This window comes from Papaver somniferum, chromosome 3, assembly GCF_003573695.1.
Source record: "Papaver somniferum cultivar HN1 chromosome 3, ASM357369v1, whole genome shotgun sequence".
Taxonomy (NCBI): Eukaryota; Viridiplantae; Streptophyta; class Magnoliopsida; order Ranunculales; family Papaveraceae; genus Papaver; species Papaver somniferum.
In genome coordinates this window covers 74,305,577-74,377,665 of record NC_039360.1, presented here as the reverse complement: position 1 = coordinate 74,377,665, position 72,089 = coordinate 74,305,577, and the positions used below count along the sequence as shown (strand labels likewise).

The window sequence follows — 72,089 nt, the reverse complement described above, 5'->3', positions numbered from 1 at the left end:
ACTTCGAGAGATGTTGAACGGGAAGAAGTATCTGCTAGTACTTGACGACTTTTGGGATGTCGAGAATTTTTACATCTGGGAAAACCTAATATCGAGGTTGACGTTTGGTTCTCATGGAAGTAAGATTTTAATCACTAGTCGTAAAATCAATGTTGCAAGGAGTGTCCGATGGATGACCGATACATATCACTTGCAAGAATTATCAACAGATGAGTGTTGGTCAATTATCAAGGAAAAGGCATTTTCATCACCTCGGAGCAGGGCATCGGAGAATCCAGAAATGGTTAAAATAGCAAAGGATCTAGCAAGAAAATGCTGTGGTTTACCACTTGCTGCCAGAATATTGGCCTATATTTTGGCCTCGAAAACAAAAGAAAGTGAATGGGATTTCTTTCAAGAATGCTTTAAAACAAGAAAACATTCAAAATTTCATACGCAGATCTACCCAACATTACAGTTAAGTTACGACCATCTGCCGTCATCAGCTCTAAAACAATGCTTTTCTCATTGTTCTGTATTTCCCATGGGTTATGAGATCGATAGAGAAGAGATAATTAAATTATGGATGGCCGAAGGCTTTCTTGTACCATCCAGTAGAGAAAGAGAGATGGAAATTTCAATGGAAGATATTGGGAATGAATGTTTTGACAGGTTGTTCTCTGACTCTTAATTCCAATTGTAGAACACAAGGGTGATGAGTTGGGTGAGATTCAGAAGTGTAAGCTGAATGATTTGGTATATCATCTAGCAGCCACTGTTGCTGGTGATGAAGATGAACATGTGCCCAGAATGTTTCAAGAAGTTGGTAATTATAAAAACAGACTACGTACCTTTTTTGCTACTGAAGTAGGAGACTGTGATAAGATTGAAAATGTTTTCCGGAATAGGAATTTGCGCGTATTATACTTGAGTGGTTCATCAATTCAGAAACTACCGGCTTCGCTTTCAAAGTTGAGACATTTAAGATATCTTAATCTCTCGGGATGTCAGAATCTTGATGTATTGGATGATCAGTTTGTCAATAGTCTCTATAATCTGCAGACATTGGTGTTGCACAAGTGCACCTCCCTTTCAAAACTTCCTGAAGGCATTGGATCAATGAGAAGCCTGAGGCACCTTGACATTTCACGCACAAAAATAAAAGTATTGCCTACTTCGGTGACTAGTCTCCAAAACTTGCGAACATTGATGTCTCCAATTGCACAAATTTTGAAGGTTTACCTGTAAACATCGGCGCTTTGAAAGATCTACGGAGCCTTAATATTTCACATACAGGAATAACGATATTACCTACTTCAGTTACTAGTCTCCAAAACTTGCGAGCATTAGATGTCTCTAATTGCATAAATTTTGAAGGGTTACCTGGAAACATTGGATCTTTGAAAGATCTACGGAGCCTTGATATTTCACATACGAAGGTGAGTAGATTATCAGACTCTATCAGTGATCTTGAAAGATTGATGACGCTTAGATTGCACTCATGTCCCAACCTCGAAGATTTGCCTAAAGGAATTGAAGCATTGGGATGGTTAAAAGGGCTTGACATCACTGGTACGAAGGTCAAAGTAGTACCTGATCAGTTTCTTGCTTAACAATCTAATATTTAGTTAGGTCCAATCGGAGACTGCTTGGGCACAAATTTGTATATATAATGGTTACCTGGTTATATATGGTTTTGCTAGACTGAGCTTTTTGTCATTGAAAGTGTGTCTGTATTGAGAGAAGCTCAAGTTACCACTTCTGTCTTGAGACAAGTGGGACCCACTTAATCAAGGTTGAAATTTTACTGCAGTGTAGTAAATTTCCAATATCTAAACTAGAATTTTTGTTTATTTTTTGGTGAATAAATTTCTGTTTCATTGACAGGCTTAAATAATGCATATCATATTCTTGTAGCAGTAATGTGCCAAATTTGTGATCAAGTTTGCGTCAACTAAGTCAGAGCTCCTAGCTAGTCCTAATCATGTTAAGATGATAGATTACGGATCATGCATTGAATGCTTCGTCTCATGGGGTTGGATTTCTAGCGTAACACAGCATGTATGCCCCATATATATTTTGGGATACACAAGGATTTCGTGCAGTAGCTAGAGTTGTGGCAAAGACACTCTAGCATCAGCCGCGGACACTTTTTTTCATTTTTTGATCAACAAAGGTTAGGAATTTATTAAAAGGAGAAAAAAGATACAAATTGAAGCTCAAACTCCAGCCCCGCAGACACTTTATTTGTACCCTAGTTATGGTTTTGCCAGAGAAGGCCTTCCATGTTTATGTAGAAAACGGCAGCCGTTAACAGAATAGAAGTTGCCTAGTTTTAGAAGTCGGCTATATACGTACTGCGTCCTTAATTTAGTTCTTTCTTTTTTGGCTTTTTCTGGTCTTTCTCTCTATTTAGTTGCGGCTTGGGATCCCATGTCCCCCTCTTGCATGTGCAATGGTGTCCGTCCAATTAGACGCTGCCACGTGGTTTTAATTTTCTACCCACATATTTACACTTATATATGGAAATGAATCTACTTAAATCGGCAAAGAGTATAAAATATTTACAGACATATGTCGAGAAGATAATCAACCAAATCATGAACTGGAGAAATGAAGATATGTATAATACAACCTTTGTGAACGTGAAAGCCGCGGCAGAGATTTGTGAAAATAATTGTACGCTCTCAACTCAAGATTACTTAATTAGTTTCATCATGAACAGGATACTCATGCCCATAATTGGTGAAGCATTTGTTTGTACCAGCCCATGGGTCCTTCAGAATAGACGGAGTTTAATGAGCTATAGGAAGATCATGTTAACCTATTAAATCAGGTTATAGTATGAATTTTTTATAAAAAAATTTGTTGATTTTTTTTTTTGGTAAAACTCAACTGATCAAAAAATGACCAAATTCATAGAACTGAATAGCATTTGAGTGCCCAAGGATTCCAAGATTCGAGCTGCCAAAATCCTTGCAGCTGTATCCGATAGTTGCAAGAAAAACTGGATTAAGCAACCTGGCAGTTTTGGTTGGAAAAGCCCATATTGAATCGCTCTAACCCTTAGAGCGACTTAATTTGGCTCTCGCTCTTAAGTTGCAAAAGGTGCGATCTCTATAGGTCTAGAGCAGCTAGGCAATTGCTTTAATAATCAACCAACTATCATGTAGCGTCTCCTTTGTTCATTGCTTCATAGCTAGACCGACTCACCTAGAGCAAGCAAAATAATCGTCGCTACATAGCTAGACCGACTCGCCTAGAGCAAGCAAAATAATCATCGCTTCATAGCTAGACCGACCTGCTTAGAACAAGCAAAATAACCATCGCTTTAGAGTTAGACCAACCATACTTGAGCAAGTGAAACGCCGATCGCTTCATAGATAGACCAACCAAAATTAGAGAGTGAAATACCGATCGCTTCTTAGCTAGACCAAGTACCCTTTGAGCAATTAAAATAAATTCTGATTGCTTCATAGCTAGACCAAACAACCCAAGAGCATTTAAAATACCTATACATGGCCTGAAGTTGGTTGCTTAAACCAAATTTTTGTACTCCTGGTTTAGAAATCCGAAAACTTTAAAAATTAATACTGAAGGTAATTACTAATTAAGATTTCATAATTATAATTATCCACTTCCAATTAATTAAAACCATTCCTTAATTACACGTGGTATCAGTATCCCCACCCAAGCAAATTAACTTGTTACAAAAAAACAAAAACCATCGAGTTAACCAAATTGTTTGCAAACCATCCCCGAAAAGAACAAGAACCATACAGGTCCACACAAAAAAGTAACAAAAGGAGCCAGTGAAGGCAATGGACCTGTATGTTCACCAAAATAAAACTGCACATTCAACATTTATCCTATTCATCCTCCCCTGACAATTCATTCTCCTAGTTATCATTAGCACATCCATCTGCCTGCAAATCATCATCGTCCCCAACATAATTGTTCTCATCTTCTTGCAAATCATCATCGTCCCTAGCATAGCCATTTTCATCTTCTTGCACATCATCCCAAGTAAATCGATCATCAACTTCATGTTCACCTTCATCTTGGGACTCATCTTCTGAATCATCTGGCACAGGTTGACAACCAAGCGTCTGCAAAACATCATTCAAGTACTCTCTGAGATTACGCTCCCTCTTTTGAAGCTTTGAGATTTCTTTGTCTTGCTTCGCAACTTTCTTCTTTTCATAGTCCAACTGCTCTTGGAGAGCAACCATTTGTGCTTCATTTTTCTCATTTAAACTGAAGCAGGCAGCAACTTTTGACTTACGAGTACGCTTAGCCCCTATACGACGTGGATCAACAACCATTGCATATATTTCCTCAGGTGTGTAGTTGACTTCTCCTCGACGAACCTGCTCACTGATCTGGTTCATCTCTTTCTGCATACAAGTTGTAAAAACAAGCAACTAAATCAAAATTCAAGCTTATGTAGCTACTATGAAGAAAATGAAGAAAAGACAACAAAACAAAACTGCAGTAATAGAATAAGCAGAATTTTCATTCAAAATGCAGTAACTAGAGTAAAAAAGCAAAAGATAAATTGATCAAATACTACCCTAAATTAGGTTTCCATGTATCATCAAAGAACCCAAAATCTGGAAACAAAAAATAGTTCATAACAAATCATAGTTTGACAACACAAAAGCATGCAGGCATTTAAAACATCAACGAAAAAAAGAATTAATGGATCCTGAAAATGGAAAACTACGCGCAATAATCCTATCTTCCCGAGTTGCTCAAAAGTTTGTTATCATACAAACAGGTTGAAAATGTTACTGAAAGTTTGTGCGTCCATTATTCTTATACAAATTTAAATTTCCTAGAAGATATGCATGAGACAATTCTAAGGGGTAAGAGTCAGTGCCCAAATAAGTGGCATGTCTGTGAGTCTGTTACAAGTTGAAGAGAACTTAACCAAGTGAAAAGGCATGTGTCTATTATACCTGCACTATCTCTTTTTTTCTTTGCAGTTTCATTTTATTGCCTAAAAAGATAAAGTTTTTGCGACCACCTCCAAACGGATTCAAGTTAAATATTGCAACATCTGCTAATCAAAGTCTTAGGAAGAATGAAAACATTGCCATAATACCAACAATATCTTAAGATTAGTTCAAGTGCATCTTATTACCATTAAGGGCAAAAGTGGATAAATGTCTAGTATAGATGCCACTGTCATCAATATGACCAATGTTAAGCTGATCTGAAGAATGGTATTTTGCAGTAATAATTCTCTTTGTAGCAGAACTGCAAAACCATCGTAGCAAATAGGGCACTCTGCTCATTCTCCTTGAAGAAATTAAACACAATGTTAATGCTTTAGGTTCGTTTAACGAGCTTATAGCACAAAAGTTTACTAATTTGGTAAAGAGCTTACATGGCCTACCAAAATCATGAACAAAGTTTCTCTTGAAATTCATCATCATCATCTTTTTCTACAACTGAAACCAAAACAAAAAGAAAATTTAAGATGAAAGAAAACCCGATCTGGCATATTAGGTAATTGTAAATCCTAAAGTTACTAAATTGATACCTCATCTGCAATACTTTGTCGGATTCTACGTTGTACAGATGCCTGAATTTGATACCTCATATGCTTATGAGATGCAAAATAGAAGGAAACAGATGCATCTCCAACTTACTGCACACATCTACATAATCCATTCACAGCTCCATCTTGCCAATTCTGAATCTCAACCTCTCTTTATGGTCACTGTTTGAGACCATTACCACCATTACTCTATCTCAGATTACAGTTCACTGTCTCTTGCAATATCATGGGACAAATCATAATCGAACACACACACATTCAGTCATTCATATTCACCCATTCCTGCAATAACAATTTCATCCCTAATCCTAGACAGAAAAGAATGAAAAAGAAACAATCATAATCAGTACAAGAAACAAAATAATAAATCCCCAAACTCAAGGGTAATAAGTCATTTCCAAGGGAATTGAAACTGAAAATTAAGAAAAACAAAAATCACAACAAGGGTCTTGAAGAATTATACCGACTGGCTGCGGAGATTGCTGAAGCCGGCTGCGAAGCCAAATTGCAATTAGCTCTCCTACCATCAATAACAAGACTTGGATCCAAACAAGCCCTAGTTACAGCTTCAGGATCACTAAAAGTAACCTAAAACCAGAAAATCAAGCACAAGTGTCAGTATTGATTAAGATTATGAATAAGTAACATAAACCCACAACAGAAGATGAAAAAAATACTTACAAATCCATATCTTTTCGATCTTCCTGTATTCTCACATTCAGTACCAGCACAAGCAGATCGACCCACAGATTCTTCCTTGTATTTCAATGGCAAAAGCTTGAAATTTGTAATTACCCATCTGGTCCTTCCCGTTTATTACAAAGCCACAACACCAGCATCAACACTGTCAATCCAATCTGATTATCAAACCAACAACACTAGCATATCACCATTCTCGCTGTAATTTCCACAGTTCAAAACCAAATCAGATACAAGAAATCCCTAATTTCAACTCAATCAAAAACCAAAACCAATTAAAATCAAATAAACCCCTAAAATTTCAACCTAATTTCGAAAAACGAATTACCCATCAACAATTTTAAAACAAATCCCTAGCTAAAAAACAAATCCTTAGCTGAAAAAGGAGGAAAAAAAATCTTCAAAATTCGAACTCCTCAGATCATCATTGGAGTTAAAATCAGTTACAAGTTTAACTATTTAACAGCAAATAAAGATGGATCTCAGTAAACATCGAAATAACAACGAATCATACTTTCTTGATGATACTGAAGTTTGAAGAGAGTTAAAAAGAGTGATTTCGTGTTACTGGTTTGGTTGAAAGAGAGAGAAAGACATGTAGGTGGGTGAGTTGTTAGTGTGAGAAATGGGATCTAGTTTAGAAAAAGATGCAGGAGAAGAGGAAATGGAGATGGGATAGAGAAAGGTGGCAGAGAGATATATTTAGGGTGTTCACTAGAACCCAAGAATTTCTTCACCTATCTACCGATAGCTGCGACTGCATCTCAATCTTCATTTCCAATCCATTCATCATCAATTAATCGATGTGAGATTTGGTTTCGTTTGTTCAGATGTAGAATTGGAGTTAGGGTTTTTTTTTCTGAGGGAGGGGAAGATGAGAGACGAGAGAAAATTGAGTGAATGAAGATAAGTGAGAGAAAAAAAATCGTTTTATCTAAAAGAATTTGAACGGCTAAGATGTGGTAGGATGGGGTCATACGGATTATGAAAATATTTGGACGGTATAGATTTATGTTAAGAGTGTCATACGGATCAAGGAAAGTGTGTTTTATTTGTGCTTTCTCTTTGTGTTAATACGAACTCATATTTTCGGTTTAATTATCAATCTTCGACATGAAAAAAAATCCAAAAAAATATTAATAAATTTAGGACATTGTTATCGACGTTCTGATATAAAAAAATCCAAAAAATGTATAAGAATGAATCGGGAAAATGAAAAATGAATTCGATAATTGGTGTGTTTCTTTGTGCTTTCTCTTTGTGTTTTTGTGCTTTCTCTTAGTGCTTACGGTTTGAATTTCGACTAGTCACATAGGTCATGAAGTAATTTTGACAAGTCATACAGGTAATGAAGTAGCTTTGGTTCACACTGGTAAGCTCAGGTTATAAGATTACTAGAGATGGACCACGAAATTCAGGATGGTTCTGACTTCAAACTTGGCTGGATACATCATCAAAATTGAAAAATATGAAGCTCAATGTTGATTGGAACTTCAAATTGGTATAACAACATACAAACTGTGAACCAAGAAGCTCTGGGGGGTTTTGACTTCAAACTTAGCATGATACATCATCGAAATCGATAAATATGAAGCTTTGTGTTGATTCGAAATTCAAATGTGGTATAACAACATACAAACTATGAACCAAGAAGCTCTGAGAGGATTCTGACTTCAAATTTATCACGATGCATCATCGAAATTGATAAATATGAAGCTCAGTGTCTATTCGAACTTCGAATTCGGTATAACGACTTACAAACTATGAACCAAGAAGCTCTGAGAGGGTTCTGACTTCAAGCATAGGATGATACATCATCAAAATCGATAATTAAGAAGCTCGATGTCAATTCTAACTTCAAATTCGGTATAATTGCATACAATCTATGAACCACGAATCTATGAGAGGATTCTGACTTCAAACTTAGCATGACACATGATCGAAATCGATAAATATGAAGCTCAGCATCGATTTGAACTTCAAATTCGGTATAACGACAAACAAACTAGTAAAAGTGAGTTCGTGGATAATTAGTCGATAAGCATGATTTAGCAATGTTGGTGGGAAACTGAGCACTAGTGGAATGGATTAGATGGAATCAGGCGAGCAACCAGTAAAACTGAGTTAACTTGGAGTGAGTTCATGGATAATTAGTCAAGATAAGCATGATTTAGTAATGCTGGTGAGAAATCGAGTACTAGTGGATTCAATTAGATCTCAGAGCGAGTTTATTTCTCGAAGTTGCCAGAAAATGGTTTGTTTAAGGTTTCATCTAATTTTTCGATGGAATCTTACTTGTAAATGGGTGGATTCACCGTTCTTACAAAGTTTCTGACTTATAGTAGTCCACTCCCTCCCAGGTTTCGAACTCGGAGCCACTTTCTTTCTCGAAGTTGCCATAAAATGGTTTGTTTAAGGTTTCAGAGAATTTTTCGATGGAATCTTACTTGTAAATGGGTGGATTCATCGTTCTTACAAAGTTTCCGACTTATAGTAGTCCACTCCCTCCCAGGTTTCGAACTCGGAGCCACTTTCTTTCTCAAAGTTGCCAAAAAATGATTTGTTTAAGGTTTCGGAGAATTTTTCTCAGAAACTTATGAAAGACTCGATATCGGTCAATTTTGTGCGCTTAGTTCTATTTCTTCGGTCTCAATTTTATCCGCTTAATCCGTATGAAAACCCGAAATTAAATATCCGCTGCCCAAAAAATTACACTGTATATTCATATGACTATGCATTATTCACCGTCCAAATTTCCTATAAAGAATCCTAATGATTTTCGGCCGACCGCCTTATATAGGATGAAAAACAACCTTCTGACGTCACAAACTTTGTGCAGAGAAATTGAAACTCAAAATTTTATTTAAAAATTAAGATTCATATACCTTAAGTTTTATCTGAATTCCTTAAGTTCAACTATCAAATTTTAGATTTACAATTGAAGTATCGAATTCTGATTACACTTGTTTAATTTGACGCAATCGCCTCAATTTAAAAAGGTTGTTTTTCCAATTTCTTCCAGCTCACTACTATGCGAACTCGTATTTACCTATTAATTCAGTCCGGATTTCCATCTGGTTTACTTAGTTTAGTTTGTTACCCGTCAATTTTTTCGTATGTCGGTCGTCTCACTCAATTTCTCTCAAATTCTATCGTTTTCTCTTGTTATCCATCATCTTAACCGAATATCCATCAACCTTAGTCAATTTCATTTCTTATATACTAATATTATCAAATAAAACTCGACCTCACTTGATTTTCATTGTTACTCGTCTATCTTTCCAATTTTGGTCGCATCGGTCATTTTCAATCGTTTTTCATCGTTTTTTCCAGTTATCTATAATTTTAACTTAATTTTAGTTGACTTTGGTCAATTTCACTTATTATCTACTAATTTCTATCCAATATATCACTCGAGCTCACTTGGTTTTTCTTTGATTCCTTGGGTTTTGTATGGTTAATGCAAACCGTACTTCCATTGGAAATTCCCATGAGGAACAGGTCACGCCACGCCTGGCCGGATAAACTCTTTCTAGATCGATCGGATCGAATCAATCCCTCTTCATTCGTCGAATTTGAGTCTGTCTTCATCATAAGTCCCAAGGAATATCTATAGAATGACCATTTTACCCTTTGCCAGTCATTTATTTAAAATTGACTGTTATACCCTTGTTGGACACAACAAATAATTCGGTGACTTCGAAAATGGCCAATTTACACTTGCCGGAATATGTGCAATAAATAGTTCGATGATTGTGAAAATGATCAAATCACCCTTTCCGAAAAATGTGAAACAAATAATCAGACATTTTCGAAAATGACCAAATTACCCTTGCGAGATATGTGCAACAAATAATCGGTTACTTCAAAAATGACCAAATCACCCTTGCCAGAAAAGGCACAACAAACATTCAGGTAATTGTGAAAATGACCAAGTTAGCCTTACCGAAATATGTGCAACAAATAATCCGGTGACTTAAAACTAGTTATGTTTTTGTTCTTCCATAATATTTTTATTTCTACGTCTTCATAAATTACCAAGTTAACAACTAAATATATTATTCAAATAAAATTTAAAAAATATGCATATGCATTCTTTAACGGATATCGGATATTATCTTTCATGATAATGCCTTTTCTGTATCTATTTCATTAAAGTAAGAATATTCCATCACATATCTTATGAAGTAAAACAAAAAGTAAAACTTGTTTCCGGAATTAAACCTCAAATCCATAACATCTCTAGTTCACAGTTTGAAAGGAACTCGAATCCCTCGTTTCTCTCTCAGAAATTGAAAGGGAATGACGCGGCCGTTACAGTTTTAGGTTTGTTCTGATTTCTCTTTTTATTCCCTTGAGAAAGTTTTGATGCTATATATTGTTCAGATCCAGGGTTTTATCAGTATGGGATTTGTTTGATTTTTGGATTTCTTGAGCGGTTCATTTAATTTTGGGGTTTTAATCAATTTATTACTTCGATTTTGTCCGGTTACTGTTGACAATTGATTGATTCAATTTTTTTTCAGTGAAAATTGTTTCTTTTACCAAGAATTTATCAAGATTTAGTAAGCTAGATATTTCATCTTTTTACTTAAATCTCTTTGGGCGTGCTCGTTTTATTTAGTTTTTATACAGGCTTGTATCTTTCTCTATTAGATGTTTTCTTCGTTTATTTTACTTTTCTTAGATAGACTTTCATTGAATTAAGGAACAAAATTGATTTTCTTCAAAGTGGGATTTCATTCAATTGAAATGTGGGTTGAGTTTTTAGAATTGTCTGTTCATGTAATAGGGGAAATTTGAGATTTTTAGAAGTGGGTAGTGATGGAGTTGAGCTTAACAAATTGGGCTTTCTCTGTATTACAAATTTGTTACTACCCAAATTAAAATCCCTGTGAATTTTAATCGTTTGGGTATTGCTTTTTCGGTTGTGATTTCTTAGTCATTGTCTTATGAATCGCTGCTTTGGGTTCTGATTAGAAGATATTTTTATTTAACAAATATGTGATTTATGTTGTTCCAGTCGGGCAGCCATGTAGGTAACAGTAGTCTGATTTGCTTTCTGTTGCAATACGAGAGAGTTTGTCAAAGTAAAGGATGATTGTGATGCCTACCATTATGCTGACAAGTGACAAGCGTTTATGTTGTTTGAGTCATAATTGAGATATTAGAGGGTTTGTGAAAGAAAAGGCTCATTCTTATGCTCACCACTAGGCATTATGCTTTGGTAGATTTTTTTGCTCAGTGTGTTTATTTGAAGCCTGTTTAGGTATGGGATAACATTTGTGAACTATATCATTTCTATGCGAATCCATTGGATTCAGTTGCTGGTTCATCTTCATTTGTATGTGATAATGAAGTACCATGACTGTCAACTTTTTTTCAGGGATCCTACCTTTACTCACTTGTTGCTAGTTGGAATATTTTTATTATAATTGACCTTGCTCTATTTTTTTTTACTGTACACTGCCCTCAAGCCGTTGGGAGACACAATCCCTTGGGAGACAGGGTGCTTGTTGTAGCCAAGACAGCAGCGCAGAAGACCACAGGTGGTATTCAGTCGCCTTCTACCGCTCAGACTAAGCCACAAGGAAGTGAGATCCTTGCTATTGAGAAGGGTAAGACCGTCGGAAAGGCCCAAGTCGATGTTAGTGTGAAGGTAATGATTAACTCAGCTAAGGGTATTTATCTTCTGTGTGTCTATGGTTTTGAATTGACATTAACAATTGTAAGCTGATTTGTTGGTAGACTGGTGCTCAAATCATTTACTCCAAATATGTCGGAACTGAAGTGGACTTGAATGGAGTAAGCCATCTTTTATTGAATAACGATGGCATTGTTGGTATTCTCGAGACCGAAGATGTCAAGGATTTTAAGCCCCTGAGCGAACGCGTGTTAATTAACGTATGTTCCCACTTTACATAGTCAGATTCTTCATAAATCTAGAGAAATTTAAGGTGTCGATATAAGTAAAGAATGGCTTGGGACAGTAATAAATTGGAAAAACAATTGCACGTAAATTTTACAGGGGAGGGTTGGACCTTGCACTATGAGGCACCATAGTAGTATTGGGTTCATGTGAACATGGTTTCTTTTACCTAAGCAGGCAATATTTTAGATTGGGGTTGTTACTCGTTGCATTATTTTGGTTGTAGTATAATTTGTGATTACATATTTGAGTGATTTCCTATTTAATAGTGGTTCTTACACATGATCGTGTTCAGGTTGAGGAGGCCGAGAAGGAAACTGCTGGTGGGTTACTTCTAACAGAGGATAGCAAGGAGAAGCCCTCCATTGGAACGGTAAGAAAACTTCTGTTTTACGGGTTTGAGTTACACATGCATTACCTGCTAGGTTCATCTCAGTCAATATCCATGTAAGTCCTACCTTTGAGCTGTGTACAAATGTCCATTTAGAGTGTTTCAAAGTATACAATTGAATTGTACAAATTCTTATATAGGTATATCAGTTTTTCCTTACTTTGTACATGTACTATGTAAGCTGATGGGACCTGTGCCATTCGAAGCAATAGCCATGATAATTTTACACCTATCTTGACATTTACTTAGCCAATTCCCCTCTATGTTTTTTTTTTTTATCATAGTTTGTCCATCATGAGTAGTCACTGTTTTCTTATAATTCTGCAGATAAAAGGTCCTTCATTTCATAGTTTACAAACACGAATGCAACACCTGAAAAACAAATCAAGCCATCAAAGAAGTAAGTCATGCACATCTCTTTTAACCTTGCATAATGATTGTTTGGTTAGTTATTCAGGAATATCAATTTGGTGACTAACGGGGAACTCATAAGAACATGTGTAACTTCAGTTCAGGGTAAATACTCATATTGATTCATCTTTAAAATACAACCTATTTAACAAGACAAGGAGTTCAATCATAAGTGTTCTGTATTCACCTAGTTGCCGTAAACCATGAATCTAATGTCGGGTCTTTACAAAAGTTCGAAGATTGGTTCTGCTAGATCATTTCTGCAGACCGAAATTTCTTTTTCTTTTTATTTTCTTTCTTGATTGGAAAAACCTGCGGTCTTCTCAGCACCTTGCTTGTCACTAGTATATGCGCATACCCATTTTACGAATCTTGCTATAGTCACCATCTTGCATAATCTGTATATACTCACAAGTCATAACTAGTATTCATTTCTGCTTAAAGGTCTGGACCTGAATCAGAAGTAATTCAATTGCAGCGAGAGATTAAAAAAAGCCTTCCGACCAACTTGAGGTGTGTCACTCTCTCCTAGTTCTTATTTCTGCTTCTGTTATCTGTTGTGTTTTCATATTTTAACTTGATGTATGCGTAATGACCCTTGTCGTTCTGTTTTGCATTAATATGAGCAGTTTCAAACGGAGCTACAAAAAGCTGTGGAGGAGAAGAAAGTGGGGAGAAGCAATAATTCTTGCAAGCAAGTCATTATCTACACAAATCTGGCAGTGTGTTGAGTGATAGAATAAATGAATTGTACTAGTGTGAATTTTGAGTTTTTATTAGTGTTTCTCGGATTTTGAACATAAGTGTCGATTGAATTCAGCTGTAAGTTGGATTAAGTGTAACTTGACACAAACAATTGTTTAGGGGAGAATTTGAATTACGATTGGGTGTATATCTATTGGATTAAATTCATTGTTTTTTTCGAACCCTTATGCAGGATGATTAGTAAACTGTCCAACCAATGAGCTAAGCTAGCTACGTGCTCGTGATCTCTTCTGATTTGGTGATTCTAAACTTGGTTGCTGAGACAGGTTTGACCGACCAAAATTTATTTTGACTTGCTAGTCTGTGGTCGCTTGACGTAAATAGCTACTAACCTACTATGGCACTCGCTATACAGAACTTGGAAAAAGTACTTGAACAACCAAAAACATTATTTGGTATCTAAGAAGTAGCGGTAACAGGTTAGCAACCGCTAAAACTTATGGTAGTCGGAATTTTGGTTGCTTGACTGTTAAAGCGACCAAAATTTTGGGCTCTTGCTAAGATTTTGGTTGCTCAAACCAAGTTTTCTTGTAGAACATACTCTGCAAAATCTGAGAGCTTTTTTGAATTTAGTCGTCGTCTCATGACCCAAAGATGGAAGCAAATGCGAGATGCTGTCAGAACTAGCGGACTGTTTAGCCTTCCCGAGTACACGTCTGATTTTTGCAACTATTATGAAAAACATTCGGAATTGTATCCTGCTTTGGATTCGTCAAGATGTGAAGGTTATATAGAGGACTGTGAAAAAATTCCTAAGACATCATATGATCATCACAAGAAGTGGAGTAGGGATATTAAGTTTGTAAGAGTGAGCATGTTAGATAGAGATAACATATTTGGCCTCTTTGTAGAGAGGTTGTCAAATATCACAACATCCCTGATACGAAATAAAATTTCATTTAAATTTGGAAGGTTACTATTGGGGCGTCACATTCCATTAGGACAAAAACGGGTCACCTAATAGGACAAAAACGGATCACCTATAAATAATATCAAAAACCCCTTATCTAAAATAATTTTATAATTACTAAACAATCCTTATTTAGTTAATTTTAATTATGATTCATTATTGGATAACGATTATTACATGAAACTAGTTGGAAGCCTAACAAGTTAAGCTCCAACGAAATACTACTACATTAATTGAACAGGTTGTTGTGCTAGCCTACCAGCGAGCCTCCTCATGGGTAACCTATCCAAAGGAGCCGAAGCGGATGGGGGGCTGAGATTGTGTCACAAGGGGGGCAAACTAATTTTACCTTCCATGTTAATTTCTGCAATATTAGCCATTGGGGGCTCGAACCTGGGACATCCTGGAACGCATGAAACTTTGGGGAACGAGGATGACCAGCTGAGCTAGGTGCCCGTTCTTAAATAAAAATTAAATTAATGAATTTTGTCGTATACTTGGTGAATTCTGGGACAAAGTTTTTGTGGGAAGAAAAACTGGCCGTAAAATAAACTTCTACGGTTGGAAATAATCCAAACCTGGACGTAAAATCACTTCTACTGTTGGAAATAATTCAAACATGGACGCAAAATCACTTCTATGGTTGGAATTAAAAGAAAACTAGACATGAAATCAGATTCTACGGTTGGAACTAATTCAAACCTGGACGTAAAACTACATGCAAATAAAATTCCACGGTTGGAATTAATCCAAACCTGGACGTAAAATCATTTCTACGGTTGGAAATAATTCAAACCTGGACGTAAAATCATTTTTACGGTTGGAATTTAAAGAAAACTGGAAGTAAAATCGGATTCTACGATTGGAATTAAAAGAAACCTGGACGTAAAATGAGCTTCCACGGTTGGAACTAATCCAAACCTGGACGTAAATCTACATTCAAATAAAATTCTACGGTTGGAATTAATCCAAACCCGGACGTGAAATCACTTCTACGGTTTTTAAGTTTGTATTTTAGTTAAAAGGTAATCTAGACATTTTGTATATGTGTTAGGATATCCCATAACCACTTTTCTCTAAACTTGGCGGGCCGCTGTCCACCATTAAAGTCCAACAACCCCTTTAGATAATCTGGACAATCCTTAAGAAGTGGCAGCACAACATTACCGCTGGAAAAACATATGGCAAACTCACAATCAGTATCTTTTGATTTGTTAGTCTTTTCCTGAAACCACATCATTGCACCACAGTGCTTGTATGTATGAGCGGGTGTGCCCAAATCAGATTTTTCGATACCCAATCCTGCGAGAATGTCCCATATACACTTTTTGCAAGTTATCTGATACATTTATAGTGAAACTTAATACAACCATAACTTACTTATAGAGTGCTCAACATTTTCACCATGGGGTATCTCGAATATGTCATCTTCATCGGAGCTGTACTTAGAAATACCATATGAGAATCAGAGAATGGTAGTTCTTCTTCAAGGAACCAATACCGTTGAGCTGCCCTCTTAGTATCTAGAACTTGTTTGCGAAGCCTCCTGTTTTCTCTATTGCGAATTTTTTTGTAACTGAATATCTTGGATAATATACATTGTTTGACTTGCTCCATACCTATAATTTAAGAATGAATTATATTCGATGAGAACATATGAATCATACCAAGAAGATAACTTTATGCTGTTTTTCTTATTATTTTTGTGGCCTCATATTGAATAGCAAAGGATTGAAAACAAAAATCATTTTGTCCTAACTCGTCATCTTTACTGCATCCATAAACCTCAGTCCATTTAGATTTTTTTATTTTTTTTACTCAAAAAGGGCAAAATATATTAAGAAAAAAACATGATTACCACAAGGAAGTGGCTATCATGAAAAGAATATAATAGAATAACAAAATATAATCTTAACAATCATACTGATCCGAACAGAACTCAACCGAACTCAACAATCATTTAATCATTTACCATTTCATAAAACGTGATCTATTAACCACAAATCATACGAAAAAATTATAAATAGGTTTTAAAGTTTGGATCCATAAGCAACCTCAGGGGAACCAAAACATGATTTAGTAACCATAGATCATATGGAAGAAAATAATAAACAGGGTTTTTAAGTTGGGATCCATAAGCAACCTTGGCTGATAGATGATAGATGCACTGAGATTTGTCGTTTATCTCGGATTCTTTTTGCACGCAAATAACGATTGAGATAGGCTTCATCTGTTATGAGTGACGGTGTTGGAGCAGGTTGTAAATCTCGTCGTTTCTTTACCATTTTTGTTTAGATTTTTGTTAGGGTTGATCACTGTATTTTAGATTTAGGTTTACAGGTTTAGAGTTTTAGCAGGGGAAACTTTATACGGAAGGAAGTGTGGAGGGAAGGGTGGAGTGATAGGTTATGTTTTGTGCTACCGTAGATTGGTAACCCTCGTTTTCTATTGGTAGGGGCCAGGAGCTCTAGAATTCAAGATTTTGCCTTAACTTTCATTCTGGAGCAGGTTGTAAATCTCGCCGTTTCTCTACCATTTTTGTTTAGAGTTTTGTTAGGGTTGATCACTGTATTTGAGATTTAGGTTTGGAGTTTTAGTAGGGAAACTTTATCCGGAGGGAAGAGTGGAGGGAAGGGTGGAGTGATAGGTTATGTTTTGCGTTACCGTAGATTGGTAATCCTCGATTTCTATTGGTGGGGGCCAGGAACTCTAGAATTCAAGATTTTGGCTTAACTTTCATTCTGGAGCCAGTATTTCGGTCTCAAATTATATATACAAGGAAAATTTCTTGTTTGGTCCTAAGCCCATAAGGTTATTTATAGCAGGGTCCAACTAGATTTTACTCTTATTCTAAGGTCCAAAGTTATTTGAAAACATGGAAATGACTAATATACCCCACTGTTTAAGTACGTGTGAAATAATATACTTCTACCAAATCGGGATTTTATTTATCTGGAGGTCCAAATTTAATTAAAACATATAAATGACCATAGATTTGTTTACAAATTTGAGTACATATCTGCCACACTGCTTACAAATATGAGTACATATCTGCTACACTACTTAGGAATCTGAGTACTCCTCAATTCGCTTTACTTTATTGCAGCACCAGCACCTCTGTAGTCAACCATTCACCACTGCCTTCAGCTCCATCTTCTCAGTAATCTTCTATCTTGCTGCATCACAATCTTCTTAGCTTAAACCACAACTGCAACAACTACATCAACACCATTGTCATTTCAATTCAGATGCAACACAGACTTGTTCTTCTTCCCTGTTTAAACAGCACTACCATCTTCATAAACCCATTGAGACGAACATCTCATCCACTGATTTTGTTCACAGTAATCACCACCTACAATTCCTCCTCTATCTCCTCTGTATCTTCTGTTTACATCACCAACCCAACCTTCTATGTTCCTCCAAATCCATTTGCAGCACACCTTCTTTCAAACACACATCACAACCAATTTGTAACTTCATCAATACCACCACCAATTTCACAAGCTTGCAAATCTGAACCAACAACAACTCATGTTCCTATCATTCAAAATCTGTCATTTCTTGCAATAAGTTCTGAACTGCAGCTCCAGATCATCTCCATATCCAATTCCAGTACTGAATCAAATGTAACAAAGAGCATCTATTTCAGTATTTCATATACGTACCGAATCAAACATAACAAGGAGCACTTCCTATCAGTATGCGATATATGTACTGAAGATTCATGAACTACAAATCAACAGTATGACAACAACAGGTGACAAATCTATGAAAAATAAGAGAATCGAAAGACATATTACAGTATTTCACATAAGTACTGAAGGGTAAGACTAAAAAAGGAGCAAAAACACAGCAAATAGCACTTCCTATCAGTATTATACATACATACTCATGGATCGAACCAAAAAAATTGGAAAAACTTCAAATAAAACAAAATTAGAAGAGTTTTGTATCAGTACGCCATATATGTACTGTCAATTCATACACGAAAAACAACTGTAACAGACCTAAAAACCATAAAAGCGTCAATCAAATCGATTTGATTATCAGAATACAATCAAAAAAACAAATCAAAAGAAGAAAAACCGAACAAAATAATCAAACAAGATGATTAGAAAGCATACCTGAAAACAGAAAAAAAATATTCTCCTCGTAAATCATAACGATGCACCATCTTGTTCTTCTTCTTCTTCTTCTTAAAAGTAGACTAGGTTTCTGTCAGTACGGGATATACGTATTGTTGGTTCATGCACAACAATCAGCTGCATGTCAAAAATAATTAACGAATCCGTGAAAAAACAGTATTGAAACACTTCTATTTCAATATTCCATATATGTACTTCTGAATCAAATAAAAAAAGGTCTTCAAAACTAGGTTTCTGTCAGTACTGCAGATACGTACTGTTGGTTCATACACAAAAATAAACCGAAATACATCTAAAACTAACAAAATGAAACTGATATGATCAGATCTAGTAAAGAAATTGACAAAAAACATGATTATCCATATAGATCTGAACTATTTTTTAATAAAATAAAATAAACAATCAAACAAGGAGATCAAAACATAATCAAACATCCATTAAACTCTGAATATAACCGAATCAAAGAAGATATTTCAGTATTACATATACGTACTCATGGATCGAACCCAAAAGTCAATTAAAAAACGCGGTGCAACACAAACACACTCAGAGATCATACCAAATCGACGAAAGTAAACTCTTCCAGTTTACTATCAACATCAGATCTAATACCTAAACATTAGATTTTGCTATAAACATGAAAATTTCTCTAATCCGAGAAGAAAAAACCTAAATTAAAATAAGCTTTTGAAGAAGAAAGGAAAAATGAAAACCTAAACTATACCAACAGTAAGGAAGTGAACCTACCGATTAATCTTAGTTTGAGTTCACGAATTGATCAACACCTCAGAAGATCTTCATAGCCGGAGCTCTTCACCGAACCACATATGAGAAAATGAAGAAGAAGAAGAAGAAGAAGAAGAAGAATAGATCGAGAAAATGAAGAAGAAATGAATTTGGTTACTGCTTTTATATACTTGAGGGTGTTTTCGGTATTTAAAAATACGTCCCCATATGTTCCACATGTGTGCAGGACCAGGACTTAAAAAATTGGGTCCATTTTTCTGTTTTCTTTTTATTATGGACCTCCGATTACTGGGCTTTAGTGGGTGGACCTGCCACTAAGTAGGAACACTATAATAGGATCTATAGGTAATTCCTACTATATACAATATACAATGCTGGAGAATAAATTTCTGTTTCATTCACGGGTTTAAATTTGTCAGCAAGTTTTCCTCAACTGAGCCTGATCTTCCTAGTCATGGCCTATTTTTAGAAGTCACCTAGTCATGGCCTAGTTTTAGAAGTCGGCTATATATACTGCATCCTTAATTTAGTTCTTTCCTTTTAGTTCTAGTCAGTCCCTATTTCAGTTTTAGAGTATTTTCGATCTCCCATGCACGCCTACATAAATAGGCTACATGCAGATGGCTTTGTGTGTTAATAAACCCTAACCCGATATTATTATTTCGACTTCGTTTAATAACAGATCAATGGCCGAAGCAAATCTTGTTTTCGGTAATTCACAACTTTTACCATGGTTGATCTTTACAATTGCTCCGGAATTGAAAGATGACTTGAACAGCCTTCATGACAACCTAGAGATGATTTATGCTCTGACTTCTGACCCCGAGATATTCCAACAGAGGGATGATAATTTTAGATTACATATGATATCGAAGCTGAAAAAGCTCAAAGATGATGCATATGATATCGAGGATATATTCGATGACTTCTCAATTCTCATATGAATTCATGCGTCGTCAATCTGAAACGGGAAATCCCTTGTTGCTCAAGGTAAAAGATTTCTTTTCTTCTTCTAATCGTCTTGTTTTTCGAACAAATATGGCTTATAGGATTAAAGTTGTAACTGAAAAATATAACAAATTAGTCGAATTATGTAGCACACAGACCTTCTCTAACACCAGCAGTAATACTACAAAGAAGCCAGCAGCCCCGGTCGATGATTCCGATAAGATTATTGGAAGGGAAAGGGATATATCAAAATTAGTGGATTTGTTGATCACACCATCGAACGATTCTGCTGAAAATTTATCAGTCGTGCCAATAGTGGTACGGGGGGACTTGGGAAAACAAAACTAGCCCGATCAGTCTACAATGATGAATCTGTTATCGCACATTTTGAACTCAGAATACGGGTTTCATTATCTGCTAATTTTAATGCAAGAGAGATTTTAAGAAAGATCATAGGATACATTGATAATAATGCTAAATGGGATTATAGAAATCCTGATCCAATGGCCGCACAAGTTCAAAAGAAGCTGAGTGGGAAGAAGTATCTGCTAGTACTTGATGACTTGTGGCCTTGTGGGAGTATTATGGATCCATACAACTGGCAAAACCTAAAATCCCTTTTGATGTGTGGTTCTCACGGAAGTAAGATTTTAGTCACTACTCGTAAATTTAGTTTGCTATGGAATGTTCGGGGGATCAGCATTGCATATCACTTGCAAGAATTATCATAATGTGGAACAAGGTAAAAGAAAGCAATACTAGATTGCTATAAGCAAGAAGAGAAGAGAATTCAAGCAAGAAGAGAAAGATAAGTTTTGTGTTTAATAATTTGATTGAGTAATAGATAGCTCTTACAAGACTTAATCTAGCCTTTATATATAGGCTTGAAGAATAACTAAACTAGGAAACAGAAAACTAAAAGGAAATCTAAAAGAATCCTAAAAATAAGAAAGACTGAAACTAGGAAACCATGGAAGCCAAACCTCTAAGAGGAATCTTCTGGAATTGTAGTATGCCCTGCATCAGTCCCCCCTTCTAGAGTTGTCCAAACAAACCAGAAGTTCATTGTCACCATGAAACGTAAAAATCTCTTGAACATTAAATGTGTTGGAGATATTCCAATCATTTGGTAGATCAATAACATAAGCATTATGATTTATCTTCTTTAAAACCTTGAAAGGACCATATTTCTTCATCTTGGTTTTGTTATAAGTACCCACTGGAAATCTCTCTTTTCTTAGATGTATCATCACGAGCTCCCCTTCCTTGAAGGTTTTAAACTTCTTGTGTTTATCAGCATCCTCTTTATATTTAGAATTGGACTTCTCCAGTTTAGATTTTACTTCATTATGTAATTCAGTTGCTTTGTCTACAAAAGAGTCGGCTGCAGTGTTTGTACTCTGTGTGGTGGGTAAGGCTACCAAATCAAGAGTATGATTAGGTACTTTAGAGTACACAATCTCAAATGGAGTTTTCCCAGTAGAACGATTCACAGAAGTGTTGAAAGCGAATTCCATATGTGGCAATAACACATCCCACTGCTTACTATTATCCAGGCACTTAGCTCTAATCAAATTCCCAAGTGATCTATTAACAACCTCAGTCTGTCCATCAGTTTGCGGATGTGAAGTTGTGCTGAATTGTAAAACTGTGCCTAAGCGCATCCATAAACTTTTCCAGAAATAACTCAAAAATTTTGTATCTCTGTCAGAAGTGATAGACTTTGGAACCCCATGCAATCTTACTACTTCTTTAAAGAACAAAGAAGCAACATTAGAAGCGTCAGTTGATTTCTTACAAGCTACGAAGTGAGCCATTTTAGAGTAACGATCAACTACGACCATAACAGAATCATTACCTCTAGCAGTACGAGGTAAACCAAGTATAAAATCCATACTTATATCAACCCAAGGTGCATCAGGAACTGGTAAAAGAGTATACAACCCGGTATTTTGAATTGTACCCTTTGCTCTCTGACAGACCATGCATTTTTGTACGAACTTTTGTACATCACGTTTCAAAGATGGCCAGAAATATCTTTCTTCAATCAGGGCAATGGTTTTATCTCTCCCAAAATGACCACCAAGACCACTGCCATGTAATTCTCGCATAAGATGTAAACGTAAAGACCCTTGAGGAATACATAATCGATTCCCTTTAAAAAGAAAACCTTCTTGTATAAGAAAATCATCAACCCCATGAGTTTGAGAACTGCATTGATCCCATAGTTTGCCAAAATCTTCATCTTCTGGATAAATGTCTTTGATATAGTCAAATGCATAACTCTCATTACGAATTGTGTTAATAGATGACTTCTTCTACTTAAGGCATCACAACTTGATTCAATTTGCCACTTTTATGTCTCACGGAGAAAGTGTATTTGTTGAGTGTGGAAAGCCATCGATCATGCATTCTGTTAACTTTAGCAGAAGTATTCAAAAACTTCAAAGCATGGTTGTCAGTGTTGACAACAAATTCCCTATGTATAAGATAAGTATGCCACTGCTTAAGAGATTGAACAAGAGCCAATAACTCTAATTCATATGTAGACCATTTCTTTTGTGCATCTGAATTCTTCTCACTGTAATATGCAATTGGATGACCCTCCTGTGATAATACTGCACCAATACCAACAACAGATGCATCACAATCTATTTCAAAAGGCTTGTTGAAATTCGGAAGTGCAAGAATTGGTGTCGTACAAAGCTTTTCTTTAAGAAGAATAAAGCTTTTATCCATTGCTTCCGTCCACTCAAACTTCTCCTTCTTGAGACAGTCAGTCAAAGGTGCAGAAATAGAGCTAAAGTTCTTCACAAATCTTCGATAGAAAGAAGCCAAACCATGAAAACTACGAACATCACGAATAGAAGTAGGAACTGGCCAATCTTCAATTGCTTGAACTTTAGAAGGATCGACATGAATACCATCAGTAGAAATCACATATCCCAAAAATGTTACTGAAGAAGCCATGAAGGTACACTTCTTCAAATTAACATATAAAGAGTTGTCAGCAAGAACTTGAAACACTTGTGAAAGATGTTGGAGGTGTTCTGGCTCACTGCGACTAAAAATTAGTATGTCATCAAAATAGACAATAACAAATTTACTGAGAAAGGGTTGGAGAACCTGATTCATAAGTCGCATAAAAGTACTAGGTGCATTAGATAACCCAAATGGCATGACCAGCCATTCATATAAACCTTCACGTGTCTTGAATGCTGTTTTCCACTCATCTCCACCTCGAATGCGTATTTGGTGGTAACCACTGCGTAAATCCAACTTAGTAAAAATAATAGAGCCCGACAGTAAATCAATCATATCATCAATACGCGGGATCGGAAATCTATAAGGAATGGTGATGCGATTTAATGCTCTGCAATCGATACACATCCTCCATCCATTGTCTTTTTTACTAACCAAGAAGGCAGGACTGGCACAAGGACTGTTGCTAGGTCGTATCAAACCCTTTGTAAGCAAATCATTTACCTGTCCCTGTAATATCTCATGCTCAGCAGGACTCAAGCGATAGTGTGCTTGGTTTGGTAAAGAGGCTCCAGGAATAAAATCGATGCAGTGTTGAATATTCCGTAAAGGAGGTAATGCAGTTGGTAGTTCATCTGGAAATAAAACATTATATTGAAATAATAAGGGCTTCACCTTTGCAGGCAACTCAATCATAGGCTTAGAATCTTCATGGGAATGTAAAGAATGTTGTGGGTGCAAAGAACGAATAACAGTGGCTACGACAGCATCAGTCTGCGCACAAGAGTTTGAAGTGGAATTGGATGGACTAAGAACCTTGGTTTTCCCATTATGAACAAAAGTGTAAGTATTCTCGAATCCATTGTGAACCGCGTGAAGATCGTATTGCCAAGGTCTGCCAAGAAGAAGATGGGTTGCCGTCATATTAATGACATCACATAGAACTGTGTCTTCATAACCCTCAAAAGAGAATGACACATAACACTGAAGAGTAATCTTCTGTGTGCTAGAGGCATTAACCCATCCTACAGTGTAAGGTTCTGGATGAGAAGTTACTGGTAGTTCAAGCTTCTTAACTACGTGATCAGCAATATAATTATCCACACTGCCACTATCAATTATCATCTTGCAGATTTTACCCCCAATATAACATCTGATTTAAAAATACTGTGTCTCTGAGACTTGCATTGTTGAGTAAGAAATAATGGACGAATCATCCCAACAAACTCATCGTCATCACCAGGTGAGTCTTCATCTTCGAACTCATTAAGCGCACCAGTGACTTCATTAATGAACTGAGGTTCACCAATCAAAGCATTGAATTTCCGACAATCACTAGAGTGTGCCCCGATTGCTGCATTTATTGCACTTATCTCCACGAAATTTTGCATAATATTAGTAGTTCTCTGTTGCGGTGGAAATTGTTGTTGCCTGTTATGAAACCGATTCCCTAGTAGGAGGAGTTGGTTGCAGAGAGTGAGACTGCTGACCCGGCTGAAGATCAACTGGATTGGCTAAGATAGGTGTAGCCAGAGGTGGAGTATAAGGCACAATATGGCTAGGTTGTCGATGTGAATGGCTAACATCATCATAAGGAGGCCTGGGAATAGTCAAAACAGTATCTGGAGAAAAGTTTTGAGATGAATTGGTACCCCTGGAATTATTTTGATAACGCCCTTGTCTGGATGGATAATCCTAGAAGAACGAAGAAGCGATTTTCTATCTTAATAGCTTGCTGCACGCTTCGACCATAGTAAAAACTGAATGAGTCATACCATTTTGTATTAATCTATTCAGCCCTCAATGAATCTTGCAACTAACTGTTCTTCAGATTCTTTGAGTTGATTTCGTGCCACCAAATTATAAAAATCTGACACATATTCTTCAACAGTCGTGCCCCCTGCTGAATGTTTGCAATTTGATGAAAAGTTGCTGCATAAAGTCTCTAGGTAAGAACTTATCCCTGATCAAAGTTTTCATACGTTCCAAGTACGTATTTTCGGTTTGTTAGCGTTTCTACGATCATCACAGATCTTATCCCACCAGCTGCAGCTCCTCCTTTGAGTTTGTAGTCACAAGTTTGACCTTAGAATCTTCAGGGACTTCCATAAATTCGAAAAAAGCTTCTACCTCAAAGAACCAATCAGTTAGTTCTTCAATACGAAAATTTGGGAATATCAGCTTTTAGTTTATATTCTGGTAAAGAACTGTAAGGGTTGTGACCAGTTTTTAAACGTCGTTCTTCAATCCAATTCTTCTCTAGATCGTTCTCACGTTCATCTTCATCATCACTGTCGAGTGTAGGAGAAACTAGCTTCTTCTTTGAATGACCTATGAACCTTCATACGGTTTCTTAATGTTTAAAGTACGCAATACTTTAGGTACTTCATCATTCTGTAAAAACTGAAGTATATCTTTTTAGTTTTTCTTCTAAGTCTACAAGCTCAGGCATATCCAAATCTAGATTTATGTGTTTTGCAACCTTGAAAAGTTGATTCTGCATGCTTCAAGCTTTATCTCTTAACCCTAATTTTCCTCCATGGACTTCTCAAGAGTTTCAGTAATGTTTTTTGCCAAAATCTCGGTATGAGATTTGATGAGAGCTTCGATTGCTGCTAGAGTAACTGGTTGAGCAGTCATTTTTTTTTTTTTTGTTTTTTTTTGTACTTAAAAGGAATGAAAAGGTGTTGCGGAAGCGAGTAAAGGATCAAGTGATAGGATGAAAACCTAAAACTAAGCGTTGATACCAACTAATGTGGAACAAGGTAAAAGAAAGCAATACTAGATTGCTATAAGCAAGAAGAGAAGAGAATTCAAGCAAGAAGAGAAAGATAAGTTTTGTGTTTAATAATTTGATTGAGTAATAGATAGCTCTTACAAGACTTAATCTAGCCTTTATATAGGCTTGAAGAATAACTAAATTACGAAACAGAAAACTAAAAGGAAATCTAAAAGAATCCTAAAAATAAGAAAGACTGAAACTAGGAAACCATGGAAGCCAAACCTCTAAGCGGAATCTTCTGGAATTGTAGTATGCCCTGCATCATATCAACAGATGAGTGCTGGTCAATTATCAAAGAAAAGGCATTTTCTCGTGGCGGGGTACTGGAGAATGCAAATATGGTGAACATAGGGAAGGAAATAGCAAGACATGTTGCGGACTACCACTTGCTGCCAAAGTTATGGGCATCACTTTGTGCTATGAAACAGAAGAAAGGAAGGCTCTAATTCATGGAGGCGAAATTACAGACAATGCAGAATTTCATAAGAACATATATCCAATAATAAAGTTAAGTTACGACCGTCTGCCATCATCAGCTTTACAACAATGCTTTTCTTACTGTTCTATATTTCCCAGAGGTTACGAGATCGATAGAGAAGAGATAATTCAATTATGGATGGCCGATGGCTTTCTTGTACCATCCAGTAGAGAAAGAGAGATGGAAATTTCAATGGAAGATATTGGAAATGATTTAACAAGTTGCTGTCTGACTCTTTATTCCAAAGTGCAGAAAATAAGGATAACTTGGCTAACACTCAGAAGTGTAAGCTGAACCATCTTGTGCATTATGTAGCACGTACTGTTGCTGGAAATGCTGGGTGCTCAACTTTAAGAGCCAACGAGGTAGTAAGTTTTTCTGAAATTCGACGTTTGCATTTAGTTTTTAATGAAGATATGCCGAGAAGGTTTCCAGAGGTTAGTATTTATAAAGATAGATTACGCTCATTAGTTGCCCTTGAAGTAGGAGACTGCGATAAGATTCAAAACGTTTTCCGGAAAAGGAATTTGCGCGTATTATACTTGAGTGGTTCGACGATTCAGAAAGTACCGGCTTCGCTTTCAAAGTTGAGACATTTAAGATATCTTAACCTTTCGAGCAGTCAGAATCTTGATGTATTGGATGATCAGTCTGTCAATAGTCTCTATAATTTGCAAACGTTGGTATTAAACCGCTGCACCTCCCTTTCCAAACTTCCTGAAGGGACTGGATCAATGAGAAGCTTAAGACACCTTGATATTTCATACACAGGAATAAAAGTATTGCCTATTTCAGTCACTAGTCTCCAGAACTTGCGAACATTGGATGTCTCCAATTGCACAAATTTTGAAGGTTTACCTGAAAATGTCGAAGCTTTGAAAGATCTACGGAGCCTTAATCTTTCACATACAGGAATAAAAATATTACCTACTTCAGTTGCTAGTCTCCAAAACTTGCGAGCATTAGATGTCTCTAATTGCACAAATTTTGAAGGGTTGCCTGAAAATATTGGATCTTTGAAAGATCTATTGAGCCTTAACATTTCACATACAAAGGTGAGTAGATTACCAAACTCTATCAGTGGTCTTGAAAGATTGATGACGCTTAGATTGCACTCATGTCCCAACCTCGAAGATTTGCCTAAAGGAATTGAAGCATTGAGATGGTTAAAAGGGCTTGACATCACTGGTACGAAGGTCAAAGTAGTACCTGATCAGTTGTTGCTTAACGGAAGGGAAAGACTGTAGGTATCCTCAAGAGCCTTAATGTACTTCATGCCTGTTGTTCTTTTTTTTTTTTCTTCACGTCTTTTGTGTTTTCGGAAATTGTGTCAATTGGCCAAATATTTTTAAAAAATGGTTTTAATGGACGAGTAAAAGTTAGTATGGGTGAAATGGATACCAAAAAAATATCAAGAATAAATCTGGATTCATCCTGGCTTAAACCTAAAAAATAGCGAGGGTGGAACTGGATGCATCATGATGTAAATTAAAAATAAGAAAAATATTTGTAAATGGGTAAGATAAAATTGTTTACATCCTGGCTATTTTTACATTCTCATCCATTTAAACGGTATCAAATTTTTTTACATGTCTTTTTCACCCAGAAATTATCATTATTGGGTTAATTGACCAATTTTGTGTTTCCAATATGCTTGGAACGGGTGTACGATAATGTAATGATAAATTTCCCACACAATCTCTTAGTTTCTTCTGTTTAAAGGTTCTTTGACAAATCAAACATCATGCTTTTTGAATTTATATCTGATTTAGAGCCGCATGAGCTAACGGGACAACATTGCCGCAAAAGCTATTTCCAAACCTTGTAAATAAATTTGACGAGAAACAACATTCACTCGGAAAACTTGTAGTCTGACCACATAAACCTTTACAAAAGCTATTTCCAGGAGAAGGATATCATCGATCAAACTGGCGCGTTTCTCCACTCTTTTTTGAAAACGGGAATGACCAAATTATAAGTTTAATTGCAAGTTTAACTAACCAAATTATTATGGAAGTCTTTGGAAAGTCTCGATTCATTTGATATTGCTGCAAAAGTTTAGTCAAAAGTTGTTAGTCATCCGATCCTATTGCTAATTTATTGTTTATCATTTCCAATGTCAATCATTGGCTCTTATTTTGTGCATGGATGCACAAAATAAGAAAACCCGTTATATATATGTAGAAAATCTGATACTAAAGATTTTAGAAAAGAAGTGAAAGAAGAGATTCTAATAAACTACTTCTCATTATATAAGAATACTCATGGCTCAACAACCTATTTATAGCTAAACAAACTTGACGTCTATTCAAAATAAACTTTCCTAACAAAGATAAAACTCTGACTCTTCTAAAAAACTCTAATGCAAACAAATTTTAAAACCAGAATAACTTCCTTCAAAAGTTTACTTTATGTCCAAGCTAAATCCACCGTGTAAACTCTATTTGTAGGACCACTAAAGATGTATCAGCTATTTTTGTTGATCCACTCAAACTGTGTCAACTATCCTTGTTGATCCATACAGTCTTATACTCACTATCTTGGTTTATCCTTCAACATCCTCTCTTAAACCAAGATAGTCTTTACTAATCATTCCAAGCTTTCCTCTCAACTAAATGTAAGTATTAGACTTCAATTCCTTGGTGAAGATATCTGCTACTTGTTCTTCACTCTCACAAAATTCCACAAGAATCTCCTTGTTGTCGACAAGTTCTCTAATATACTGATACTTAATATCAATGTGCTTACTCCTCCCATGTAGCACATGATTCTTGGTCAGTGAAATTGTAGACTTGTTATCACAGACTATTGTTGTTGGTGTCTTTTGTTCCTGAAAGAGTGAATTTAATGTCATTATTAACCATACAATTTGTGTAGCACAGTTGCAATTAGCTATACATTCTGCTTCTGTTTTGGATAATGTAACTACTTGTTGTTTCTTTGATGACCAAGAGAAAAAACTAGTTACCATATGAAAAGTATAACCAGGAGTGCTCTTTCTTCCTTCTGTATCTTCCCAATCACTAGCAGTGTAACCAACTAGTTCTGGTTTCTCTGAAGATGTATAGAGTATTCCTAGATTGGTTGTCCCTCTAACATATCTCAGAATACGTTTTGCAGCTTGTAAATATCATTGTTGTGGTGTTTCCATAAATCTAATAACCAACCCAACTGCATACATAATATCTGAGGCTTCTAACAAGACACTTGAAATTTGTTGAATCTACAAGCTCTCTTGTTCCTTCTTTCACCAGCTTCAATATTTCTTCTACTGATGTCAAAATTGGTTTACAATTATCTATTTTGAAACATTCTAATATTCCTTCTGCATACTTTTGTTGTGATACAAAAATTCCTTTCTTTGTTTGTAATACTTCAATTCCAAGAAAGTATGACATTAAACCTAAGTCAGTCATCTCAAATTCTTGAATCATATCCTCCCCGAATTCTTGTATCATTTTAGAACTACTTCCAGTAAAAATAAGGTCATTTATATATAAAAAAAACTATATGTAGATGACTGATTGCCACGAGAATCAGCTTTCATATATAAAGTATGTTCATGTGGACACTTATTAAAAGCTTTCTTCAAAAAATAGTTATCAATTCTTGTATACCAAGAACGTGGTGCTTGCATCAAACTATATAATGCTTTGTTCAATCTTAATACATTATCTTCTTTTCATGCCATGATGTAACCTAGAGGTTGTTCAACATAAACTTCTTCCTCAAGTATGCCATTTTAAAAGGCTGACTTGACATCCATTTGATAAATTTTCCAACTGTTTTGGCAGCTAAAGTAATTATCAAACTAACAATATCAAGTCTAGCTACAGGTGCAAATACTTCAAAGTAGTCAATAACTGGTTTTTGTTTATATCCTTTGACCACAAGTGTTTCCTTTAGGCGCTCAACTTAACCATCAGGTTTATACTTTGTTTTAAAGACCCATTTTACACAATAACTTTCTTTCCTTGTGGAAGTGTAGTAAGCTTCCAAGTTTTATTTTTTTCTATTAATTGCTTGATAATTTCTTCATTCATAGCTTTTATCCATCCTTGATCTTTAGATGCTTCTTCAAATCTTACTGGATCACAATCTCCAAACAGTGCAAAGTTCACTAAGTCGTCTTCATTGTCTGCTTCATTATTTAGAACATAATCATTTAAACGTGTTGGCAAAGATTGATTGCAAACAAGTCTAGATGATGTTTCTTCTTGTATTGTTGGATTTTCTTCAGTTGGTTGATTTTCTTCCATATCATCTTCAAATTCTTTTTGATCTTCATCAGTTATTATTATTTCATCGTTAACAGTCTTCTCAGTATTCCAATCCCATTCTGAATCTTCATCAAATGTCACATATCTGCTAATAACCAACTTTCCTTTCTTAGGATTCAACAATTTATATCCTTTAGTTGCAGTATTGTGTCCAGTAAAGATACACTTTTCACTTTTATCATCAAGTTTCTTTCGAAGTAGATCAGGTATATGAGCATATGTTATACACCCCAACACTCTAAGGTTTCTTACACTAGGTTTTCTTCCTCTCCAAGCTTCTTTAGGAGTTACATCACACAAGCTTCTTGTTGGACATCTGGTCGATAAATAAACATCACAGTCCAATGCTTCCCCCCTAATAATTTTTTGGAAAATTCTTTTCTCTTCTCATTGTTCGAACTATCTCCATTATAGTCTTATTCTTCCTTTCAGCTACACCATTCTGTTGTGGTGTATATCTTGCAGTCAGTTGATGTTGAATACCACAATCATTCATGAAAATGTCTACAATAGTATATTTTGTTCCACTATCAGTTTGTAGTACTTTTATTTTATCTCCACTTTGATTTTCAGCATATGCTTTAAATCTCTTGAAAGCCTTGAATGCTTCACTCTTTTCCTTTAACAAGTATACCCATGCTTTCTTACTAAAATCATCTATGAAAGTGATGAAATATCTATTGCTAGCGCGAGAAGCTTCAATGGGACCACATAAATCACTATGAATTAGTTCTAGTTCCTTTTGTGCTCTAGTTTTTTTTCCTATAGGAAAAGGATCTCTATGATGCATGTTTCCCAAATATGAAATCTTCACATATTGCTTCAGTAGTTCTAATGAAAGGTAAACCTGACACCATCTTTTTTCTTTCCAAGGCTTGTAGACTGTTAAAATTCACATGACCAAATATCTTGTGCCATAACCATGAATCTTTATCAACTGAAGTACTATAAAAAATCTCATGTTGATATTACATATATATTCAAAGGAAACAATCTGTTCTTAATCATAACAACTCTAGCAATCAATCTTCTTCTTTGATCATGAATGGTGCAGATACCATTAAAGGTGTTCATGGAATAGCCTCTCTCTGAAAGTTGTCACATACTTAATAAGTTTTGATGAAGACCAGGTACATAAAATACATCCATTATGTATCTTTTGTACCATTCTTAAGTATGATACCTATTTTTCCTTTTCCCGTGACTGGAATAGTAGTGTTGTTTCCAAACTTGACTGTTGATCTTGTAGATTCATCTAGATCAGTAAATAACTTCTTTTTTTCCACACATATGGTTATTGAAACCAGTATCTAAGTACCATTTATTTGGAATTTGTTCCTCAGGTGGATAACAGGCTAACAATAAGTTTTCAGACTCTTGTTCTTGACTTTCTGTCAAGTTTTCATTGCTATAAGAATTATTATTATATTTTTATTGCACTCATTTAAAAAGTTACCAAAAATACCACAATTCCAACAGCGTACTTGCTTTTATCAACAGGTTTTCTATGATTACCTTGTTTTCTCTTAGAATTATATTGATGATTATTGACCCAGATTGTGTGACTTTGAAGAGCTTCTTCTACAGGCTCCACAAGTACTTTCATGATGTTTGAATTATATTGATAGTTTAAAGGGCTCGATATCACTCGTACGATGGTCAAACTAGTACCAGAGTTTATTTCGTTAAAGGAAGGAAACGACTGTAGGTTTCCTCGAGAGCCTTATTGTACTTTATGCCTAGTTTTCTTTTTTTTTTGCCACGTCTTTTCAAATATGCTTGGAGAGGTTATGTTTTGAGTTTCTATTAATCTTTCCAACGGGTGTATGAATCCTCGGATATATTAGAATTCCAAAATTCTTGGATTCAGTTTATGTGTTGATAATGTAATGATAAATTTCCCACACAATCTCTTAGACTCAATGCCTATGGCAATATATGAGCAGAAGACTCATTAGTTTCTTCTGTTTAAAGGTTCTTTGAGAAATCAAACATCATGCTTTTTGAATTTATATCTGATTTAGAGTTGCATGAGCTAACGAGACAATATTCATTCGGGAAACTTGTAGTCTGACCACATAAACCTTTCCAAAAGCTTGTTCCATGAGAAGGGTATCAAACTGGTATATTTCTCCTCTATGTTTTGAAAATGGGGATAAACCCCGAGTATACAAAAGGGTGTGGTTAATTGTATGAATAACTAACCAAATTATTTACAGATTTCTTTGGAAAGTCTCGATTCATTTGACATTGCCGCAAATTATTGTCGATAGTTGAGTTACAAAGAAGAAAAAAAAAATTATAGTCAACCAATCCAATTGCTAATTTGTGCATGGGTCACTTAGAAGAAAAAAACACTGATGCGGTTAGTTAGGTCCAACCGGAGACTGCTTGGGCACAAATTTTTTAATGGTTACCTAGTTATATTATATATGGTTTTGTTAGACTGGCATGGACTCTCCTGCTTCTCCAAGTAATGATCTCTTCAGATTCTATCAAGATGTTGAGGAGCTTATACTTCCAAATTCCAATAACTAGAACACTGATCTTCTTCACCAATTATTTGATGATAATACTTCTCAAAAGATTTAAAGTTTATTTCTAGATATCACTAAGGACGATATCATGATTTGGATACCAGCAAAAGATGGGAAGTTTTCTGTAAAAGGTACCTATAAGCATCTTACTATGAGTCCTTCAGATGTTCAGGTAAATGGAAGAAATATCCAAAATAAGAAGACAGGCACTGCACATAGGATCAAGTTTTTGGCTTAGAAATGTACATTAGAGAACTGCACAACACCAGATATAAGTTGTACTTTCATAATGATAGTATTGACACTCGGTGATCCATATGTGGAAGAAGTGAGGAAACTATAGAACATTTAATATTTTCATGTGACCATGCAAGAAAAGTTTGGAGGTTAGTCAATGTGGACATATATTAAGTTCAAAATAGGTGTAATAGTGTTTTGGAATGGGTGGAAAGTTGGTTCTTAGGAAACAATCATATTCTGAGGAGAAATTGCTTTACACTTTGATGATAAGTGCATGGGTCATCTGGAAAGACAGATGTGACGCAGCATTTCAGGGAATCTCTCTTAACCCTATTAACTCCATGCACAAAATTCATTATCACCTGAATTCTCATCCGCCTGAACCTTGCACTATTAACAGTAATTTGAATTCTATCATGATTTCTCAGTAGACACCACCTTTGCCTGATGTTTTCAAAATTAATGTTGATGCTTCTTTTTGTCATGATACTAATAAGGTTGGAACTGGCATTGTTTTACGAACAAATACAGGAAGCTGCAAAGGAATCAGAGGGAGCATCGCAAACGGAGTTTTGGGTCCGGAATCTGGTGAATGCATGGCCATACGTGAAGCTTTAGTATGGGCGAAGGAAAAGCAGATGATGAAGATTTTTATAGCGGCTGATGCAAATCTCGTCATTCAATCAATTACATATGATGTTCTTCTGATTCAACAAGAAAACAGAAGCATCCTAAAAAAAATAAAACATTTAAGCTTAGGTTCTTGCATTGTAACTTTTCTTTTGTAAGTAGGAGGGATAATCATATAGCTGATGCAGTTGCAACATCTGTTAGAGACACATCTATAAATATAACTTTCTTTAGTAATTTTCCTACAGATATTGTAGCCTCCTCGCAAGAGACAGTTTCAACTTAAATAGTTAATCCAAGACTTTCTTTTTATCAAAAAAGAAAGTCTTTCTGAAACGCTTGCAAAACTATATTGCTAGCCATGATGCAAATGTTCGAGTCGGAGAGTTTCTTTTTCATAGGTTAAGTGTTTATTCAAAAAGGTGTAGGAGTTCAGCTTGTTGCTAGGCTTCCGACCAATTTCTTACCAGAAGATAGTCTTTCTGATTTGTAATTCTCTTGTAATTTAAAGCTAAGATTTCAAAATAGATTAAATAAAAATAAATCCAAAAAAATTTTTTTTTTGCTAGACTGAGCTTTTTGTCATTGAAAGCGTGTTTGAAATGAGAGAAGCTCAACCTAGCTCGATTGTTGACAAAATGAGAAAATCATTAATTGACAGTTATATTCGGCCTTTTGAAATTCGATGAGAGGATCGCATCGTGTTTGTAGTTGCAGGAAATCCTACACTACACTCTTCATGTAATTTCATCATTGATCAACTCATTTTAGGTTTATATTCTTAATTTTATTGATTGATCTTTGGATGTTCTTACAAGAAAATATAAATAACTCAAAAATGATCTCTGCTCTGAACTTTTTCTCTCTCTTCTTTACTTGATTCTTACTCAGAAAAACCTCTCCCCTCTTTACAATTCAAACGACTATTTATAAGGAAATACATAGTGGATGACAGCTAATCTGTCCCTTATTTTCGGGTATGGTTTGCGACATTCTCGCAACCTTACAAATGTTAATTTCGCAAACTCTCTAATTTTCGCAGGATTATCATATCTTTCTCGTGATCTTGGCTGACGTCATTTATTTTATCATTTCTGAAATTGTTCTGCGACGCTATTGTATTGTGTCACTGATAATTTCGCTGAAACATTGTCATTTCGAGATTCTGATCCTACATCTTGCAATACTACATAATGGCGCTAGAAATAGGGAGGAGTTGAAGATTATTCTAGAAAAAGCTAAAGATTGATATTGAGATTTGTGAAAATTTAAAGTAATTAATTAATAATTTTTCATAATTTCTTGCAATACTGTTAACATTGAAGAAATGACTAGAAGAAGAAATACATCCGAACAACCGACTACTATTAGAAGAAGCAAAAGAATTGCCGGAAGAGAAAGAAGTGAAATGGGAGAATCTACTAGATTTAGAAATAATAGAGAAAATCAAATTCAACCGCCAATTCAACAAACACTAGTTCAAGAGAGGAATACAGATTATGAAAGGGTGAGCATACACACTTGGCGATCAAATTCAGCAGAAGAAATAGAAGAGGATCAACAAAACAGAAATTATAGACATGAAGAGAGAAATCAAGAAGCAGATGAAGGAATAATTCATGGAGGTGAGGAAATTGGAGCGTTAGAAACATTGAGAGGAAGAATACATGAAGAAAGAAGAGCTGAAGCAGAAGAGCGTGCAAATTTAACAAGGAAAAATCACGAATTAAGGATGGAGAATATAAGACTACAGAATAGAAGATCGATAGGTATTATGAAATCATATTCAAGAGCGACTAGAAGAGAAATGAGGCGTAATTCACCCACAATCAATGATGGAAACAATATTCAAGAAGAAATATCAAATCCTAATGAAGAATATCGCGAAAATAGAGAAAGAATTGATGATCGTTACGTTTCACAAAATGAAACTTTTGATGATGGGCAAATTGGAGGAAATCAAGAGAACGGGAAAAATCAGGGAAAAAATAACCAAGATGGCGAAGGAAATCAAGAGGAAGGAAGAAGAACTTTACATGTGAAAGAAACTCAAATAAATCAACAGACAATTGAAGAAGAAATTGAAAGACATTATGCTGAACAAGCACGTTTAATCTGCGAACGTGAAAGATTGAGAGCGGAAATGGAAGAACAAGAGCTTCAGGAGACAATTCGCCAGAACAATCATGACAATCGAGAAAGAAGGCGTACACAAAACCGGAATAACGATAATCTCAATGAGGAGTATGATAGAGTAAAAAGAATGGCTGAAAGACAGCGAATTGAATTGATAAGAAATGAACAAAATTATGGAGGGGAAAATGAAAGACATCATCATTTGCGAATTCAAGATAGAGATGAGGAAGAGAATCGCAGAAGAAGACGAGATGAGGATAATGAAGAAGAGATGCAAAATTTCGCAAGAGAAGATAGACGTGAACGCAGAAGAAGAGAAGCAAAATTAAAGAGACCAATGGATCAAGATTCAGGTGTAAATAAACAAATCTTGAAAGAATTAGAAGAAATGAGAGGAATGCTAAATAACAGAGGAGAAGTAGGTAGAAGACAATTGGATGAAGCAATAGAAGAAGCTGCGAAAACTCCATTTACAAGGGAAGTACAATTAGGAGGAATACCACCGAAATGCAATTTGCCCGCATTAACCAGCATTTTGATGGAACAACTTGTGCAATTCAGCACATTAAAGCCTATGTGAGGTGCATGTTACAATGGGAAAATCATGATGCGGTATTGTGCAAATATTTCGCATCCAGCTTAACAGGAGAAGCGTTAAAATGGTTTGAAGGTTTACCAAAGAATACAATAACCTCCTTCAATCATTTGCAGACTACATTCTTGGGAGCATATATAAGTAATAATTCCTCACGACCTGGTATAGAAGATGTGTTTGGATTAAAACAAAGGATTGGCGAAAGTTTGAAACACTTGACTAAAAGATGGAGAACTATGTGTAGCGAAATGGCTGGCCGTGTAGATGAGAGATATCTCATATTATCATTTATCAATGCTATGTTTGCAACAAACCTATTGTATGTCCAAATTTTCAGAGTCAAGAATACGATTACAATGACTGAATTGCGAGAACTTCAAGAAGAATACATTGCTCTAGAGGAAAGGAAAAATGAAATGGAATCATATCCAGTTGCGAACACCAGCTCACAAACAACGAATGCAAGCTTATTACCCAAGCTAATAAACACAGTGGCGAATACTTCGCAAGTACAACAAGAGAAGGTGACAAGTAACAATCAAGAAATTGGTAGCTATGGGGAGCCGAGATCAAGAAGAGTATGAAAGAGAAAGAAATTTCTACAATCGTGGAGGAAATAACAAGATTCAAAGGCTCGATCAACCGCAAGAAACTTATGGAGGTCAAAGACAAAACTATAATAAAGGACAAGGAAGTCACAAGGTAATATGGGAAGAAATCAAGATGCCACCTCTAAATGCAAGTGTGGAGAAGATATGGGAAGCTATAATTTGATGGAAAATTACCAACACCGTGGAACATGGGAACGGAACCACCTCCAAACCACAGAAGTCATGAATTTTGTTCTTATCATCATTTTCATGGACATACCACAAATGATTGCAGAAATGTAAAGAATTATTTTGAGAATGATAGATCAAGGAAAACTAAACGACTTTCTGGTAGGGCATCCAATCTCAACCATTACCACCACCACCAGAACATCACAAAGTGAATACGATGAAAAAGAAAGAAACATTCTTCATAGAAGTTGGTGCAAAAGCAAAAAATCTATTCTGTCACTCTATCGTACATTCATATAAGACAATTGAAGATTTTCATGATAATGTTTTGAGTAGAGTGTTCGCAAGAGATAATGATGGAAGAGAAATTATGAATATTGCGAAAATCTCGCCACTAGAGGAATGGCAGAAACAGATCATTTCTTTTACTGCAGAAGAAATTCCCGAAGGAGAAGAGGTGCATGACAATCCATTGGTAATAAAATTAGAAATTAATCCAAAACCGAAAGAAGATGAGGATGATGAAGCTGAAGATTCATGGGCAATCAATAGAATTCTAGTCGATACTGGAAGCTCTGTGAACATCTTATTTTATCATACTTATAAAACCATGGGTGGAAGAGATGATGATCTTATACCATCAACATATAAGATATATGGTTTTAATGGTACTGCTAACAAGCCTAAAGGGGAGGTTACTATGCGAATTCCATTGAAGGGAATATCTTCTGAAATCTTCTGTGTCGTTGATGTAGAATCACCCTACAATGCGTTAATTGGTCGACCTTGGCTACATGGGATTCTAGGTGTAGCTTCAACTTTCCACCAGTGCATCAAATTCCCTCACCCCAATGGTGTAGGAATCATAAAGGAGATTGGGTCGAAGGAAAGATGTTACGAAACTGAGATAGAATCTTGCGAAGGAAGAGCAAACAAGAAGGAAAACTGGCGACACAAAATCAAAGATGTACAAAGAAGTGAGAGGTTGATGGTGGATACAATCGAAAGGAAAGGAGAAGAGATGTTGCGAAATTAATGCTAGCTCAGAATAAAAATGATGAACATACCACTACCAAGGAAGCAGTAGCAGAAAATAATAAAGAAGCAGAGGATGGCAAAGGTAATAAAAACAAGAAATGTATGAATGATTAAGTTGTTGCGATACTCGCAATAAGTAAAATTCTCAAAAATACATTTGATTGAACAACAAAATTGAGATTGCGAAATTCAGATATAATGATTTGCGAGACTCTCGCAGAGATAATGAATTTTACAGAAAATAATCAGAGAAGAATGACAAAAGAGAAAGGGGAACCTTTATGGCGTACACCCTAGTTCGCGAATACAATTTCGCAAGAGGCAAATGTAAGACCTAAAGTACGTCATATAAGGGGGTACCTGTTGCATGGCTCAGGGAAAGGCTACACCACCCCGGAACCTGAGTCATGGAGATTTGGGGTCAATGAAGCCCATCCGGGAGAGGCACCTTGGATTCTCAGCTTAAGCATATGACTTGGTTGGGCGACTAAGGTAATAAGGACTCTCCCAAGGAGTGCAGATCTGATCAAGGCGCCGAGGTACACGGTTGAGTCAAGAGTGCCAGGGACGTTTGAAGCGTACCTTGCCATTCTTGACAAGTCTTGGCTTATACTGCACTCGGCCTGAAGAAAACCCCACTTAGGGTGCAGTCTCGTAACCATAAGCCCTATAGGTAAAAGGGATAAGAGGCTGCGAAAACAACTGGTTGTTGTTAAGACTGGATGGAGGAGCTAACCTTGTATGGTAGAAGTACGCCTCCTTGAAGGGGCAACCAGGGGGAGATAAGGGCGGCACCCTCCATTAGGGAGCTGATAAGTGTCTTAAGACGCAAATGTCATGAGGCTTTTTATTCGCAAGGATATTAAGGCTTGTCATATTTGTGCAACAATCCTGAAGAGGCAATAATACAAAAGAAAAAGATAAGACGAGATCAATGGGTTTTCGCATGAAAGTGCGAAGACGTCCTGCGATTTCGTCGCAAGACGGCAATGTCATGGGGCTTTATTTTCGCAAGAATATTTAGGCCTGTCATATTGTCGCAACATTCCTGAAGAGGCCATAATACAAAAGAAAAAGTTAAGGCAAGATCAATGGGTTTTTGCATGAAAGTGCAAGGACGTCCTGCGATTTTGTCGCAATGACAAGAGGTGGCATAATAAGACCTTTAATTAGGAAGGCAAAATAAGACCACACAGGAATGAGATTTTGAAAAGAAACAAAATTCACTTCGCACAAATTGCGAAGTTATACAATAAGAATTTTTTATGAAATCTCTCATTTGGATTCAAATAACAGAGGCAAGTATGGGAATGTATGAAATTAGAAAATGTTATTTGCTTCCATATGAGATTTACTCAAAATTCAAGAATTAATGATTATATTGATTAACTGTATTGCAAAGAAGAATTGTTTTAATGCAGGTCAAAATGAAAGAAACACAAATATACAGAAGAAGAAATAAATGTACAAGTATTACAAAGAATCAAAGAAAGAATAAAGACTACTTCTTGGTTAATCCTTCATTATCTTCATCAGACTTATTCCCTTCGTCTGCGTCAGAATCTTCATCACCATCAGAACTTCCATCACTATCAGATTCTTCATCGTCAGCTTCGCTATCAGAGATAATCAAACTGGGAGTATTCTGTGGGATTTCTCTAAAAGACAAGGATAATCAGAATGTGGGATATTATGATCATCACAAACCATTTGGATAGTTTGATTGCGAAAATGCATAGCATCATTCTTAAAATTCGCAACATGATCTTGATTTGATTCTTTAATCTAGAATACTTGTCGTTGCGAGAAGAAAGATTCTTTGCGAGTTCCTCCTTTTCAGCTTCGAGTTCTCAATCTTTTCACGATATTATTTTCAGAATCTGCGAGCAAAAGACAATCAATTATTAACTTGATGAGAATTCATAAGAAGCAAAAATTAGTAAAGAAGAGCAGTTAGTAACCTTCTCTGTCAGAAATCATATCTCTAATCAAGGCTGTATGCTCAACTTAGACTAACATTTACACCTAAGTCTTTTCTAGCATCATCTAGATTTTCGCAGCCCAAACAAATTCATCCTCACTACTTATAAAAGACGAGAACGAATTTGATTTTCCCTTTCGCAGAGTTCGATATTCTTGCGGTTAGCTTCATCTCGTTCAAGTTGAACTTCAAGAAGAGCCTCTTGGAATCGCCAAGCCTTGGCACCTTGATCAGAGATGCGATCCTTATCATCTATGAGACCACTAATTTTGGTTCTTAACTCATTGGTTTTCTCTTTAGAATCAAGAAGGAGACGCTTAAATCGTTGGCTAAGCCTAAACTAGATCTATGATCAATTTCTAAGAGGCGAAATTTAGATCTAAGCTCATTTAGAGAAAGAGAAGAAATTCTATCATTTGAGAAGCTATTTAAGGAATTGTTAAGACGCTCAAGAAGGGTATCATTATCCAAGGCATTAGGAAATGAAGAAGAAGGGTAGCTTCATCAGAAAGACCATAAATGTCTGCAAAAAGGATCGTTTAAATAAGATAAAACAACAGGATGAATGAATAAAGAGAAAAGAGAAAAGTAACATACCGTAAAGCTGATTATTAGCTTGCTGAAGACTAGAAATTTTGTTCTTATACGAGGAAGAATCAATTTCTAATTGTCTATTTTTCTCGCGAAGACCTTTAACTTCAGCTTCCAATTCTTCATTCTTTTTGCGAAATTGAAGATTCTTCTTTTCAAGATTTTCACGTCTTCTCTCTAGATCTGAGGCAACAACAAAAGAAGCTTTTCCAGCCTGCGAAAAAAATATAAAAGAAATTTTGAATTATAACAATGAAGAAGTAAAAGGATAAAATATACCAGACTATTGAGAGAATGCAAAATCGGGAGTCACTGATCTAGAAACTCCACGAAGAGAGCTATCACCATCCAGTAAAGGAACATCGCAAAGGGTAGCGAGAGCTTTGCAGGTATTGCGAATTGGCTATCTCCCATTCCTTGTAGAGAATCAGAAAAGAGGCCAGATAACTTAGCCATAGAAGATTCAGGTGGAGAATCTTCACTTGCAGCAAATCATCGTTGTCCTCATCACCCTTACACTTTCAGAATTTTCGTGAGGAGGAATATTTGAAGGGAAGAAGAACGAACTTTCCTTTTCTTTGGAGGAGGACCAGTTGATTTTTCCCTGCGAAGAGCACCTTTACCTTTATCACCAATCTTCGCAACATCACAGATTCTTCTACTTCAGCAATAATCTTCACACACAGATAGAAATAAGAAATGGAAGCATGGAAGTAACAGTACTATTTAAAATCATAAGAGAAAATTTCTTACCTCATCTGTGTATGAGCGAAGAGCTAACAGAGTACTAGATTTCCCAGTCCTGTTATAACTATCTTTCAGTTTTTGGATCTGCGGAATGTCGCAAGAGTTAGCGAACAGAATAAAAATCAATAAAGAAATATAAAATGAGTTAAAGGGGAAAAACATACCTCTTTCTCCTTCTCAGGCCAAGAGAAAACCCAAGGTTGATAAGCAGCGAGATTCGCAGGAAGAATATTTGACCCAACAATGTAGGGTCCTTTTAGCATTAAAGGAAAAACACACAATTTATCATCTTTGGATTGGCGAGGAGTTGTGTTTTTACCAAAATGCCAATCAATATCTTTCATAAGAATTTTGGCTTCATCCATGTTATCTTTCCTTTTTAAGCGAATACCCCAGCGAGTATTCTCTTTCTTCATGGAGATAAGTTCATAGTTCTCAAAGAAATTCGCCACTGTATACTTCTCAGCAACTATCTCTAGGTTTGTGAATTTAGGATCCCTAAGTTATTTGGAATACAGAGATCCTCTACCAGCACCGCGATTGGCGAACTCTAGCATCAGACGGATGCAATCCCCACCCAGTTGGAATATGGCTCGCGAAAATCCCGAATGAGCGAGAATTTCATAAAACAAAGGAAGATCTGGGTTATAAATAGGAATATGGAGACCTGCGAGAATCTGACCTAGCGAAATTATGATTGATTGATCATCACAATATTGATCAGAGAAAAGCTTGACATAAAGAATTGATTTGGCATTCTCACCAGGAATGGTGGAGAGTGTGAAACCTTTATCAGCAAGATCTTTTTGGACATCTTGTAAATTCTTCTCATATCTATGACCACTTGGAGCCATGTTTGAATATAGAGTATGGGAATGCATATAAAGTAAAAGGATTGAAGGAAGAAAACATTACAGCAGCAGAATTTGCAGAAGGATAACAGAGTTGCAGAGATGAGAGAATAAAAATAGGAGAGAAAGTAAAAAAGAAAAGTGGAAAAAGGGGGTAAGAAGAGTATATAAAGGAGATTTTTTACTCGAAGAAATAAACACCATTAAGACGAAAAGATGTGAGCGGTTGAAAAGCAGCGGTTACAGAGGACGTGTCAAGAAATAAATGGAAGAGAGAGTACGTGTGATAAATGTAGAATATGAAAAGATGAACAGCTGCGGCATTTCTCACATCATTCTCTACTTTGTAGAGAAGATATGAGAAGAGGCAAGATGTAGGATCAGAATTTCGCAATGACAATGTTTCAGCGAAATTATCAGTGACACAATACAACAGCGTCGCAGAACAATTTCAGAAATGATAAAATAAATGACGTCAGCTAAGATCACGAGAAAGATATGATAATCCTGCGAAAATTAGAGAGTTTGCGAAATTAACATCTGTAAGGTTGCGAGAATGTTGCAAACCATACCCGAAAATAAGGGACAGATTAGCTGTTATCCACTATGTATTTCCTTATGAATAGTCGTTCGAATTGTAAAGAGGGGAGAGGTTTTTCTGAGTAAGAATCAAGTAAAGAAGAGAGAGAAAAAGTTTAGAGCATAAATCATTTTTGAGTTCTTTATCTTTTTTTGTAAGAACATCCAAAGATCAATCAATAAAATTAAGAATATAAACCTAAAATGAGTTGATCAATGATGAAATTACATGAAGAGTGTAGCGTAGGATTTCCTGCAACTACCGCATTACCACTTTTGTCTTGCGACAAGTGGGATCCACTTAATCAAGGTTGAAATTCCTACAGTAAAACATATAAGTGTACTAAATTTCCAATATTTATCTCAGCTAGAATTTTGTTTAGTTTTTGGAAAATAAATTTCTGTTCCATTGACACGTTGAAATAATGCACAAGCTAGCATATCATATTCTTGTAGCAGTAATGTGCCAAATTTGTGATTAAGTTTACATCAACCAAGTCAGCGCTTCCTAGCTAGTCATAATCCTGTCAGATGATAGATTACGAATCTTGGTCTCACGGGGTTGGATTTCTTGTGTAACACAGCATGTATGCACCATATATATTTTGGTGTACACAAGGATTTCGTGCAGTAGCTAGAGTCGTGGCAAAGACACTCTAGCATCAGCCGCAGACACTTTATTTGTAAACTAGCTAGTTATAGTTTTGCCGGAGAAGGCCTTTCATGTCGAGTGCTAAAGACTAAAGTTATGTAGAAACGGCAGCCGTTAGTAGAATCATAGCCTAGTTTTAGAGGTAGGCTATATACGGCGGGCTTAATTTAGTTCTTTCCTTTTTCTAGTCTTTCTCTATTTAGTTTCAGAGTTATTTTAAGTATCTAGTTTATGCCTATATAAACCGTCAGATGGTTTGCCTGTTATTAAGAACATCTTATTATTGCTTCACAGTATATTGAATTCTCTTTGATCTCTTTAATGGAAGAAGAAATGGAAGAAGTTTCGGGTATCACTAATGCTTAACGACTCGATTTTTGCAATTGCTCAAGTGATTGCTCCGTGCTTTAAAATCACAGGCGACTTGAAGAGACTTGATGACACCATGCAGACGATTGTTGCTATAGCTGCGGACGCCGAGAAATTACACCAAACGGATGGAGATGTTAAACGCTGGTTGGAAATGCTTAAGGATGTTGCTTATGATGTTGAGGATGTATTAGCTGAATTCTCATATGAAATCCTGCGCCGTCGAGCCCACGCGGACAATCCGTTGCTCAAGGTAAAGGATTTCTTTTCTTCTTCTAATCGCCTTGTTTTTCGAGTAAGGATGGGTTATAAGGTGAAAGATGTAACTAAAAGATTAAAGGAATTGTATATCTAATTTGAGTATAAATTGCTAACCTCACATTGAAAGTTAGGCCAAAAGCTTGAATTCTAGAGCTTCTGGTCCCCGACCAATAGGAATCGAGAGTTTTGAGATCTTTTCGGTATACATGATCAATATTTAGATACCAAACCTACTCGCCAAGCCAAACCGATACCCTAATTCGTGAGCACGAAAATAAAACACTAATTTCCATTTCTGCAGCCGATTTCCCTCTGCCTATTTTTCTTTGTTTTTACAGCACCAAGAAACGTTTGTTGCCGATTTCCCTCTGCCGGTTCTTCTTCATTTTTACTGCACAAAGAAACGTATGCCTGCTGCTTTTTTTTCTTCTTCTTATTTGGTTTTTACAACAACATCCAAACCTGTTAGCATGCGTAGAGAACAAAGGAGCTTCCGAGTTCTTTCTAATGGCATGAGACCTAAAATCTTTGTTGCCTCTTTTCTTCTCTGTATTCTTCTTCTTCTTCTTTCATTTTTACAACAACATCCAAAGGCGTCAAGGTACCCTCTTTGTCAATTTTGTTTGGTTGTCAATTTATTTCGAGATTATTAAGTTTTGAAATACATGGTACCTCTTCGTGAATTTTATTTTAGATTATTAATATTCAACTCAGCTACTTAGGATGTAGAATCCAATCGCTTTTGTCCAACATGAATCACTTTTGAGGTAATATTCATTGGGCATATCGTATTGGTGTATAATTTTGGAGTTTCTATGTTTATTGGCATTCTTAGTAGTCTCTTATCTTATGTAATGGAAGTTGATTATCAGGTTCCTAACTTCTATTGGAATGGTGATACGTCAAACAAATGAAAAAATGACGCTTGCTCATGCAACAAGTGCACAATGTATTTAAGGTACAAACTTATTCCGTCGGCATATGATGAATCTTATTCCGCCAAATTTTAACACCACATATTGGTCCTTAACGTTGCTACCAGTTAAGTCATTATTGAAGGAGTGGATGCCTGGACAGTAGTAGCTGCTATGGTTGTTAGGTGAACGAGGTGTGTTTTCTATATCCATAGAGTAACGCATACAATAGTAGATGAGCAAGATGCAAGCGCTTGCATGGTATGCATGTATATCACAATCAGTATATAAAGTAGTAATCTATAGGAATTATTACTCAAAGAGGGATAACCTAAAATGGCCTGACACGGTACTGTAAATCCCTTTGTGCATGGATGTGTACTTGAAAAAATGTCTCAAGCAGCGATGGGATAGGAATCTTTGTTTATTGAATTATTTTACAGATGTAACTTGAGATTTTTCCCCCCTGCGCTTTGCTATACGTAAATCATCTTGCGTGTATTATTTTTGTAAATAGAAGATTCATATGGGTTTCCCCCCCCCCCCCCCTTTACTTTGTTATACTTGATTACTAGCATATGAGTTTTCCCTCCTTTACTTTGCTATATTTTACCATTCATAAGTATTCATAAGTGGTTGATCCAGATGACCTATGTTTCCTCCTTTGCTTTGATATGTAAATCATCCGGTATGTATTGTTTTTTAATATGATGTATCCATATGAGTTGTTTTTCTCCTTTTCCTTTGCTGTATTTGATCATGTATTATGTATTTATTTATTTTTGAAATATTTTGTATAATATCCTTTGATTGTCGATGCGAGTTAATGTTTATGATTCACCAATGGTTGAGTTTCCATTAAATCCTATTTTCAAAAAAGAAGTCAGCTCCATGTTCTCATCTTAACCTTATCTAATAGGCTGTTCTTAATAAGATATTAGGGGAAAATAAGAGCTTGCATCCCAATGAAATATGTCAGGTAAAGGGTGTAAGTGGCGCGAAGGTACGTACTTGGGTGTTTTCATACCAGTTTCTACTTGGGCAATTTAAGTTTGAGGGTGAATGTCTGAGCTGAATTTTTGGAGAGCTTGATTGCCTCTTTCTCTGTATAACTGATGTAGCTCACGCAGATTGGAGGGTGGCTGCGTGATCATATAGATCTTTCAAAGCCACCCCTATAAGAACATCATTAAGCTCCCTGATTCAGGGGGTACCACAACATATTTAATATGAATGCATAGATTGGGATGCACTGATTCACTCTCCCAAATCGTGGGTCATGAACGTCATTCCTAAGCGTGTTTAATCGGATGAGTAAGTTTCTTTACATCTTTTAATCTGACGAGTAAGTTTCTTTTCTCTCGAATGACAAGCTTTAGAGTGTAAAAAGAGTACAGGGCTCTTTAGGCGCTCATATAATTTTTGTATTGTTGGTTAAATAATAATCATCACCCTTTTGTTCACCAACAACAGAATTATATATGACCCGGAACTATGCACCATGGGTAAGAAGTCTTGATTAGCTAAATAAAATTCATTTTGGGATGATCCAAAGTGTATTTATTTAATATTTTTCTTCTTATGCCCCTGGTGTCATCCGCAGATTGAGTCTATTAGACATCTTTTACTTTATTGCAGTATGGAGAGAGCAATTTGATTTGTTCTTTTACCTGAATCGGTATTTTATGTCGATTCATCCAACTTAGTTCATCAACCGATAAAGAATCGGAATAATCACGCGTACGGTCAGTATATTATATTTCAAAATCCTTATGTGATCAACTTGGCATCTCTAGAAACACAAATGTTTTATAGTGTTCCAACATAAAAGTCCTGATCTGAGAGATAAAAATTCACATTATGTTCCTCTTATAAGATGGACCTCATCTCATATCATCAACATTCTCATAATAAATCTATTAGGTCTCATCGTAATAATCTGTATTGGACTCATGCACCTCCATCCAATTGGGTAAAATTACACTTTGATGCAGCTTTTAATACTGACACTAAAAAAGATGGTATTGGTTTGATACTTGCTGACTCTGCAGATGGATTTATGGCAGGGAAAGCAGAAACTAATACTGCTACAGCCTACAAGCGCAGAGCAGGCTGAGGAATTAGCGTTATTTGAAGCTGCACAATGGTTCAAGGATCTGAACTTACCACTATCTTCAAATACAGTCTTCTATGAAAGAGATCGTAAATATAAATCGAACATCTGTTAGGATAGAAAACTATCTATGGCAAATTGTCGATATCGGCTGGGTAGTTTGTCCTCCGAGATTTAGTGTACGGGGGAATTCAGTAACGATTAACTTCATATGACATAATTTTGTGATATTTTTCAAATAGAAAAAAAAAATGATTTACCCCCTCAGCTTGCATCCGATTTTCATTGTTTTTCTTTGTTTGTTGTTGTTTGTACATTGAATTCTTCATTTGCTCAACTTGCCTCCAATTTTCATTCTTTAATGGAGAAACTCCTTAATATGATAGCGTTGTGATAAAATACAAATAAGCTGATGCGATCTGTTTGGTTTAATAGGCTGATTTTATTACTCCAGAGTAGAAACTCTATAAATTAATGTTGTCGAACCATCAAAATTTATTAATTAAATGAGATATTAATTAACCGATAAATTAATAATTATTAATTAATATTTTATTAACTTATAGATAAATTTCATATTACAAGTTAGACAAAATTGATGCTTTTGTCATTGTAAACTTCGATCAATAGATAACACAAGTTTAGACAATTTAGATGAACATATAGACAGTGAAATCACTCAAGACTTGCGAAATCTGATCGAGAAATTGGGCTGTCGCAATTCAATGAATGTCGAAGATGTCCTAAATTATCCGAAAGAAAATAAGGTTACACAGTTGTTGACTGATGAAGAAATAATCAAGAGCCTTATGGGACTTGATAAAGATGTATAATAAGATGATGGAAGTTCTAAAATAGATCCCCCTTCACGAAACGGGGTTAGTAAAGCGACAATAACATTGAATAATTTTTTGCTGAGCTATGAGAAAACAACACCAAAACAATGATAAGAAAAATTAGAGATGAAATTCAATGCAATATTGATTAAACTATTTTTCAAAAAGTCTGCGTAAATCACTAATGTATTGAATATATATATATATGCATTATTAATTTATATTTCATATGGGGTCTACATAGGTCATCAAAAATGTATTATCTTATAATTATAGCGAATTATTAATTTGGCACGTCGTCCCCGACTCGGGACCCGCCAAAAATATTATTTAAGAGAATTTATTAAATAACCGAGTATTAATTAAAAGAGTTTCTATTGTAGTTAACTTTTTTACTTTTATGAAGTAGATATAAATCTATTCTTGGACGACCAATTTATAAAAAAGGTTAAAGTTTATGAAGTCTAATCTTGGAGTATCAAATATTTGGAATTTATATGTTTTCGCAGCTACAACTATTTGATCTGCTAATACTACATTTTGACACAATAGGAGAGACCCATATCTTCATTTTTCAGCGCCAATTACACTACAATTAATTTAGCCTCGTACAACGCACGGGAAAGACACTAGTTATTTATGAAGTAATGTTCAAAATTTACAGTAGCCGGTTATACCACCAGCAGCAGCTCAAAGAAGCGAGAACCGGAAGCCCCGGTCGTAGTAAGTGATTTGGTAAGGGATATCGATAGAGTTATTGGGAAGCTAATATTGTTACGCACGAGGACTATGATAAAAGACATGTCAGATTAAGGATTCCTTTTAATTTTCTTCATTGTTTTCTTTTGATGCTTTGAGAGTAAATGTTTCGAGTTTATGTTTCTCTTTTTAACGAGTGTATGAATCCTTGAACAATAATTTCCGTTTTCGAAAGTCTTGATTCAATTGGCGGGTTTTTAATATCCTAAACAATTTCTTACACTCAATTGTTGGATATTTTTGAGATTGTTTGCCTCTATCCAGGGGGTCCGGGGGGCGTATCCCCTCTCGGCTGTGTTCGACCTGTCGTGGAAGAAACAAAGAAGTTTCTTAGTTCTAACTTTGATATGAAGGATTTAGGAGAGACTGATGCAATCTTGGGAATTAAGATCCTAAGAAATGGGAATGAGTTGGCCTTAACCCAATCTCATTATATTGAGAAATTTCTCAAGAAGTATGGTCACTTTGATGACAATCCAACACCTACTCCTTTAGACCATACTATCAAGTTAATGAAGAACATTGGTCGTACTCATGCACAACTTGAATATTCCAGTGTTATTGGAAGTCTTATGTATGCTATGCATTGCACAAGACCAGACATAGCCCAAGCCGTGGGAGTGTTATGTCGTTTCTCAAGTAATCCAGAAGTTGAACACTGGAAGGCAGTTTCAAGAGTTATGGATTACTTGAAAGGAACAATTGATTTTGGTTTGCATTACCAAGGCTATGCCGCTGTATTGGAAGGTTACAACGATGCTAACTGGAACAATGTAGAATCCAATTCCAAGTCGACGTCTGGATGGATTTTTACATTAGGGGGTGCTGCTGTGTCTTGGAGTTCCAAGAAGCAGACCTGTATTTCTGATTCAACCATGTTGTCAGAATTGATAGCCTTAACTGATGCATGTAAGGAGGCAGAATCGCTTAGAAATCTACTTATGGATATTTCATTTTGGAAGAAGCCATCTCCAGGAATCTTGATTAATTGTGATAATCAAGCTACAATCTATAATGTCTCTAATAAGACTTATAATGGAAAGTCTAGACATGCAAGTCTAAGACATCAAATGATTAGGCAAGTACTCAAGAGATGAGTAGTTACGGTTAACTTTATTGAATCAAAGAAAAACTTGGCTGACCCATTTACGAAAAGTCTACCAAATTCAGTGGTTTCAATAAAATGTAAAGAAATGGGACTAAGGTCTGTGAAGGAAGGTTGATCTCCCATAGCAGAAACCCAACCTATGTTTTGAAAAAGATAAACATGGTTCAATGTGGTACCAACAAGTTATGGATAGAGATTATGGAGAATTAATATAAAACTTCTCATTTCTAGTTAGTGTTGTTTTCTGCAAGAAAACAGGATGGATATAAATCCTTAATAAGTCTATAATTACTTACAGGTGTACCGCAGAAACACCTTGGAGACTTACCTATATGAGTATGGAAATCAGGTCGTTTCCTAAGAGAAGAAGACCGTTCTATAAAGAAGACTCATGAATCCAGGATATAAGCGCATGGCCATTAACGCGCTAAGCTACAGAACACATGATTTTATGAAATCAATATGTGTGGAGATTTCGATTTTATCACAAGGGGTACTTGGTTCAAGACTAGTTTCACCATAGAACCTCGATAAGGCTTTGAATTTATTACACTAAGTGAAGGTTCAAATCAAAAAGATATCTATCATTTATGTGTTGATTTCAACGCTGATGCTTAGTCTCAATATAGCTTGAACTACGTTGGCTTGATACCACTCGGGTATGTAGGTAGTCACTTGTGTGATGCAACCACTTTGATTTAAAAGTTTTTTTACTTTGTTTTTTTATGTTTTTTCAATTTTGAAAATAGGGGGAGAATGTTGGATATTTTCAAGATTGTTTGCCGCTATCCAGGGGGTTCGGGGGGGCGTAGCCCCTCCCGAGACAGCGTCTCGTGGAAATTTTTTCTGATTTTACTTTGGAAAACCTAGAAGTTTCCATTCAAATTTGAACAGACGCGTATCTTCCCATGAGTCGTCATTGATGGATTTTGGAAGCGTCTGTTGGTGATGAAAAGGCATCACTAACAGGCATGAATATCCCTATGAATAGTGATGGAATTCTCTCATTCTCCATCATTCAACCAATCTGTTTTCTCTCTACCTAAAGCATCATCAGAATTCTCTCTCGTGTGTTCTTGGTTGGGTCAAGGGGTGCAAACCTTGAATCCAATTTTCTGTTGTAGGGCTTTCATGTATCCTGAAGGCATTATTTCGCATACCTGTTGCAATCTCCAATTGATATTGGGAGGGTAGAAATAATCGTCTAAAAGAAATCTATTCGAGCCTTGAAAGTCAGAGTACAACAATTTCTTTTATGTTTATTTCATCCTCTATTTGAACCTTTTTTCCAACATCAATGCCTATGTTTTCTTTCATTAAGGGGGGAAAAATAAAACTGTGGTTCCTGACAATCTATGACTAGCAGCCTCGATCATTTCTTCTGTTTAAAAATTCCTAGTGAAATCAAACATCATGACTTTTTGAATTGTTTAGCTGATCTAGAACTGCATAAGCTCAAGAAACAACCAACATTCATTCCTGAAACTTGTAATCTGACCATATATTGAAAAATATCAGATTACCACCAAGACGATGGAAAACTGAACAAAAGAAGTACAAGACAACTCTCAATTATAGTAGAGCGAAATAAATTAATGCATTACAACATCCCAATTATGCAGAACTGCATTCAAAGAAAACCCACTGAAAATATAAGTACCCACGCACCAGTTAAAAATCAAAGCCTTCACGTTATCGATGATAGCTTCAACTGAATTGTATTTTCCATTGAACAACCTCGCATTTCTTTCAATCCACATTCCCCACCTAATGGAAAAGGGATATATATCCCAAATTATTTTCTTTATAGATGATGAAGTACCTTTCTTTTATTCCACTCCCAAATTGTGCTTCTGACACACCCTTGAAAGACCCATTGCAGGTTATAAAAGCTCAAAAAATAATGCCAGACATCCCTTATACATTCACAATGCGAGAAGATGTGTTGATTTGATTCAGGGGCTTTTTTACATAACAAGCAACCGTTCACTATAATGACATTCCTATACGAATCAAGTGTTGGTGCATCATTGTAACAAAGAGACCACACAAAAAAATTACCTTTTGAGGGATTTTTGGATTCCAAACACTCTTGTATGGGAACAAAAGCAATCCATCATCTTCTAAAGCTTTGTAACAATCAACCACGGAGAAGTTTTTACTTGCCTGCCACACTCTTTGGTCTTCACCACTAGCCACATTAATAGTTGGAAGCATATTGAGCAAATGATCTATGTCTTCTAGTTCATCTTCTTTTAAAGCCCTGCAAAATGCAAAATTCCAGCTATTGTCATTATTAATAATCAACATCTTTTGGATTGTAGCGTCCTTTTTTCTACTGATTTTGTAGAGTGGAGGAAAAAGAGACTTCAACGACTGCCCATTTATCCATCTATCTTTCCAAAAGAGACACTTGTTACCACTGTTCACTTGAATAACATAATTCAATTCCACCACCGGAACAGATTTGAGGATACCAGACCATAAGCTTTTACCTATTGGCTTAGATGTTGCATTAGGATAAAAAAAAACTTTTTGGTTTCCACCAAATTTCTTATTAACCACCTTCCTCCATAAATCATTCTCCTCTTTGCCATATTTCCATATCCATTTTTCATGCAATGCTTTGTTCATCAACCGCAGATTCTTAATGCCCACTCGTCCTCTTTCTTTAGGTAGATTTATTTTCTTCCATCCCACCCAACTCCTTTTAGTTTTCTTATTAGAAGACCCCCACAAAAACTGCCTCATAATTTTGTCCATCTGCTTTTCAACAGAAACGGGCAACTGAAATAAATAAAGATAATATACCGACAAACTAGATAGAAGACTCTTGATTAACATGATCCTACCACCCTTTGAAAGATATCTTCTCTGCCAAACACTTAACTTTTTCTGAAATATTTTGGAGCACCACGTCTCAAACACCCACTTCCTTTGATTCACTACCCAATGGTATACCCAAATACTTCATAGGAAATGTAGCTATAGGAAAAACAAACAAAATAGCACTCTCATGAACATACTCTGCATTTCCCACAGCTACAATGACACTTTTCTTGAAATTTACCTTAAGACCTAATACGAATTCAAAAGATAACAGAATGTTCTTAAGATTTTGTACCTGCTCCAAACTGCCATCTAAAAAAACAATCAATTTGCAAATGATTAATTGCAGTTGCATCCATAGAGGGCTTGAAACCAGAAATAAGATGCATCGTAGTAGCTTTTTTGAGCATCACAGATAACACCTCCACCACCATTATGAACAGGAAAGGAGAGATTGGATCTCCTTGCTTCACACCTTTTCCACTATTGAACAAAGAAGATGCAGTTCCATTGATATTCACTGAAAACCTTGTAGTTGACAAACACCATTGTATCCAATTCCTCCATCTATTGCCAAAACCAAACCCAGCCAAAGTCTAATCCAAACAAGCCCTACTGACATTGTCAAAATCTTTTTCTAAGTCTACCTTGAACACCAAAACCGGTAGGTTATCTCTTTCTCTAGCATCAATCAATTCAGATGCAATAAGTATGCCATCGGTAATTTTCCTGCTATCAACAAAAGCTCCCTAAAACTTTGATATAATTGTAGGTACTACTAACTTTAATCTCAGAGTGAGTAACTTTGAGATGTTCTTGTACACCCCCACCCCCTATAAGGGTAATGGGCCTGAAATTATGCATAGTAACTGCACTATCACATTTTGGTATCAAAATTATGATATTGCGGTTCAATCTCCAATCAAGTTTCACATTCAACTCAATCTCCTTCACGATAGCCAATAACTCTGGTCTGATGATATCCCAAGCAGCCCTAATAAACTCCATTGTGTACCCATCCGGACCTGGAAATTTGTTATTTCCGAAACTCCACAACACTTTCTTAACTTTTTCTTCCTCAAAAGGCCTCTCAACCATGATACTATGATGCACACTGATTTTAGGCAGCTCAATGTCATCAAAAGTAGGCCTGAATTTTACATTCTCAGTGAAAACATTCACATAAAATCTCTTGGCTTCCTCATTAATAAGTCCCTTGGCATGACACATAGTACCATTAATTAGGAGAGAGCTTATTATTGTGTTTACCTTCTGATTGTAAGAGGCATTCTGTGGAAGAACTTTGAATTTCTCTCACCATCTGCAAGCCACTGCCCCTTTGATCTTGAGAACCATTTCCTTGACAGATTTACAAATGCCTTTTTATGATAAGTGAAAAAACGAGGGTACTGACCGGTTGTCAGCCGTGCAAATATAATTCACTTTCTTATTCAACTAGATATAAATATAGTATGTGATAAGAAAGAGTTCGTTCCCACAGAGAGGACCAGGTTGTCAATAAGTTTTGGTTTCTAAAGTAACACCAGGGGGATTTTTCTGATTTTTATATACTAAAATAAATAAAAGCAAACAATAAAGGTAGACGAATCAAATCGAGGATGAGAAAATATTGGTTACGGATTTCATCTTCATTCACAAACATATTTTCTACACAATAACTAGAATTGATATTTTAATCTTCACTTTTATCAAAGGCCCTAGGATATCTTGATCGCAAGAATATCTCGCTAATTTCCTCTTATCATCAACAAACACATTAAAAGATGTGAATATGAATTCTACCTAAGAGAACAACCTAACGTGTAAAAGCACTAATCAAGTTTAATTCCCTAGATGCATTAAGTTTTATGAAATCAAGCCAATCAAAGCAATCGAACGTGTAAGAGCACTAATCTGATTTAAAAAAGGTTATGACTCACATGTGACTACTTGGATGTATCACTACAAGCAATAATCACAATTATGCTACGTGTATTCAAGGTGTATCACGTTTACATATAATAAACCTTAAACTGGCAATAGATATGATTACGAGTTCTACCAATTTGCAACTTGACAAAACTAACCATCGATCATACATAGCGATATTTCTAGTGAATCATAATCGATAATTGTGAGACAAAACTAATTTATTGAATGAAAACCCATATTTGGAAATCCAACTTATTCCTTAACCAATAATAAAATCTAGGTACTCATGGTATAGGAGTTCATCATAAGAAGAAAAAGAAAACTCATGTTTCTAACCTTAGAACCAAAAGTAGAAGAAGAGATCTCCTCCGAGAGGTGTTTTCAAACCCTCTTATATAGTTCTTCAATTCTGCTCTCGGTTCCAAATTATCTTTCACAGCCCACTAGCAAATCCAAGTCAACAAAGTACATATGAGTAAAAGCTACTGGATCGGTGAGTCAACGCAGCTGACTCTGATTCAGCCAGAGTTCTGTCTGTTCATGCATGTTTTCTCAGCAAAAATCCATCTCTTTCCTGCAATGTTTTATCTCATTCATTCAACCTAACATTCATCTAACAGATCCATAACATCTCATCTACCTGCAAGTTCATTCCACTTCCCTTGAATATAGCCAGTGAAATACATGCCTGCAACTACTCCAATTGCAGCTTCAACAATTCAACCAACAACTACCAGTTGCAGCTGCATCTGACCTTCATGTCTCTGTTGCTCAAATGCTCCAATCACAGACCCACTCTTTCATTCATTGTTTTCTTTCTCATTCGAACTGCACTTGCTTCGACTCCAACTACTCATCTACTTTCCATTTCACCAGCAACATCCACCACCAGTCCTTGGAAAACCACAAGACCCTTTAATTTCAGGCCACAATAATCTTTATAGCATCTCAAGGCTCAACTCAATTGTCTGTAGCTTCCAACTACAGCTGCTCTGCAAAACCGTTCACAGACTGCACATTATAGCTCCTGGCATTCCTCTGTTCATACTCATTGGTTTCAATTCCCTGTAATTCCTTTCCAGCATCACTGCACAACAACACCAGAATAGGATATACAACTCAACCTTCTCAGCATCACTACAGCAACATCTTCCTAATCCCGTCACTACAATCTCTTCCTGAATTATTCTCTATGGCACCAGCACCTGCAATTTATACCACTTGCACAATGTTAGCATATTCCCTGTAGTTCACACTGCCTAGCCTTTACACCTGCATCTGCAGTAGCCAATCCATAATTCCACCTCCATCTGCAGTATCATCTTAACCACCAACATCAATTGCAACCCTTAACTACATCTATCTTAATATCTTTATTTGTTGACTGCAACATCTGTTCACAAACACACCCAGCACATGCAATTGCAATTGCAATTGCAAACAAGACAACCACCTAACTCAAACTACACTTCCCTGTATTGCACTTGCTCTCAACTGCATACAACTCAGTTCTCACATTACAAGCCCATCTCAGCAACTCCATCTAACTGCACCTGCACTTCAGTTCAGCTGCAGATGTTACTCACTGATGAGTGCAAAATATTGTATATATTTGCACCTTTTTATTGGCATTTAACTCATCATTTGTGCACTAACGCTCCATTTTATCCCATATTCAGTGTTTTCATTGTTTTCAAGAATAAATACTTTTCTCAATTAATTTTGCATTTTTAGGTACTAAATAAAGCCTGGTTAACTCACGGAGCGAAAGAGCAAAGACACGGGAAAAAAGCCGAAGGAAACTCTAGCGGAAAAGAAGTGAAGAATGCGGTATGGAAGACTCAAGGATGAAAATGGGCTTAACAAGGAAGAAATTATTCTTAAAGAAGAAGTGGGCTCAAGATTACCTAAGCCCAAATCCATTTCCTAAACCCAAACCCATATCCTAAACCCAAAATCCAAATCCAAACCCGCTTCTCTCCTTAGCCGTCAGATTGGATCCATTCCATCATCTAACGGTCAGTTCATCAGAGTACATCGAGCTTTGATGTTCCTGTCTAACACTATAGCACCTAACTCCATATTGGACCGTCAGTTTTGATGTATTCCATATCCAACGGTCGCTCCACATCCAGATCATTCTCTCATCTTTTCATCCAACATCTTCCCTTCGCTGACTTCAAAATTTGATGAGCCCGCTCAACACCATAACCTAGAATACCTATACCCCAAAACAAACAACCCCTAACCCATTCTTCTCTCGAGCTCTTCTTCCCCTTCTTCAAAAAAATTGCAGAGCCTGCAAATCCCTCTCCCCGACACCACCAGCGTCTTCTCCACCATCTCCCATCCCTCGAGTTCCACCACCACAACCACCCGACAAAAACCCATCTCCCTAGTTTCCCTCTCTCTCACTCCTAGCATCATTCCTAGATGCTATGAATTAGGCAGTGAGAATCTAGGGTTAACTAGGAGCGCAGAGAAGACCAAGAAGGCATGGGTTCGTAGCAGAAGAGGAAAGGAAGGATGAGCAAGAGAGCAGAGGAGACAAATTCATAGAATCAATGAGTGAATTCTCGATTTTCAAAATTCGGGTTCTTTCAAAATTAGGGTTTAGAAATTAGGGATTTCATGTAAAACTATAAATAGAAGATGGTATTGTGTGTGTGTGGGGGGGGTATGCCCGGGCTAGCCGGAGCACCAAGCTTAATGTTCTGTAATTTTAGTATTTCATCTGTTTCATCTAGTAGTATAATTTGATCATGTTTTAGTTCACTAAGTTAAGGTTGAGATGAAACCATAGCTTTGTACTATGTTATTTATGTTGTTTGTGTGATTCTTGAATGTTCAAAATGTTGTATGATAGATTTAATCTCAGTGCATCAATACTCTGCTCTCACAATATATGTCAAGCATCCATTGTAGTTAGGATAACATTGTGTTGATTGAACTGCAACTCATGCTTGATAGATTATTGTTAATCCTTTGACTAGTTGTGCTTGATTAGACAATTAGTGCTCCGGGTTAATACTTTAGTTGCGATTGAACTATCCATTGGTGAAACACCTTAGGTAAGTGATGGACTTGACACTTCTTACTTATTTGTTACAAGGACAAGAGTATCATACTCAGTTGAATGCTTAGTATAGGGCTAGAGGTGGATTCAAATCCTAGCAGACCCTCCCATATCCCAAATTCCTTAGTCATTGTCACTGTAGGTTAGAAATTAGTTAGGAAAATATTAGAAAAACAACATCAGTTCCCTCCTTGTCCCTGAGGACTTACCCTGCTTATTTACTAGCTATAACAGCCATGTATACTTGCAGGAAAATTAGAACATAGTTTTAGGGTATCATTCCCTTGTTATCAAGTTTTTGGCGCCGCTGCCGGGGACTCGGTAATGGCGCTGTGTTGTTTCTCTCATTTTCTGCATCTTGCTAGTTTGCTGTCATCTTTGCTAGTTTGTTGTTTCATCTTACTCTTTCTCTTTGCATTCTTGCATTTTAGCATAACTTCATTATATGTCATATTGCATACTACATTGCTTTCCTGCTACTGCCTAGATTAGCAGTCTTGCATAGTGCATTCCTGCATCTTGCATCACTTATTGTTTGTTGTTTTTCCTCATTGCTTCTTTTCTCCACCCATTTGCTTCAAAAATACTGATCTTCTCTTCTGAGCCAGCAGGTACCTACTGTGGAGCAACATCTTCTGTTGCTGCTGTTGAGCTGCTGCTGCTCCTATGCTGCTGCTGCTGGTGTTGTTGCTGCTGTGAACCAAAGCCCAACTGGGCTGTGCAACTAGAACAACAAAGCAGCTCGGCTGTGCTAAAAAGAGTAAGCCTAAACCCAATAACTGTGTGGGCTTGCTTTAAAAACTGAAATTATGGGTCTTGTAAATTGATTCTGAAACTCTTGATCCCAAGTGCACTTTGTTTCTGAACTCTGGGCTTGAACCCAACTCAGAATTTGTAAAACGTTTTTAAGACCAAGTGGGCCTCGTATTTTGGCTAACTGAGAGCCCAAAAATCAAATACCCAGATGGGCCTCGTGCATTTCTGGGCTTGGTTCACTGAACTCGTTAGTTGGGCCGTGTACTCAAATCTCTAGGCCGTTCGCTGGGCTTGTCCCACAGAAAATTTGAACCATTTAGCTGGGCCTCATCCCATTAAAACCAAAAGGAGTTTTCAAAACCCATTAAATCCAAATGTTTCCCATCAAAAACCAAATGTTTTTCATTCCCATCAAAACCAAAATTTTCCCACAAAAAACCAAATTTTTGAAAACCCATTAAAACCAAATAGTGGGCTTTGTGTCTTTTCAATATGGGCCAACCTCGTGCTCTCCATGAATACATGTATCCCACAATAAATATTTCATTATCATGTATTGTATTACCTCAAACCAATAACCCTTTTAAAATAAATGCAAGCATGATACAAATACTTCCTATATTTCGAGGGTTCGATTCTGAGAACCCCTATACTCATGTAAGAGAGTTTGAACAAATTTGTCGGACTATGCAACCTGATCATATGTCCGAAGACTCTCTGAAATTGCGTTTGTTTACATTTTCTCTAAAGGAAAGGGCCAAAACATGGTTTTACGGTTTGAGACCACAATCAATCAACCCTTGGGACCAACTCACGGATCTATTTTTCAGAAAATTCTTTCCACATCATAGGACCATCGATATTCGTCAAAGTATCAATTGTTTTGTCCAATTGGATGAGGAAACTGTTTTTCACTATTTTGAACGTTTTAATGATTTGTTGAGCGAATGTCCGCACCATGGATTTGAGAAGTGGAGACTTGTCGTCATCCTCTATGAGGGACTAGACTTTAAATCTCGAACCATGGTTGAGTATATGTGTAATGGTAAATTTCTTGATAAATCTGTGGATTATGCATGGGAATTTTTAGCTGAGATTGCAGAGAAAACCCATCAATGGGAATTTGTTAGGGAAACAGGGACAACGCCACATGGTATGAGTCACCCCCATGAGTTAGAGTCTTATTCTTGTGATAGCTCCGACCTTAGGATTGAAAATTATCCTAGATTGCAAAATCCCTATCATGATGATGATGATGAATCAAATTTTGAAAATGGTATTTTCAGTCCAACTCGTACAAACAATGTTGAATATGAGCCTCATCTAGAGGAAAATGAGTTGACCGAGAACACCAGAGCTGTTGATAGGGACGAGTATGCATATTACTCGGATGATGATATGATGTTAGAAGAGCTAGTTCTTCTTGAAGAGTCAATTTCGGAGTCTTGTGACTTCGAAATTCCAGACCATAGTGAAGAAACTTCCATGAATGATGTTTCTCCTAATATTCATATTCATTGCAATTCAGATAATTTGGACACTGATATGAGGCTTGTACAATTGTTCTTCGAAGATGAGCATGACATAGGAATAGTTGAATCTTTTGTAGACACTAATGTTAATATGCATGAAAACAAATTTGATGTGTCTGATTCCTTGCCTAAGTCACAAAATGTTATTTCTTCCGATGTTGATTTGAATACGACGGACAATCATGATACCGAGCTAGGTCTTGATGTTTTGTTCGATGAATATGAGCATGATTTACCCGTTTCTGATTTAGGGAAAGTATGTACTAGTACTATTGATCATGAAAATAAATTAGAAGTGCCTGCTTTCTTGCCTAAATCACAGATTGAGATTTTTCCACCCAACCTAGATTTGGTTTGTCAAAAAAAAATTAAACCAACTAATCTGAGAGTCCCTAATCTAGGATTGGAACTGTGTGCTTCCCAAGTCCTCTTGGATTATTTTTCTGCTAAATATAACATCTTTAAAGAACCACAGTTGGAATTAATTTCTCTGACCATCCCAAACAAAGTCCATTTTGAGTTAGACCTTGTGAATCCTGCACCCCTAAAATGGAAAGATTTTGTGCTTAAAAGTAAACCTGCTGAAAATTACAGGTTTGGGGGTGATTCATCCGGTTTTTCACTCTCACTCCCATTTAAGTCCAATTTTAGTGTTTTGAAACCGTCTATGTTTCAACACTTTGTCTTTTGGGTTGATCCTCAACTCTTTAGACTTCATGTATATAGTGAATTGTTTGTATATAATCTGGTAGGTAATGTTTAGTGGAATCATCTGTTTCTTGTATATATTGTGCTAACCCAATGTGAATTCAGTTGAGTTACTGTTGGGTTTTGCCTTGAATAATGGAGTTCAAAACTTGCTTTCGCCAATATCCGGTAATCTCTTTCCTTTTTCTACACTTAGAATCGTTCTTATGGTATGTGTTATAATCATGTTTATCTTTTGAAACATTAAGGACAATTTTTAGTTTAGGTTTGGGGGTGAAAAGTAGATACTTTGATAACATGCTATAATTGAAAACAGAACTCTTTCTTTTTGAAAAAAAAAATAATTAAAAAATCAAAATAAAAAATTAAAAAATTCGAGAAAAAAAACATAAAAATTGAGCTCATTTACCTTGAAATGTTGACTCTTGTGCATGTATGTAAACATAAGGATTCTTAGTCTAGATATTTAGGCACCCTGATTCTAGCACAATTCACATAGTGATAAGAAACTTGCACGCGCACGATCTACCAATACATGTATAGCCTCATCCTTGAGGTGTTCTATCGGAAGGCACGATTGCCAATCACTTTAGAATACTGAACGAAACTTGACTAGCTTGTTCTTTGGTTGGTTGGGATAGAAGGTGGAGGTTACATTAAGAAAGACAACCATCGAATTTAATTGGGTGCATCAAAAAGGGCTACCTCTTGCAAAGTGTCATGTAATTTTTTGTTTCTTTTTTCTTATGTATCAAAAGAGTTACCATGTTGTAAATTTATTTTTTTTCAAAAAAAAAAAACGATGTATATATTCAGAAAAATATCAGAAAAAAAAATCAAGTATTTATCAATTCCATCCTCTCTTGTTCCAAAAATAAAAGAGAGTAGTCAATGTAATAAGAGTCATGTAAAGAGTCATCTTTTGTGTTTTTGTGTTATAAGCAAGGAAGGGTGTATGCCATTGATGTACAACGCGAGTAATTTTGAAATACCTCCAACTCATTCACAATTCTCGTAAAGTCCGGACAGCTAGCTAGATTTCGACCTCGGTTCTTAGCCTGAGAAACTATCTCTTGGTGATTAGTAGTCATAACATCCGATCTTTCTTTACACATGTGCAGATACACTTTACACTCTTATCACATGTCTTTATTTGTTATCAGTGCTAGGATTGTGCCTTTGATAGCTAGATTGACATCTCCATTTTGCTGTGAGCTTCTACTGTCTTGCACATGTCACATTTCATGGAATCTGAGCTTATATTTTTTTCCTAGAACTTTGTAGGTACGTTCTAAGCAAACCTTCACGAGACTTCAACTCGTCCACTAGGGACACTTAGCGGTTTAAAAGGCTTATTGCATTCGCTAAATGCAATCGAGAGACCATCGACAGTGGTATAGGTAGGATTTCCTTAGTTTTGTTTTACTTGAGGACAAGTAAAATTCATGTTTGGGGTTATTTGATGAGTGCCAAATATTGTATATATTTGCACCTTTTTATTGGCATTTAACTCATCATTTGTGCACTAACGCTCCATTTTATCCCATATTCAGTGTTTTCGTTGTTTTCAAGAATAAATACTTTTCTCAATTAATTTTGCATTTTTAGGTACTAAATAAAGCCTGGTTAACTCACGGAGCGAAAAGAGCAAAAACACGGGAAAAAAGCCGAAGGAAACTCCAGCGGAAAAGAAGTGAAGAATGCGGTATAGAAGACTCAAGGATGAAAATGGGCTTAACAAGGAAGAAATTGTTCTTAAAGAAGAAGTGGGCTCAAGATTACCTAAGCCCAAATCCATTTCCTAAACCCAAACCCATATCCTAAACCCAAAATCCAAACCCAAACCCGCTTCTCTCCTTAGCCGTCAGATTGGATCCATTCCATCATCTAACGGTCGCTTCATCAGAGTACATCGAGCTTTGATGTTCATGTCTAACACTATAGCACCTAACTCCATATTGGACCGTCAGTTTTGATGTATTCCATATCCAACGGTAGCTCCACATCCACTTCCATCGCGCCGTTGGATCATTCTCTCATCTTTTCATCCAACATCTTCCCTTCGCTGACATCAAAATTTGATGAGCCCGCTCAACACCATAACCTAGAATACCTATACCCCAAAACAAACAGCCCCTAACCCATTCTTCTCTCGATCTCTTCTTCCCCTTCTTCCCAAAAATTGCAGAGCCTGCAAATCCCTCTCCCCGACACCACCAGCGTCTGCTCCACCATCTCCCATCCCTCGAGTTCCACCACCACAACCACCCTACAAAAACCCATCTCCCTAGTTTCCCTCTCTCTCACTCCTAGCATCATTCCTGGATGCTATGAATTAGGCAGTGAGAAGCTAGGGTTAACTAGGAGAGCAGAGAAGACCAAGAAGGCATGGGTTCGTAGTAGAAGAGGAAAGGAAGGATGAGCAAGAGAGCAGAGGAGACAAATTCATAGAATCAATGAGTGAATTCTCGATTTTCAAAATTCGGGTTCTTTCAAAATTAGGGTTTAGAAATTAGGGATTTCATGTAAAACTATAAATAGAAGATAGTATTGTGTGTGTGTGGGGGGGGGGGGGGGGGGGGGTATGCCCGGGCTAGCCGGAGCACCAAGCTTAGTGTTCTGTAATTTTAGTATTTCATCTGTTTCATCTAATAGTATAATTTGATCATGTTTTAGTTCACTAAGTTAAGGTTGAGATGAAACCATAGCTTTGTACTATGTTATTTATGTTGTTTTTGTGATTCTTGAATGCTCAAAATGTTGTATGATAGATTTAATCTCAGTGCATCAATACTCTGCTCTCACAATATATGTCAAGCATCCATTGTAGTTAGGATAACATTGTGTTGATTGAACTGCAACTCATGTTTGATAGATTATTATTAATCCTTTGACTAGTTGTGCTTGATTAGACAATTAGTGCTCCGGGTTAATACTTTAGTTACGATTGAACTATCCATTGGTGAAACACCTTAGGTAAGTGATGGACTTGACACTTCTTACTTATTTGTTACAAGGACAAGAGTATCATACTCAGTTGAATGCTTAGTATAGGGCTAGAGGTGGATTCAAAGCCTAGCAGACCCTCCCATATCCCAAATTCCTTAGTCATTGTCACTGTAGGTTAGAAATTAGTTAGGAAAATATTAGAAAAACAACATCAGTTCCCTCCTTGTCCCTGAGGACTTACCCTGCTTATTTACTAGCTATAACAGCCCTGTATACTTGCAGGAAAATTAGAACATAGTTTTAGGGTATCATTCCCTTGCTATCACTCACCACCCTCTTCTCTTCATTGTCGTACCATCAATACCATCTCAGGCCATTAACTTCCCATTCCATGCCTCCATCGTTGTCTTTCCTAAGTTCATCCCTGGCAGCATCATTTCACAGTACTTTCTCTTCTTTGTATTTCCACTCTGGTCCAAAAATCATTCCGTAGCTCCCTTGAATACCATACCCTGCCATGAACCCATTACTTCAGATATGGCTCATCACTTCCAAAGCACCTACAATGTCAGTACTTGTAATTCCATATCAAACCATCGAAAAACCATCAGCACATGTACCCATTTGAACTACACCCATCTGACCAGAACCAACTGCAGCATCAGCTCATTTGTAGCTTCAAATTCTATCTAACTCAGGCCACAACTATCTCTGAATTTCCATCTCTAAAAATATCACTAGTTCCTACCAGCAGTATCAGTTCACCCAGCTTCCAACTGCAATTTCATCATCTAAATCTTTGCAGATTTCTGAATTTGAACATCACCCCCAGCTTAATCATTTCCCCAATCGATCATTGTCATCACCAGAAGCTTCAATCACTCACTTTCATCAACCCTAACTTATAATTACAGAAGCAAATTCATTATCTTCTCAATTGATTGTCACAAACCAAATAGCAGCAACACATCAAACTCTCCCTTGTTCTCTCTTCCTGAGATTTGTATCACCACCAACAGATCCCATCTCTGCTTTGAACTGTGATCGAATTTTACATAGTGGTAAATAGAGTTGTCATTCACTCGGACTTGATGAATTGATTTTAAGAATTAATAAACTAAAATAAAAGAAAAAATATACACAAAATATTGTCACAAGATGAAGAGTGTTACTGGGATTAGGATTTCGTCGAATTCATAACATAAGGTTCAATTTATTTATTCTCAACAATTAGAGCTCAATGAATGAAATTAACATGGACTCTGGTTTTGCCAAGGTAGATTCTCAAAAGATTAGTTGTAAATCCTAAGCATGATGTATCAAAACATTTAAGCTAAGTATACCTCATCAAATTAAATGACAAACAATTAATTCAAATCATATTTCAATTAAAATTAATGCAAAATACTTAAAAATAATTAAATAATTTTACCCATGTATGAAATTCGTCTTCCTCCGTCGTCCCAGTGTTGGGGTTTAGCTCATCACGTCGAAAACACACTTAAAATATTTATTCATGGCTCAAAAAGTGTTTACAAGATGATGAAATGTAATGAGAAGAATAAAACAATGATTTTGCTCTCCCAAAACTCCCCTCTCTCCATCCATCTGTTTGGTCCTACTAGCACCCTATTTATACACAATAACCCATTACTCAAACATCTTTTCAAAATCTTCTTCCATAACTCCATCAGATCTTCTCTTTAATGAAAGATATCTCATGAATAATTTCTTTCTCCGTTATCACAAATCTTCTTTATTTGCTAGAATAAAATCCTAGGGATATTATCTTTTTTTATTTTTTAAATAAAACCCCAGATTTTCTTTCTCCTTTTCAATAAAAACCAACTCATAAATATATTATCTCTTTTACCTTCAAGATATGAAAACTTTATGTATAATAGGCAAGAAGATATCTTTGCCTCGAATCTTTAAAATATCCCATAAATTCCGTGAAATTTGTTTCAAAATGAAGAAGGAGAGGGTGCCTCTATCCATTTGCTGGGTGCCTTTAACAAGATTGATGCTCTTATCTGAAATGAGGATGCCTTTAACACTTTTAAGCCAATTCTTCCAAAAATGTTTATTCCCCAAAAATACCTACAAACACAAAAAACACTGTAAATAAATACGAAATCGAGTGCCAACAATATATAGTATTGAGATCAATTTAGACACAAAAATGTGTCTATCAAATACCCCCAAACTTATTATTTGCTAGTCCTCGAGCAAAACTAATCTTGAAAATAAAATCCTAACTCACTAGGTGGCCCTAGTGACCGAGTTAATCTCGGGACGGTTTACCAGAGGTGTACCCACAAAACCTTTACTTCAGATCCTAACTGTCTACGCTGAACCTTGGAAGGCACTAAAGAATCTCCTTGGTTGGCATACTTATTGACTACAGGAGGAAGTACCCTGATGCAAAATTCCAATTGATGTACACGAGTTTGCACTCAAGCATATTAAAATTCATATAAGTGACAGAGCTCTACTCAGATAGTTTCTGGACATCATAAACCGGAGTCAACCAATCACATGGATAGATTAAGAAGATGGATGTAGAGAAAAACGTAGATGATGTTAACTAAGGTGAACCTATCCTAATGGACTGAGATACTGGTCTGGACTAATATCAACACACAGACATATACAAGGGAACCAGTGGTCGATCCTAACTTTAGGTCAACTCAGCTGGCATATACAAGGGTCCCAGTGGTCGACTTTATTGTATTTATTCCGGTTGGTCTGGTCTCAATTTTATTTTTTATTTTGGATCTCAGTCACTCTATTTCAATGGACTGAAATAGAGTGACTAAGATCAAAAAAAAAATGTAATTGAGTCAACCAACGTAGAAATTAAGATGGAAAATTCAAGCAAACAAATAAAAGATAGAGGAAAGAAAACAAATCTGATGGGTTGACTCCCATGAAGCGAAATCGTATGGGTTGGCTCCCATAAAGAATAATCTTCGTATCCATGTTTGCGCACATAAAGAACCCCAAATAAGGTGAGGTTGCACCAAAGTAAGCAGCAAAGCATATATATAAAGTCTGAAAAGTTGGGGATCAGTCCAACAAATCAGGTCAGCTGCGAATATGAACCTGCAAACACTATAAACCTCCAAAAATATATGTAAATCCATTCCCAATTGAAAACAGTCCTTGGTCGAGATAAATAAATCTTTTACATGGACAGTAAACATAGAATGTATATTAGTTTCTATTTGGGAAGCACACTGTAAATCGGGTTCTAAATCAGCTGAAATACATTCGGTCGACACATTATCTTCACTAGAAATCATAGGAAGCAATGTATTGACAATGTGAAAGGGCGAAGAATTATCAAACTCAGCACAATAGTTTAAACTTGTATCTAATGGTTCAAGTTTATCAAAATCAGTAACTCCTAAATCTGGTTCTAAGTCCGCGGAAATAAATTCCGTTGTTGAGTTACCTTGATTAACCATTGGAGGGCACAATGCATTGACAATGTCAATAAGCATAGGATCATCAGAATCTGCAAAGTGCGCTAAACAAACTGAGATTGGTTCAAAATCAGTAGTTACCTGACTAGTACCAATCGCCTCCACATTCACATCAGCAATCAGGAAATCACAAGATGAGTCAGCAAAGCAGGAGCTCAATGGAGCAACAATATCATGAATAATCGCCTCATCGACTAAGTGATTTATAGAAATCTCACTATTCAAATGACTAGAAGGTACCTCAGTATGAATGTCTACTGTCTCTAAGTCGTTAGACTCAACAATAGTATCTTCTGTACAAACATGTTCCTCTAAATCATCAGCTGCATATAACTCTTGGCATGCTAGAACTCTCAACCTTTGCTCCAAACTAGGCGGTGTATGTTTATAATACTTCTCATATATTGTCAAAGGTGATTCTTCACTTACCATAGGTGGGGCAAAAACTCCATATCGTTGCCTCTGCATAATTCCCTAAGCGTCATATCAGAGACGTCTCCTGAGAATCTGAACTTCTACGCATATATTCTGCAAGTGTCACCTTAGATGACATCTCGTGCAAAGAATTCATCATCCTCAAAAATGTACCTGAAACAAAATTCTAAAACACAAAAGAGTCAAAAGGAAAAAGAAATCCTAAAACAAAATAAAAATACTGTACAAAAATAAAATAAAAACTATTTACAAAATCAAAAATACTAATTACAATATTCCACAACCGCTCCCGGCAGCGGCGCCAAAAATTGATTGATCGAATTTTATATAGTGGTAAATAGAGTTGTCGTTTACTCGGACTTGATGAATTGATTTTAAGAATTAATAAACTAAAAGAAAAGAAAAAATATACACAAAATATTTTCACAGGATGAAGAGTGTTACTGGGACTAGGATTTCGTCGAATTCATAACAAAGGGTTCAATTTATTTATTCTCAACAATTAAAGCTCAATGAATAAAATTAACATGGACTCTGGTTTGCCAAGGTAGATTCTCAAAAGATTAGTTGTAAATCCTAAGCATGATGTATCAAACATTAAAGATAAGCATACCTCATCAAATTAAATGACAACCAATTAATTCAAATCATATTTCAATTAAAATTAATGCAAAAGTCTTAAAAAGAATTAAATAATTTTAGCCATGTATGAAATTCGTCTTCCTCCGTCGTCCAGTGTTGGGGTTTAGCTCATCACGTCGAAAACACACTTAAAATATTTATTCATGGCTCAAAAAGTGTTTACAAGATGATGAAATGTAATGAGAAGAATAAAACAATGATTTGCTCTCCCAAAACTCCCCTCTCTCCATCCATCTGTTTGGTCCTACTAGCACCCTATTTATACACAATAACCCATTACTCAAACATCTTTTCAAAATCTTCTTCCATAACTCCATCAGATCCTCTCTTTAATGAAAGATATCTCGTGAATATTTCTTTCTCCGTTATCACAAATCTTCTTTATTTGCTAGAATAAAATCCTAGGGATATTATCTTTTTTATTTTTAAATAAAACCCCAGATTTTCTTTCTCCTTTTCAATAAACCAACTCATAAATATATTATCTCTTTTACCTTCAAGATATGAAACTTTATGTATAATATGCAAGAAGATATCTTTGCCTCGAATCTTTAAAATATCCCATAAATTCTGTGAATTTGTTTCAGAATGAAGAAGGAGAGGGTGCCTCTATCCATTTGATGGGTGCCTTTAACAAGATTGGTGCTCTTATCTGAAATGAGGATGCCTTTAACACTTTTAAGCCAATTCTTCCAAAAATGTTTATTCCCCAAAAATACCTACAAACACAAAAAACATTGTAAATAAATACGAAATCGAGTGCCAACAATATATAGTATTGAGATCAATTTAGACACAAAAATGTGTCTATCAAATACCCCCAAACTTATTATTTGCTAGTCCTCGAGAAAAACTAATCTTGAAAATAAAATCCTAACTCACTAGGTGGCCCTAGTGACCGAGTTAATCTCGGGAGGGTTTACCAGAGGTGTACCCACAAAACCTTTACTCCAGATCCTAACTATCTACGCTGAACCTTAGAAGGCACTAAAGAATCTCCTTGGTTGGCACACTTATTTGACTACAGGAGGAAGTACCCTGATGCGAAATTCCAATTGTTGTACACGAGTTTGCACTCAAGCATACTAAAATTCATATAAAGTGACATAGCTCTACTCAGATAGTTTCTGGACATCATAAACCGGAGTCAACCAATCACATGGATAGATTAAGAAGATGGATGTAGAGAAAAACGTAGATGATGTTAACTAAGGTGAACCTATCCTAATGGACTGAGATACTGGTCTGGACTAATATCAACACACAGACATATACAAGGGAACCAGTGGTCGATCCTAACTTTAGGTCAACTCAGCTGGCATATACAAGGGTCCCAGTGGTCGACTTTATTGTATTATTCCGGTTGGTCTGGTCTCAATTTTATTTTTATTTTGGATCTCAGTCACTCTATTTCAATGGACTGAAATAGAGTGACTAAGATCAAAAAAAAAAGTAATTGAGTCAACCAACGTAGAAATTAAGATGGAAAATTCAAGCAAACAAATAAAAGATAGAGGAAAGAAAACAAATCTGATGGGTTGACTCCCATGAAGCGAAATCGTATGGGTTGGCTCCCATAAAGAATAATCTTCGTATCCATGTTTGCGCACATAAAGAACCCCAAATAAGGTGAGGTTGCACCAAAGTAAGCAGCAAAGCATATATATAAAGTCTGAAAAGTTGGGGATCAGTCCAACAAATCAGGTCAGCTGCGAATATGAACCTGCAAACACTATAAACCTCCAAAAATATATGTAAATCCATTCCCAATTGAAAACAGTCCTTGGTCGAGATAAATAAATCTTTTACATGGACAGTAAACATAGAATGTATATTAGTTTCTATTTGGGAAGCACACTGTAAATCGGGTTCTAAATCAGCTGAAATACATTCGGTCGACACATTATCTTCACTAGAAATCATAGGAAGCAATGTATTGACAATGTGAAAGGGCGAAGAATTATCAAACTCAGCACAATAGTTTAAACTTGTATCTAATGGTTCAAGTTTATCAAAATCAGTAACTCCTAAATCTGGTTCTAAGTCCGCGGAAATAAATTCCGTTGTTGAGTTACCTTGATTAACCATTGGAGGGCACAATGCATTGACAATGTCAATAAGCATAGGATCATCAGAATCTGCAAAGTGCGCTAAACAAACAGAGATTGGTTCAAAATCAGTAGTTACCTGACTAGTACCAATCGCCTCCACATTCACATCAGCAATCAGGAAATCACAAGATGAGTCAGCAAAGCAGGAGCTCAATGGAGCAACAATATCATGAATAATCGCCTCATCGACTAAGTGATTTATAGAAATCTCACTATTCAAATGACTAGAAGGTACCTCAGTATGAATGTCTACTGTCTCTAAGTCGTTAGACTCAACAATAGTATCTTCTGTACAAACATGTTCCTCTAAATCATCAGCTGCATATAACTCTTGGCATGCTAGAACTCTCAACCTTTGCTCCAAACTAGGCGGTGTATGTTTATAATACTTCTCATATATTGTCAAAGGTGATTCTTCACTTACCATAGGTGGGGCAAAAACTCCATATCGTTGCCTCTGCATAATTCCCTAAGCGTCATATCAGAGACGTCTCCTGAGAATCTGAACTTCTACGCATATATTCTGCAAGTGTCACCTTAGATGACATCTCGTGCAAAGAATTCATCATCCTCAAAAATGTACCTGAAACAAAATTCTAAAACACAAAAAGAGTCAAAAGGAAAAAGAAATCTAAAAAAAATAAAAATACTGTACAAAAATAAAATAAAAACCTAACTATTTACAAAATCAAAATACTAATTACAAATTCCACAACCGCTCCCCGGCAGCGGCGCCAAAAATTGATCGAATTTTAATAGTGGTAAATAGAGTTGTCGTTTACTCGGACTTGATGAATTGATTTTAAGAATTAATAAACTAAAAGAAAAGAAAAAATATACACAAAATATTTTCACAGGATGAAGAGTGTTACTGGGACTAGGATTTCGTCGAATTCA

General features: G+C 36.2%; 4 protein-coding genes across 5 annotated transcripts in view; all 4 read left to right on the top strand.

Moving 5' to 3' along the window:
• The window catches only part of LOC113359612 (putative disease resistance protein RGA3), a 1,801-nt gene extending 209 nt beyond the window's left edge, over positions 1 to 1,592 (top strand). Inside the window, exons 1-3 of the mRNA XM_026603217.1 lie at positions 1 to 593; positions 683 to 1,087; positions 1,216 to 1,592. The exon at positions 1 to 593 is cut by the window's left edge and continues 209 nt beyond it. Of these exons, the coding sequence (XP_026459002.1) occupies positions 1 to 593; positions 683 to 1,087; positions 1,216 to 1,592 (1,375 nt within the window). The remainder of the gene's footprint in view (positions 594 to 682; positions 1,088 to 1,215) is intronic.
• A 9,404-nt stretch (positions 1,593 to 10,996) lies between these two features.
• Positions 10,997 to 13,660, top strand: LOC113359611 (20 kDa chaperonin, chloroplastic-like). Its single transcript, XM_026603216.1, has 6 exons — positions 10,997 to 11,029; positions 11,631 to 11,903; positions 11,993 to 12,148; positions 12,469 to 12,546; positions 12,892 to 12,964; positions 13,605 to 13,660. Exons 1-6 carry the CDS (start codon positions 10,997 to 10,999, stop codon positions 13,658 to 13,660), a joined length of 669 nt encoding a protein of 222 aa, XP_026459001.1.
• Positions 13,661 to 26,657: 12,997 nt separating this feature from the next.
• LOC113359610 (putative disease resistance protein RGA3) lies at positions 26,658 to 27,982 on the top strand. The gene is made up of 2 exons (XM_026603215.1): positions 26,658 to 26,961; positions 27,051 to 27,982. The coding sequence occupies exons 1-2, from the start codon at positions 26,658 to 26,660 to the stop codon at positions 27,980 to 27,982; spliced, it is 1,236 nt and encodes a 411-aa protein (XP_026459000.1).
• Positions 27,983 to 44,722: 16,740 nt separating this feature from the next.
• On the top strand, positions 44,723 to 46,440 carry LOC113361365 (putative disease resistance RPP13-like protein 1). Of its 2 annotated transcripts, XR_003365096.1 has the most exons (3): positions 45,318 to 45,605; positions 45,877 to 45,962; positions 46,047 to 46,440. XR_003365096.1 is itself a non-coding variant. In XM_026604628.1 (2 exons), exons 1-2 carry the CDS (start codon positions 44,733 to 44,735, stop codon positions 45,916 to 45,918), a joined length of 306 nt encoding a protein of 101 aa, XP_026460413.1. In that variant the 5' UTR covers positions 44,723 to 44,732; the 3' UTR covers positions 45,919 to 46,440. The 2 variants fall into 2 exon arrangements, 1 of the variants encoding a protein (XP_026460413.1); XM_026604628.1 differs by lacking the exon at positions 45,318 to 45,605 and adding an exon at positions 44,723 to 44,996 and having other exon boundaries at positions 45,877 to 46,440.
• The last annotated feature ends 25,649 nt before the right edge of the window (positions 46,441 to 72,089 follow it).

Excerpts from the sequence above, each read along its gene's own strand:
- LOC113359611 (XM_026603216.1), top strand. The coding sequence starts at position 10,997 with ATGTGGGTTGAGTTTTTAGAATTGTCTGTTCAT. Across the intron at positions 11,904-11,992 it reads AAGTCGATGTTAGTGTGAAG|ACTGGTGCTCAAATCATTTA; the intron begins GTAATGATTAAC and ends ATTTGTTGGTAG. Across the intron at positions 12,149-12,468 it reads GCGAACGCGTGTTAATTAAC|GTTGAGGAGGCCGAGAAGGA; the intron begins GTATGTTCCCAC and ends GATCGTGTTCAG.
- LOC113359610 (XM_026603215.1), top strand. The coding sequence starts at position 26,658 with ATGGGCATCACTTTGTGCTATGAAACAGAAGAAAGGAAGGCTCTAATT. Across the intron at positions 26,962-27,050 it reads AAATGATTTAACAAGTTGCT|CACGTACTGTTGCTGGAAAT; the intron begins GTCTGACTCTTT and ends TGCATTATGTAG.
- LOC113361365 (XM_026604628.1), top strand. The coding sequence starts at position 44,733 with ATGCTTAACGACTCGATTTTTGCAATTGCTCAAGTGATTGCTCCGTGC. Across the intron at positions 44,997-45,876 it reads CGGACAATCCGTTGCTCAAG|GTTCCTAACTTCTATTGGAA; the intron begins GTAAAGGATTTC and ends GTTGATTATCAG.